Raw genomic sequence first — 72,089 nt, forward strand, 5'->3', positions numbered from 1 at the left:
TTGAGAGACTGACTTCTGGGTCACTTGATTCTGAAACTCTACTTCCTGAAAAGACCAAATAAGCTATTCCCTTGTGACTGTACTTTATCCATAGAAAGAGTTATACAGAGCCCTTTATGTAGATTACAAGATTTACAGTTGTGCCTCTGCAAAGGGACATTGCTTGTTGATCAAAACATGGCTTAAGTACTTGATGGAGTGATCTACAAACATGGTGGAACAGATAGACTAAGAGAGATGTGTTTATGTTAACTTCGGAGAGCGTGGTTGATTCTTCTGGAGTTCTCTCTCTTGGGTTGGGTTGATGGCTCTAGGAGAGATTTTCTGGCTGGAATGAATTCACTGTGACATAATATACCCAGCTAGATCCAAAGACTCTGTGCTTTATTCCTCACCTGAACTTTCTTTTCTTCCTTCATTCCTTAAATACAAGTCTATTAAGTGCTTACACATAGAGGATATGCTCTCTGCCATTAGAACTTTCAATCTAGTAGGTAGGACTTACAAATATATATGCATAAATAAAATGGGTATTTTGTTTTGAGGGAAGGGAGAGAGAGAGACAGAGATAAAGATATAGACAGAAAGACAGACAGACAGACAGACACACACACACACACACACACACATGCGCGCGCGCGCACGCGCGCACATACACAGATTTACCATATTCAACAACTAGCCCTGGAAACAAAAATGTTAAGACAAGTATAATCATTTTGTGTGGCTCAACAAATGCTATTTTGATGCAGAATTATAAATTATCAAGCCAATTAAATAAACTATTAGGTTGGCTCTTTTATGTTGCAATAGCCTTCTCATTGGTCTCCCTTCCTCAAATTTCTCCCAGCTCCAGACCATCCTTCACCAAACCGCCAAACTGAAATTCCCAAGGTATGAGTTTCATCAAACCATTCCCAACCCCACTCCCCAGTTCAAGAAACTCCTTTGACTCCCTGTTACTTCTAGAATCAAATACAAAATCCTTTGAAAGCTCTTCATAACCCAGTCCCTTCCTACATTTCCAGTCTTCTAACACTCTACTCCTCTCCACATGTTCTATAATCCAGTGACTCTGGACACCTGGCTATTCCTTGAATAAGACCCTTCATCTCCTGACTCTGTATTCTCACTGACTGTCTATGCTTGGAATAGTATCCCTCCTCACCTCTGTCTTCCCTGGCTGCCTTCTAATCTGAGCTAAAATTCCATCTTCTGCCCAAAGCCTTTCCTTAATTGTTTAGGATATCTCCACTTTATCCTCTGTGTGTGTGTGTGTTTGTGTGTGTGTATACGCATATATTTTGTATGGTGAGTAGTTGTTTGAGTATTGTCTTCCTCATTAGAATCTCCAGAGGATGGAGACTGTGTCTGCTTTTCTTTAAATCCCCAGCACTTAGCCCAGCCCATGGCCCATAGACCTTACTTAACAAATACTTGTTGACTGCTTAAATAACAGTGCTTCGGTTCCCTCATCTCTAGAATAAGGAGGTTGGCTAGATGATGTCAAAGGTGATTTCCTCTTCAACATACTATAGTTCTATGCCTCTTCTCACTGTGCCATCTCTTATTTGGTTGGCCCAAAACCTAGAGATTACTGTCTTCTCTGGTTGGCAAAGGAATGAGGCACAGTTGGATTCTCTATTTTCTTCAGGATGTGGAATTCGTAGGGCCCTGGCATCATAGTTTTGGAGCTGGAATAGAACCTTGAACTCTTTGAGTCTAATCCTGGCTTGCCTAACATGTGGCCCGTGGGCCACTTGCAGCCTGCCAAAGGATTTCAGGTGACCCTGGAAAAATGTAGCGTTGTCACTTGGAGCGTTCTCTGCTGTTTGTCCCATAACCCATGGCAACCAATCACTGTCAGTCTGTCTCTAAGTTAGCTTATATGTGGCTCAAACAAGTTTAGCCTATTTTAATTTTGGCCACTACCTACTGCTAAGTTTTCCATGCCTGGTCAAAACCTTTCATTTTACAGATAAGGAAACTGAGGCACAGGGAAGGAAAGTTGTATTCAAGTTTGGTTTCATTAAATTTGCAAGAATTAGCTAAGAGTCCTTTAAGCCTCTTCCCTCTGTCCTTTTGCAAATAACATATGCTCAATAAATACATCCCACCATTTGTTACAAAGCTAGTAAGTCTCTGAGGCCATATTGGAACTCGAATCTTCCTGATTTCCAGTCCTATCCCTCCACCCATGGTGCCACTGAGCTGCCTACTCTCTCTAGTCCAACTCTCCTCCTCTCCCATTTTACAGAAAGGAAAACTAAGATCCTTAAGTGTTTGGTCCAAGGTCACACATACAGTAAGTGGAGAAAGTGAGATTTGAACTTAGGGTCTCTGACTCAAAAGCGAGTGTGCTTCCCCCGTACTATGGTGCTCCTCACGCTGCTGTGCTAAGGCCAAGGTTAACCCACAATTTAGCAGCATTCAGTCCGGATTGTTTTGTAGTTGTTCCCACTTATATGGCTGCTCGGTTTATTTCTGTGCTGGTCTGAATTAACCCATGCTTTTTGTGAGGCTTGAATGACACAATATATATTAAGTGCTTTGCAAACATTCGAGGGCTTTAGAATATTAGCTATTAGGGGCAAAGTGGAAAAATTAAGGGACTGGGAACAAGAAGACTCAAGTCCTAATCCCAGCTCTGACTCTTCCTAGTTTTATGACTCAAGTAAGTCACTTCACCCTCTCAGAGCCTTGGTTTCCTGATCTGTAAAGTAGAAAATACACTACTTAACTCACATGGTCATTGTGAGGAAAGTCATGATGTAAAAGTAAGTTAACATTATTATTGTTGGTCAGTGTGGGCCACCAACTCTCCCCATTTATTATCTCAGTATAATACCCTTCCTTATCTTAGACTTTGTTCCCAGTGACCTGGAGAAAATGAGGAACAAAGGGAGTTGAGGGGAAGAATCTCATTCAGACCAGGCAACAGGGCACAGACTCTGGAGTTAATTGCCTTGTTCAGATAGACATGGCCTGGGGCCTCTAATCTAAAACTCAGTTTGGGGGCTAGCTCCAGAAAGCTCAATGAAAGAAATGCTATTAAAACTCTCAAAAATTCCAAAACACAGAGTAAACAGCCTGTTACTAGTAGTCCCTAAGCAAAACAAACCCATCATAACTTTCTGGTTGAATGGTCCATCCCCTTGGAGAAGTAGTGCTTGGATGACTAAACACCCCGTCCATTGTAATAATCCAGACTTTACTGAAATACCACCTCTATCAGCTGGAAGTACACAATGTGTAGCTCATTACACACATCCCCCCTCCACACCCACACACACCCACACACCTCCCCCCCACACCCACACACCCCCCCACCCCCCTACCCCCCCACACACACACTTCACACACACGGGAAACTGAAGCAGAAGTTGCTGGTCACTTCCCCATCTGGGAGGCCAGAGAGCAGGGACATCCAGTGGGGTTGGTGCCCTGGTGAGGTGCTCCTTTGGGGAGGAGGAAAAAAAGGTGTGTCAGCACAGTCAGTTTTGGAGCTGACACAAACCTGATTGGGAAACAGGAGGAGTATGTGTATGTGTGTGCCTCTGTGTGTGCATGTGTTGTATGGGGGGGGGGGGGATGAGGTAAGAGCCTATAAATCTACTGCCACAAGAGCTGAACCCTTCAGCTGAAGGGAAAATCCTTGCCTGCAGCCTCCTGTTCACAAGCAGGGACAAAGTAAAAGAATGCAGAAGCACAGGTAAGGAGCTTTGAAGGTAGAAATGGATTAGATGGTGGAGAAATAGATGCTGTTTCCATTAAGGGGACAATAATCCCTCATGGGGCATGGCAAGGAGAGGTGAGTGGCTAAGCATATGAGAATCTTTACTTCTCCTCTCATCTCTTCATAGAGTACTCACCTTTAAAGAGCTCAAGGAATTATCTAAATGTAGGTGAGTCTGTCTAGTTTTTAAAATTACCTTCCTTCAGCAAAATTGAGGGGTAGTTGAAATTTGCTTAGGGGCTTTCCATCCCCACCTCTTGGTGCCCCTTTCACCTTTTTACCTGCTTTATGTGTTTTGTCTTCTTCTCCTAGGATGTGTCCTTTCTAGCACCTAGTGGTGGGTGGCATAATAGGCAAAATACCGGAGTAGGACTCAAATGATCTGGGTTCAAGTCTTCCTTCTGTCGCTAACAACATGACCTTGAGGAAACGGCTTAACTCTCTTAAGACCTAAGATTTTCCTCATCTGGAAAATCAAAATACCAGCATCTGCTCTACTGACCCACAGGGCTGTTGTGAATGTCAAATGAAATGATGTATGTCAAATAACTTTGTTAACTGTGAAGCTTCATAGATAATTATATTATAATAAATACAATAAAACACAGTACAGTATAGTATATAGTATGGCATAATGAATACAATTAAATATAATATAGCATAAGAAATATAATAAAACATTATATTATGATAAATTTAATAAAATATTATAAGCAATATAGTTATAATAAAGATAATAAAATATAGTAAATATACTATAATATAATATAGTTTTATACCATAATGATATAACAATTTGTATAGTAATACTGTATTTTAAAAATACTCCCAGATCCCCCCCCCATCCTGGCTGTGTGGATGACCCCCCGCTTTGCCTCCCACCAGGGCCAAACTGGCTTTCCCATCAGGTGTTTTTCTGCAGGCCTATTTACTTTTCCTTCTTTGTGACTGGAACATTTGCCTGCCCAACAAACATGGAACTTGAGATTAATTGTCTAACTTTCTCTTAAATCATTCTGCTTTCTTCTTGGTTGTTTAGTGAGATATAAACCTATGGAGGAACAGTTAACCAGAGGAGAACATAGTAGTGACTGTATATATTTAGGGAGATAAGGCCGGTGTCTAATTTATGTGACTCCTAAGCATGCTAACCACAGGGCAGTTAGGTGGTAGAGTGGATAGCATGCCAGGCCTGGAGTCAGGAAGATCTGAGTTCAAATCTGGCTTCAGATACTTACTAGCTGTGTGACCCTGGGCAAGTCACTTAACCCTGTTTGCCTCAGTTTCCTCATCTGTAAAATGAGCTGGAGAAGGAAATGGCAAACTACTTCAGTATCTTTGCCAAGAAAACCCCAAATAAGATCATAAAGAGCTGGAAATGAGCCAACAATAACATGCACGCTAACCATGGTACATTGTGAATAAGCTCTTTGCGTTCCATTTATTCATCTTAAAAGAAGTCAGGGAACATAATGAAACAGTGTTCTAAGGTCAGCACTGAATCTAGGAAATTGTAAGTAGACTATTCATCTTTTGCTTACATAGACTTCTCCACCAGATGCCTCTTCTCCCCTTAGCTCTATTTTTTTTAAGTGCCCTCAGGCTCCTTCTTCCATTCTGGTTCGCAAAACCTATCCTCATCCGGCACCCCAAGGTGTAAATGACTGAAAACATCTTGAAAGAAGTGAGTTATCAAAAAGCAGGCATTAGCAGGAAGCAAGAGTTCATCCAGATTATGGAATTAGATCATAGGATGACAAGAGTCAGGGCTGGAAGGGACCTCAGCAGCCACCTAGGAGGGCCTTCTCATTTTCCAAATGAGGAAACTGAGGCCCAAAGGCTTTGTGTGCTTTTTGCAAGGTCACACAAGGTAATAAGTCGAAGAACATTGGTTGGAACTGAGGTCTTCTGGCTCCAGTTCCAGTACTCCACTGCACCACACATTGAATTTCAGAACTTGGAAAGATTGAAAAAAATACAAAGCATCATAGACTATTAAAGCTGGCAGAGAGACCTTCCAATCCCTTCACCTTCCTTTCTGTAAAGAAATTAAAATTTTTTTTTTTATTACAGATGAGGTCACCGAGGCTGGCAGAATTAAGAGGCGCATTCGAGTTGCACAGCCAGCTATCTTAACATAGATGTTCAAGCTCCAGGGCCTCCTTTTGGTTAAATGCCATCCTTTATTACTGACACATTAGTCTGAATGAAAGCATTGGGGATTTAGGGATTTAATACCATGCTCCCTGTGTGTGACTATTTGTGCACCTATGTGCACATTTTGAATCAAGGTGTAACTATGGTTGGCTGTATTGGTTACCCTTCCAGCTCTGAATCTGTAACCTTATGAGTCTCTGACCTTTTCTTATGGAGCTTCAGTTTTCTTATTTTTGAAATGGGGGCAATTGTTCAAAATGATGTCTAAGTTCTTTCCAAGGCTAACATTCTGTAATTCTTGTGGAAATGGTGATGTTTAATTTGGAGAAAAGAAACTTAAAGGGCCATAGTAGAACCAGTCTACTTCCTGAGGATTATTCTAGCTAAGGACAGAGAGACTCAGCACAGCAATCTTAGTCACATGCCTCACAGCAGCACAAAGGTGACAGAGTTCTCGAAGGCACAAGATCTGACTTTGAATGTGATCCCAACAAAAGATCATGCTTTCTGGAGCCCAGGCGGTGGCCCATGACATGTTCCTGGGGAGGCAGAGGCTGGTAGATTTCTGGCTAAGGAATTCTGAGATGTAGCAGGCCAAAAGCTGATTAGATATCCACACTCAGTCCACTACCAATATAGTGAGCCTCTGGGAGCAGGAGGGAGATGTGGTAGAGGGGGCTGAACAGATTGTTTAGAAGGGCAAAGTGGGCCAGTTTGAAACTGAGCATGCCAGTCAGCTGTGGAGTCAGGCATATGAATGGCTGCTTATCATTTGGGGTGATATTGGGAAACCCAGTCTCACAGAAACAAAACAAACCTAGATCTGCTAGATACAGGGAAGCTCATCACGGATATTCTGGCTGCTTGGTAAATTCTTTGGCCATTGCAACATGGGAAACAAAGAAAAATACAGAATGGCCCTCAGTCCTGTGTGGGGCCCACTCCTTCTGCTCATGCAGGGAGACAGAAAAGAGAGTGGAGGAAGGAAGGAAGGAAGGAAATAAGCATTTATTAAGGGCCACCGTGTAGGCCCTGTGCTAAGCACTTTACAAATATCACCTCGTTTGGTCCTCACGACAACAGATGGAGGTGGGTGCTGTTATGATCCCAATTTAACAGTTGATGAAACTGAGGCAAACAGCAGTTAAATGATGATGCCTGTCGCATAATAGGCACTTAATAAATGTTTATCAATGGATTGACTTGCCCAGGGTCACACAGCTAGTAAGTGTCTGAGGATGGATTGGAACTCAGGTCTTTCTGACTCCAGGCCCGGTGGCTCTATCTGTGGTGCCACCTAGCTGCCCATGAAGGATTTGAATTAATCTTGATATTCTCAATATTAAGAAAATGAGAAGGAAGGAGTAAGTTGCAGCTAAAGATCTAAGGAAAAATTGTGGCATGGAAGAACAGCTCATAGGTACTCCTAGGAGAAGTACCTGAAGGAGTTGATCTATGTCTTGCCACTGGACCCAGATGGCTCTGGAGGAGAGAGTGAGGCTCATGACTTTGCACAATCCTCCCTCATTTAAATCTGATTCACTTGCAAGTTATGATTTCTCCTTCCTGATGTCATGGTCCCCTTCAGGTACAAAGGAAAATGACAACGAAAAAAGAGTTGGTTTGATTGTGTGCCCCAAGGCGACAAGGACAGGAGACCAAGAGACACAATAAATATGTGGAACTATCTGAGAGGCTGGGATACAGAACTCCAAGGAGGCTTGTTTTATATTATTTCTGTAGACAATTAAACTGAGACAAGTGAGTGCAAAGTATATGGAGGTTGACCAGAAAAAAGAAGTGGAATGGAGATTTGGTTTTCCTTCTTCCCTGGCCACAGCTTGCCTCTAACATCTCCTCCAGCTTTCAATTAATGAACCCATCCCGGTGCTGATGACCCAGGGTTCTAGACAGCCTGGCCACAGCTTACCTCTAAGGTCCCCTCCAGCTTTCAGTTTGTGAACCTATCCCTGTGCTGGTGGCCCAGGGTTCTAGATAGCCTGGCCACAGCTTACCTCTAAGGTCCCCTCCAGCTTTCAATTAATGAACCCATCCCGGTGCTGATGACCCAGGGTTCTAGACAGCCTGGCCACAGCTTACCTCTAAGGTCCCCTCCAGCTTTCAGTTTGTGAACCTATCCCTGTGCTGGTGGCCCAGGGTTCTAGGCAGCCTGGCCACAGCTTGGGTTGCCATGAAAGGTAAATGATGATTTGAAATACTGAGGAGAAGGAAGTGAGCATGAAAGTGGGAGGAGAGGCTGTGTCCCCTGATTTACTGGTGAGTCTTTTAGTCATTGGTTCTAGAACTCAAAAAGAGGTAGCAAAGAGACTTGACATAAGAGCTGGTATTTTGAGAAGTGAGATTACATGTAGGCAGGAAGCAGACCTCAATGCAAAGTAGAAGCAGGGAAGACAGTTTGAATGACTCCCAGTCAAGATGCTGGTGATTTAACAGGAATGAGGTTATACTTTGTAGCATAAATATTTCTTAACTCCTCCACTAGTCAAACATGTTATAGGAAGCAGCATTCTTGTTATATATAGGCCTAAGAAAGCTTCCCTCTTCCCCACTAGATTGGGGTGCCTGGCAACACAGTGGAGAAGGATTTGAATCCAGGTCTTCCTGATTCTACAGCTTAGCAACAGGGTCCCTAGATTCTTGTGTCATCCCATCTCCCAGGCTAATATCCTGCGTTTGGAAAGTTGTTAGCCCTGCTCTCTCTTAGGGCTTCCCTCTGTGTGTGTGGCGCTGGGGCAAAGGGATTAGAAATTGTGAAACAGGCTTTTAATACTTCAAGAGATGTCACGTAGTACCAAAGTAGGCTTATCTTGTACTCTTGTAGAAGATAAAACAAAGGCCAAAAGTCACCAGCTTACAGAACTCTAAATGCATTCCCAGAAAACCATTGGAATCTTGGCTGGGAGTTCACCCAAACTGGCTTGTCCTGTGTTCCCCAGCCCTAATTAGTTCTGATGCCCACGCCTACCACCTACACACAGGAAAAAAAAAATAGAATGCTAGGTAGAAAATACAAGGAAGCCAACATAGGTCCAGCATAAGGAAGAACTATGGAATCTGGATGGAATTATGGAGTATGTATCTATTATAGTTCTTATGGCTTTCAAAGTTGTTTGTTTTTTTACCTAGTTATTGTCTAAATTATTTTCCTGGTTCCGTCCATTTCATTCTTCTTCATTTTTATAAAAGCCCTCAAAATTATTCATTTTTATGATATCGATGTTATAGTAAGAAAGAGAAAAAAGAAAAGAGGAAAAGATGCTTTAGGTGCAAAGATATTTATAACAACTTTTTGCAGGAATGAGAAAATGGAAACTAAGGGGATGCCCATTAATTAAGGAACAGCAGAATAAATTGTGCCACATGCATGTGATGGGCTGCTATTATGCTGTAAGAAATGAGGAAATAGACAATTTCAAAGAGACATGGAGGAACATATGAACTGACGCAGAATTAAGTAAACAGAACCACAAGAACAATTTATAACATTAGCGTGTATCCTGAAATAAACCACCTTTCCTTTCCATTTCCTGTGTGTAGGTCAGTAACACGAGGGGTCGGACCAGGTGATTTTGAAGCTCAAACATTCTGGGCTCTGCTGCTTTTCGAGCCCAGACACACAGTCATCCCTGCCTCTGATGCTGCCTCTTGCTTTGGTTTCCAAAGAGCAGCTTCCATCCAAGTGGTCCTGACTCACTCTCCATAGCAACAATCCAGGCCCCTTGGTTTTTGTTACCAACAGGCGATGATAGTACTGTACAAAGAGCATTTATGACACTGTCGTGTAGAATTCATTGTGATAACAACTATGTGGTGGAAAAGCCCCATGGTTTTATGTATTTTTCTGAGGCTGGACTAGCTTGGTATCTGGACAGAACTGACTTTTCTGAAGAAATAAAAACAATTTTCCAAAGTTCCTCTGCAGATTCTAATCCAACCCAATCAAGCTACTCCCACCCTGACCGTTGAACGAGCTGTAGGTATTCTCTTAAGGCAGCTAGGTGGTATAATCAGTCATTTGGTCACTAAACATCTAGGGTCATCCCTTCCGCATCGCTGGGCTTTAGGGGGCGCATTGCCCCCGTAATCTGGAAAATCCACCTAACATTTTTTTGCCCTCCCTTCGTACCAGAGAAGTCTGAATTCTCTCTTTTTCTTTTGTGGGGAGTTTACAGGGCCTTATTGTAAAATTTGGGCATACTATGGCTTTAAAAGATAAAATATGCTGATTTTATACAATACTATACATACATTATATGCATTTTTGAGTTTCTCAATTTTTTCCATGTCATTTACTGGCCTTTGTGTATTGTCTGAGGCTTCTACAAAACTCCCCCAAAATTCTCATTTAATTTCTTATGCTGACTCGTGATATATCGGAACCTCAAGGGGGAAAGTTGCGATGTGGAAGAGGTAACCATTTGAAGGACCTGGTATGGGCCAGGCACTGTGCTGAGCACTGGGGATATAAAAAAAAGAGGGAAAACAGCAGTGGGTAGAGTTCTGAGAGTGAAGTCCAGAACGCTTGAGTTCAAATCTGGCCCTAGACCCTAACTAGCCGTGTGACCCTGGACAAGTTGTTTAACTTCTGTCTTTCTCAGTTTCCATGGGGATAATAGCACTTGCCTCTCAGGGCTATGAGGATCAAATGAGATAATATTTCTAAAACACTTAGTATAGTACTTGGCACATAGTAGGTACTTAATAAATGCTTATTCCCTTCTGTCTTCTCATAGTACTTTGAAATTCTGCTAAATTTTCTGGAAATTTATTTTTAAAAAAAATTCTTAAAAAATAAAAAAAAAGTTCCCCCAATTATCAGGCAATCATCCCTGTCCTGTCCTTTCCTATCTCCTTACATGCACTGAAAAGAAAGAGAAAAATAAAAATAAGCATAGTGAGGTATAATATATCTCTACATTGGTCACGTCCAAAATTGCATTTCTTATTGCTCATGTTAGTCCAAAACACATTTTACATTATTTCAGCATTGGCTTTTCTTTTCAGAAATCTTCAGAGTTTACATTTGAAATATTTTAAAATAGAATCATGAAGGCTTTACTTTGTATAAATGAAATTATAAGTTTGGACTTTGAACAACTTATTTTAGAACCTGCAGGTTATGCCTATAGTCAGTCCTAGAATGAGACAGGAGGGAACAGTTGATAGACTTGGAGCCAAGATGACCTACGTTCAAACCCTCCTCAGACACTAGCTGTGTGACCCTGAGCAAATTACTTAGCCTCTCTGACCCTCGATTTCTTCACCTAGAAAACGGGGATGATGATAGTACCTTTTTCAAAAGGTTGTTATGAATGTCAAATGAGATAATGTTATGCAGAGTCTTGTATAAATGTGAGCTATTATTGGGAGAAGGTGCTAGCCCCTAAAAGTTATCTCAACGTTATCAATTTACTTAGTTTTGTTTTTTGGGAAATCGGACTGCTTACGAGTAATTGATTTGTCGGCTTTAATTGTGTCCACTTGTACTTTAAACAATCATATGTGAATGAGAGTTTTTTTTAAAAGAATTCAAGTTTATTATAATTCTTATGGGTTACTTTTGGCACCGCGATTTATTCCATCACTTGGAACATCTTTTTCAAATAATATCATATCAGCAGTAAGCGTAGGTAGAAGTCAAGGGAAAAGAGGAAGAACAAAAGTGTGAGAATTAAGAAGAGCAGCCAGAAACTTGTGAAAATTCCTTATGCTCAGGTCTCCATCCTGGTGTAAGATGGGAAATCTCACTTGCCAGTGAATGGCGTGCCTCCATGCCATTCACCCCACGCTGGCTCCTTCTTCACCTCCATTTACAGCTATGGCCCAGGGATCTCAGGATGATCCTTCACTTTAGCCAGCCCATCCTGCTACTTCCCAGTCATTTGTATAACACATGCTGCTGTGTGTCCCCAGTTCTTCCATACTTCCCTTCCCCTTTAGATCCCAGCTCTGAGAACAAGTAGATCATCACCACCATTCCTGGTAGGGACACGTAAATCTGCTCTCCAACTTCAATCACCCTTCTCTCTGACTTCCCTATCCAATACATTTGGCCCTGGCCCCACATCCCTAAATGTTTTGTCTGTACTAATATTGAGAAGACAGACTGGATAATTTTTTGTACCAGCAAAGTGCTTAATCATTACTTTTTTCATTTATTCATTCATTCTCCTTCATCTTTATCTTCCTTTCCTCTTTCTCCTCCTAGTTTTCTGCTTCTTCCTTTTTTTTCTTCCTTCTTTTCCTTCTATTTCCTTCCTCCTCTCCTCTAAATTCAAAGTCAGGGAACTTCAGTAATTCACCAATCTTCCCTCCATTACTCTCTTTCAAAAGTCAACTCAGTTTCTAAATTTGTGCTGAATAAATGCCCTTTAAGAAATTACAGTAGGGAAATAGCATTTTTTAGAATGAATTTGCATAATCCTAATTTCCTTTTCCTCTATGCTTGACAGAGACTCACCATTTCCCAGAGACCCTAGTTGCAGCCCTCTTCTGAGGTTTTGAATAATGAAATCATTACTATCATGTACTTGTGGTTCATTCATCACTTCCTGCAAAGCTCACAATAGGGCAAATATTTCTCTAGAACTGATGGTAACAAAACGAATACCATTCTTCCCCTGAGGGTCAATTGAAGAATGAAAAACATTTTAAAAAATGATCCTTTCTCAACTTTTAGGTTTTTCCTTTTCTCCTGTTAGAGCAAAGTCCTGCTTCCTGGACTATTCATTTCTTGATGCAATTTTCCACTTCTGACCCCAAACTATACCCATAGGCATGCAATTTGATTTGCATTCTCTAAAGTTGTGAGATGAGGACAGTGTTAAAACAACTTTAAAGGTTAAATTGACCTAGCCTACTTTGTTCATTTTGTAGATCAGGAATCTATAATTCCTGCCCAGAGAAAGGTTAAGTGATTTGCTCGAAATGTGCCGGATTTGGAGTTAGGAAAGCTTGCGTTCCAATCTTGCCTCAAACGCTCCCTTAGCTGTGAGATTTTTGGTCAGTCACCACTCCTCTCGCAGTGTCAGTTTCTTCACCTATGAAGTGGGGATGAAGAGGTTAAAGCAAAATGATGATAGGTAGGGAACCATAGGTTTCTAGGGGTGCTTGAGACTCCAAAATACCTACACGCCAGGTGCTGCTGAAAGAATTCGACTCAAGCCTTCTCAGCCAAGGGAAAAGACAAAGTTTCTTAGGGATTCACCACAATGGGTGGTCTTAAGAAATCCCACCCTTTGTGATGCCTGTTTTCACAAGGGGGCCAGATTCAATCTGAGTGCCTTCATAGAGGCAAGATGAAGATTATGTACACAAAGATCGTGGGAGGGATTGAAGGGTGGTCTGGGGTGGTTAGAGGAGGGCTTTAGGGAGAGTCCTGAGGAGGAGTCTAAGGAGGACGAGATGAGGTCAGACTCCAGGAACCAAAAGAATGGGATTAAGGGTGGGAAGTAGCTGAAGGCATGGATATTGATAGTATCAAGGGTGGGAAGTAGCTAGACAATAAAGGGCGAAGCTAGGTAGAGATTTGGGCCTAATGATAATGTAAGGCTTGTGGCCTTAGGGGAAGGCCAGATCTAGTTGGAAGATTCCAGGAGGGTTCAAGGGGGCTGCCAGAGACTGTGCCCTCATCAGGGACAACAAGAGCACCTACCTCCCAGATTTATGGAGGATTAAATGAAGTAACATAAGGAAAGCATTGTTTCAAACTTTAAAATACTATATGAACGTTATCGTCACTGATATTATTTTTTATTTATTCAATCACGGAACACTGTTGGTATTGTTGTGGTCCTTGTGGCCGGTGGTGTTATAGAATCGACACTTTTGTTGTCTCGATGTCTCATCTCCCACTCCAGCACCTGTCCTGCCCCAGCATGAGTCATCCCTTCTGATTCTTCAGAGTAATTATCCATTGAGGACTTTCGTTGTTGTTCAGTCCTGTCTGACTCTTCGTGACCCCATTTGGAGTTTTCTTGGCAAAGATCCTGGAGTGGTTTGCCATTTCCTTCTCCAGTTCATTTTACAGATGAGGAAACTGAGGCAAACAGGGTTAAGTGACTTGCCCAGATCAGTAGCTAGTGCCTGAGGTCGGATTTGAACTCAGGTCTTCCTGAATGCAAGCCCTATGCTCCATCTACTGTGCCACCTAACTGCCCTCAATGGAATATATATTTTACCAGTAGGGAGAATAAGGCCAAATAAATGGCTTCGGGCAATGTTATTCACTGGAACTGCTTCGTAAAGCCAGGATTTATGCTTCTTCCTGGTTGAAAAGAGCATAAATTCCTTTAGAAGAGAGACTGCATTTGAGTAGCTGATATTCAGTAATGAATATTCATGATGAATACTAGAAAAACCCCCAAAGCTTTTGCAGTCAGAGGACTTGGGTTCCAGTCCCAGGTCTGCCATTTACCCTTATGGTGACATTGGGCAAATCTCTTCCTGTCATCTGTTAAACGAGGAGGTGGCATCAGAGGGTTTCTGAGGTTCCTTCTAGATTCTAAATTTATGAATCTTTGACTTTAGTGGAATCACTAGATGGTGCAGTGGACAGAGTGCCAGGCTTGGAGTCAGGAAGATGCATCTTCCTGAGTTCAAATTCGATCTCAGACACTTACTAGTTGTATGACCCTGGGCAAGTTACTTAAGCCAGTTTGCCTCAGTTTCCTCATCTGTAAAATGAGCTGGAGAAGGAAATGCCAAACCACTCAATATCTTTGCCAAGAAAACCCTTAACGGGGTCATGAAGAACTGGACATGACAGAACAACAGCATGACTTTAGTTCTATTGTTAGAGAGGACGGGGACCTGAGCAGTAGCCTACTTTAACTTGTTTCACAGATTGGAAACTGAGGCTGGGGAGAGGAGAAATGATTGAAGCAAAGTCATGACAGAAGAGGGAGTAGACTCACCCTTTCCTGAGGCCTAAACCAGGGTTCTTGCTGCCCCAAATGGAAGTAGGACTTTGCTCAACACTTCCTTTTCATTGTGAATAACCTTTGCTATGTCTTTACCTTAGGATAAGGTTTTTTATGCCGGAAATACATTTTAAACTCCATGCCCACCCTCCCAGTCCCCTTCCCTCACACCAATTTCCAACAAAGTTTCCAAAGAGTATGTGGCAACAACGGTTCTTGCTGATCCTTGTCTTTTGTGTATGAAGGCCTTTCAGAATCGAAGCCTCATTCATTCATCCATTTAATACTCATGTATTAAATACCTACTATGCACAGATCACTGTGATAGGCACTATGGCCAGGGAATCGAAGGATAATTATTTCACAAGATGCTATTTGTCAGGAAAACACAATGGGACCTAGGGTATGTGGAAATGAGCTTCTTCTGGTTTGACTGGGGTGTGGTAATGCCAGGAGTTGAAGTAACGAAAAATGGTATGACTTCTAGAGAATACACAGGCTCCAAAAGAGGCAGTGTGGTATAGTGGACAGAGAGCTGGTCTTGAAGGCAGGAGGATCTGAGTTCAAGTCTCACCTCTGATATAAACCAGCTACGTGACCTTGACCAAGTCAGCTAAAGTCTATGCCCTAAGCAATTTTCTAAGATGAGAAGTTACAATTTTCCATTTGTGGAGGGAGTTTCTTTATCAGAGAGTTCTTTATATCAACAAAATCACAGATTTAGCCCCTATTCCTACAGATTCAAAAGCAGAGGATGAGTTGGAGGTCAAAGTAGTGATCACTCAAGAACAGATTAAGGAGATTGGCGCTGGGTGCTGCCCACTGAAGGGGCAGGAGATTCTCAAAGCATCATAGATTTTAGGGCTGAAATGGACTTTAGGGGGCCTCTACTTCAGCTTTTTCAGATGACAAAGCTGAAGCCCAGAGAGAGGTGACCCAAGTAGTAAGTGGCCAAGCTGGGGTTTGAACTCAGGTTTCCTTGTCTCCAAATCCAATCGTCCTTCCATTGTGCCATACTTCTGCTTCTTCTACTTCTCCTGCCAGGCAGCATACCTCACTGACCAGAAATCTGGACCTCGAACCTCTGTTCTTGGATTCTAAGAGCTCCTAAAAGGAAGTGTGGCTAGTCTCTGACTAACCCGGGTGTGTGCATCCTTTGAGCGTGAGTGCCTTTCAAAAGTATAGAGTCATTCATTATTCACTCAAAAGCTAAATGTTGTATTGCCTTATGCAAAGCGCTGTGCTAGGCTCTGTTATGTCTGACTCTTCGTGACCTCATTGGGAGCTTTCTTGGCAAAGATATTTGCTATTTCCTTCTCCAGCTCATTTCGTAGATGAGGAAACTGAAGCAGATAGGGTTAAGTGACTTGCCCAGGGTCACACAGTCAGATTTGAACTCAGGAAGGAGAGTCTTCCTGACTCTGGTCCTGGCACAATGGAGCCACCTAAATGCCCTGGTGGTATTCCAGGCACAGATAGTAGTGTGGGCAGAGAAATGGAGGCACAGGATCATAACATCATAGATTTTGAGCTGGGAGGATTCTCGAAGGCCATCTAACCTAGCCTCCTCTTTTTATAGATGAGGAAAATCAAGTTCACCAAGAAAATTCAGTGATATGGAAGTACTGGATGCACATGGTTTGGTTGGAGCTTAATGCACATGGAGGAAAGCAGTCAGTGTGAGATAAGACTGAAAAGGCAAGAGGATGCCAGGTTAGAGAAAGGATTAAATGAAATGCCAGGCTGAGTGTGGACTTATTCTTAAACAAAAAGAATTCCACTAAAGAGTGTTGAGTAAAAGGAGGATTTAATCCAATCTGAGCATTCTTCTATCCAAATATTTCCGCGGATTTGGCATTGTGGATGGAGTGTGAATTTAGAATCAAGATCTAAGTTTGAATCCAGCTTCAGACATTTACTAGCTGTGTGACCTTGGGCAAATTTCGTAATCTCCTTGAGCTTCAGTTTTCTTCTTTTTAAAATCAGGCTAATAGCAGCACTCACCTCACAGGATTGTTATGAGACTCAAATAAGAAAACATACGTGAAATTCTCTGCAAGCCTTAAGGCACCATAGAAATGACTTTTGTGACTGTGACTATTATTATTGCTTGGATTTTTTGATGGAGCCCCAGGATACAAAGACTGTGTACAACTCGGTTATCTATCAACATATTCACTCTTTTCCAAGAGTTCTTAACCTGGGGGTCTGTAAACTTTTTTAAAAAGTGGGTTTTTAAAGATAGTTATTTCAATACAATTGGTTTTCTCAGTACAGTATAGTGGTATGCTATTTTATGCTTTTAAAAAATTATCCTAAGTGGTGCACAGATTTGATTTCACTGACAAAGAGGTCCACACAACAAAAAAGATGAAGAACCCCTCCTCTGTTTACTCAACAGCCTACACCTGTGTCTCAATCTCCCAGGGGACAGGCTTGCTACACCTACTTCATGACTCAGACGCCAGCTTTTAACACTCCAGTTGGTTCTCTACCTCCAGTAGACTGGCTACTTTTGCATGAATATACCATACCTCTCCTATGATGAGATTAAGGTAATAGCTAAGGCACTTATAATAAAGACAGCTGGGAACCTATTGTAGCTTCCTCCACAGTCAGAGTCCCTTGGCCTGGATTCCAGGCTGGCAATGATGGGAGTGTTCCTTCAGCTATGCAAATAGCTAATTCATCAATGTTATCTCATGCTGTGTGATTGGACTTCCCATAAATCCTCTGCTGTGTATTTTTCCAACATACTGCAGACTTCTTTCTCAGCTTTGGGTTTTGCTGTTCTTTTTCCCTTTAAGCTGGAAGTACAGAGGGCAGGATGTGCTGGTAAATGTTTAACAACCAACTTTCTGGGGAAAAGAAGTATTTAAGTTTAACCTACATTATAATAATAATACTTTCTTAAATCTAGACTAGTGGTATTAAATGAGGCCACTAAGCCATACAGACCTGTACATATGGACAGCATTTTGACTTAGAAAACCACACATTAGCATTATCTACGACCCATTCTTTTTTGTTTGTTTTGTTTTGTTAAATATTTCCCAATTACTTTCTAATCTGGTTCAGTCTGGTAGTATTTGACACCTCTGGTCTAGACAATCAATAAAACAACGAATCAAGCCCTGATTTGTGGCATATGCTTAAATGTTCACATTGAAAATTTAACAGTGTGCCCTTCAGAGTTAGTAGGAGCTGGCTCCAGCACATCCCTGATTATATAATAATAAATGCTTGTGGATTCCTTTGAATACTAAGCCCTTTGGGCCTTTGGTGGAACCTGCCAGAGATTGCATCCTTACTGGCTGAACTTCCAAGAACATAGCGTCTTCTTGATGCACCTGGGAGATAAATGTCACGTGTGAAGGATGGGACGGAAAGAGGAGAGGTTGGAGGGAGAGAGATCATTTAGGAGGTGGCTGTGATGGTCCAGGTGAGTGAGGAGGCTGGATCGAGGTATTTAGAGGCTGAATTCCCACAATTCAGTAACTGGTTGGATGGAGAAGAGGAGGGAGAGGGAATGGTCAAAGATAACATGGAGGTTTCAAGCTTGGAGGACTTGGAGGAAATCCAGCTTCCTCATTTGGTAGATGAGAAAACTTAAGTCTTAAGTGACTTGCTTAAGAATTCATTTCAATTTGAATCCAGATTTCTTGATGCTAAGAACTGTGGTATTTCAATTGAATGTAGGCAGCTGATTGCTTTGGTTTTCCCATGAGTTTGAATCCATGGAAGACAGTTACTAGCTGTGTGACCATGGGTAAGTCACTTAACCCTGGTTTGCCTCAGTTTCCTCATCTGTAAAATGAACTGGAGAAGCAAATGGCAAACCACTCTAGTATCTTTGCCATGAAAACCTCAAATGGGGTCACACGTGACTGAAAAACAACTGAAAAAAGAGAAGAGATTACTAAGTTCTGTTCTAACTTTGAAGGAGGGGAGACTGAATAAAAGTGGAAGAAGATGGCAGGAGTCGTTGAGTGATTTTAGAAAGCAACCAGGATGTTTTTTCCAAAATAGGTGACTGTGCCTGTGTTGCCAACCTGAGGTGACTACAGCGAAGTTTAGCTCTCAGAATTCAGCTCTTGTGACACATCCTGTACCACAACAGAATATAACTTACTGCCACTGTGACACATAACATGAAAAGGAAAAACCCAAACCACTTTGCTCCTATGTGAGGTGTGCGTTAAGTGCCAGCGACCACTTCTCTCTTTTACGCTGTGGCTGATCTTCAGGAAAAGCGTTTTTTGATCGCATTTCCTTCCAGAAAGTGCACGTTCACTTGAAATTAGCATTGGTTGGGAAAGACACCAATTCAACTACATTCAATTTAGCAAAAATAAATATTAAGCACCTGCTGTGGGCAAAGCACTGAGCCAGGTGCTGGGGATACAAAGATAACATGAAAAATAGCCTCTGCCCTCAAAGGGTGCACTTTCTAGAGAAAATTATCTCCTGGAGACAGCGGTGAGAGTGGTGAATTTTCATTAGCAAACAAAAAGAATTAAGCAACGTGAGTTATGTTCACCTGAGTTTGAATGGTTTTTCTCTAAAGAAATGGAGTTTATGTTGATGTCTCTTTTTGTCTCTAGCTCTTTGTTTCTATCTGTCTGCTCAATCTGTCTGTCAGTTCGTCCGTCTGTCTGTCTGGGATAGGGACTGGATTTGTGATTTCACTGGTACAGGGAACTTCTAGGTAAGGAAACTTGCATTATCAATGCAGATTGGCCCCTTTTTTTCAACTTACAAGCCTTGGGAAGTTGGCTAAAGCAGAAGTTATTGAGAAGTTAAGTGACTTGCTCAGGGCCACACAGTGTCAGGCATGACTTGAACCAAGGTCCAACTACCCTCCCCTACCCCTTTTTCCCTCCTTCCTCCTCTTCCTCCTCCTCCTGCTCCTTCTTTTTCTTGCTCTCCTCCTCCTTCTCCTCCTTCTCCTCCTTCTTCTTTTTGTTCTCCTCCTTCCCCTCATCCCCCTCTTCTTCTTCTTCTCCTTCTTCTTCTTCTGTCTCTCTCACTGGCAAAAGATAACTTATTTAAAAAAGGAAACCAGGAAAAAATAGAGAAGCTCAAAAAACTAAGATTCTCTTAGTTCTTGTTGGAGAAACTGAGGTCCAATGGGGCTAATTTACATCAGGTGGTGGGGTATCAAACGAGAAAATGTGCTGAACCTGGATTCAGGAACCTTGGTTCAGGTCCTGGCTCTAAAATTTACCAGCTATTTTCCCTTTCTGACCCTCAGTTTCCTATCTGTAAAATCGGGACAATAACACTTCCATTACCCATCTCACAGAGTTATTGTAAATCTCAAACGACTCTGGAAATGTTAAGTTTATGAGCTGCTATTGCCTTTGGCTACACAGGTAGTAAGTAGGAGTGCTTGGATTCAGGCCCAGGTTTTCAGATACTAAACCTCGCACTCTTTGCATACCATAATGACTAGATAGGCTTGTAAGCGCCTTCCATTCCTAACATTCACTGATTCTAAAGTTCCCTTGTCCCAGGGCCTATCCACATGTAAGGCTTAAGTCTCTCATGGTGCTGTAGTTGCATAGTCAGTCATTTCACTTATGTCCAACTCTTCATGAAGCCTTCTGACGTTTTATTGACAAAGATAATGGAGTGGTTTGCCATTTCTTTCTCCAGCTCATTTTACAGGGGAAGAACTGAGGCAAACAGGATTAGGTGACTTGCCCAGGGTCACACAGCTAGTAAATATCTGAGGCCAGATTTGAATTCAGGAAGCTGAGTCTTCCTGACTCCAGGCCCGGCACTCTATCCACTATGCTTCCTAGCTGCTCTAGCTCAGGGTACTAGGGGATCATTTAGTGACATACTTCAGTCACACTAGCAGTAATAAACATTGATCTCATTTGTACATTCAGTTTATACCAAATGCTTTCTTCACCACAACCTGTGAAGCAAATATTAGAATTATCCTTTTCCCTTCACTTGTGAGGCAGCAGAAGCTCTGTGCCCATGGTCGCACAGCTGGCCCTACATTCTATCCTCTAAACCTTGCTGCCTTTTGGGAACCTCTTGGGAGCCTATTGGGAAACTATAAGAATACGTCTTTCGTCGATGATTTGGAAGCATGTTTGTTTATTTTTGTACTTGAGTCATTTCAGTCCTGACTCTCTATGACCCGCTTTGGGGTTTTCTTGGCAAAGAGACCGGAGTGGTTTGCCATTTTCTTCTCCAGCTCATTTTATAGATGAGGAAAGTGAAGTAAATAGGATTAAGCAAAATTGCCCAAGGTCGCAGGGCTAATAAGTGTCTGAGGCCAGAATTGAAGTCAGGTCTTCCTGACTCCAGGGCTGGTGCTCTGGCCTCTGCACCACAGTCTCCTTAATCCAGACTGCATATTTAAGTGTGTGACCATTCCAGCCTGGTGTCATCTCTAGGTCAACTAAAAAAGGGACTTTGTTTAGCAAATGAACAACTTAGAAAATCGCAGAGGCTATGCATAAATTTTGAAACAACTGTTTTTTAAATACTTCAGAAGAATCCACTAATATAATAAAATGTTCTGTATAATGCTTTCTTCATCACCAAACAAAAAAAATGTTTTGTATAATGTTTTCTTCATCACCAAACTCCTTATCTAAGCTTTGTTAGTCCTATCTTGTTACTGAAAGTTCTTGAAAGAAAACTCTGTTTCTTTTAAAAATTTACAAACTATAGACTTTTATTAGCGTGCATTGAACTGTGCCCCGAATTATCCAACATCTCTAAGGTTTGGCCAGATGTTTGTGACTCACGACTTACAAAGCAAAACAAACCCAAAATGAACTAATCATGTAACTAGAGAAGGTTGGAAGTGTTTTATGTAAAGGGCAAGCCCAGTTTTGAATGCTTCTTGTTTGCTGCATTCCAAAGAAAGAGAACCATAGGGTGGGAAGACTGTAAGAAAATTCAAGAACATTCAGCTTTTGAAGAAACAAACCCAAAGAATTTGTGTTTTGTTGATAGAATGTAAGCTCCTTGAGGTCAGGGACATGTTCATTTTTGGTTTTCTATCCCCAGAGCTCAGTACAGTGCCTAGCACTTAGAAGGCATTTAATAAATGCTAGTTGGTTGGTTAATTCATCTCCCAGACAGACATTAGTTAGTATGAGACCAGGGCTAGAACTTGAGTCTCCCAAAGTTCTTTCTATCATCCTCACCTCTAAGTTATCTCATCATCAGATGAATTCATTGAGGCTTTTAAAGTACTATATGTTCATATTTGTACCTAAGAACTGCTATCTGAGCTGTAGCTGTAGCTATAAGACTACAGGAAAGAATGCCAAATGTTGGCTGCTATTCTGTCTGGATTTCTCCTGACATCATGGCTACAGGTGTACACATATTATATGCCATCTCCCCCCACTAGATTGTAATTTCTTTGATGGCAGTCATTTTCAGTCAAATCTGACTCTTCATGACCCCATTTGGGGTTTTCTTGGCAGAGATACCGGAGTGGTTTGTCATTTCCTTCTCTAGCTCATTTTACAGATGAAGAAACTGAAGCAAATAAGGTTAAGTGCTCGGGTCATATAGCTAGTAAGTGCCTGAAGCCAGCTTTGACTTCAGGAAGACGAGTCTTCCTGACTCCAGGCCTGGCACTCCATCCATGGCACCATCTAGCTTTCCTTTGATGTCAGATATACATTTTATTTTATCATTGTTCCCCTAAATCCTAGAATAGGGTCTTCTACATAATAGGCACTTAGAATCATAGGATCATAGACTTAGAGATGGAAAGGATCTCCAAGACCATGTAGTCTACCTTTTCATTTTATAGATGTGGAAACTGGTGGAAACTGAGGTCCAGGGAGTTTAAGTGACTTGCCTAAAGTCGTTCAGGTAGTAAGTATCAGAGGCAGAATTTGAACCTAGGTCTTCTTCCCCTAGCATTAATGGTCTTATCTCTATGCCACTTCATAAATATTTGTCAAATTGAACCAAACTTTTGACTTTTGTTGATCATTCTTCTAGCAAAGTTCTACCATAGATTTCTTCCTTTAGAGGTTCCAGTTTTGTAATTGGAAATTAATCATCCCAAAAATTCATTCCAGCACACTTCTTATGGCCTTGCTCCTAGGACCACCACTGACTATCTGTAAGACTTTATTTATTAAGTCCCTATCTCTTGAACCTTCCTACTTGCCTTGTTTCCTAGGACAACTTCTAGGACTCTTCTGAGAGTCATCAATATCGCTTACCATGATTTGAAGACATCATGTCCTAGACACAGGAGATTGAGGAAATTTAATTTCATTTATAAAATGCTGATCAGGATATAAAGAGAAAATAAAAAGAAAAGAAATATTTCCTGCCCTCAAGATGCTTACATTCTAATGTATTAGTTCTTGAGGACCCTTCAGGCTACCTCAGCAGTGGGGAGCCTCGTGGTGGGCCACATTCTATAAAAAGCAAAGATAAATGTGCCCCAAACCTCCCAGGCCAAAATGTACCCACAACAAATGTCCTGTTGTGGAAACACCAACTATTCTTTCCAAAGCTAGACATGATTGCAGACCCAATCTGATGGACAGTGATTGACTTTTAGTCCTCAGTCTAAATTTGAATTCTCTTCTGGCAGAAAATGAAGCCATATTTTAATCATAGGTGTTGAGTGCCCTTGACTTATGTCTTCCTCTGATTCTTCATTGTGGTATGGAAGTGATGGCGAGTTATATTGTCAGCTCTGGCAGCTCAAAGGCAGGAACCACAAAGACAGAATGACTTCAAGGATGGTCCTGTCCCTTGGTAGACCACATGGCTGTCATCTGAGAACGGGGGTAACTCAATTCAGAAAGGCTCATTCGCCGTGGCATCCCATGGAATATTATCTCCTAAGACACCAAATAATAATAACTAACACGTATACAGCCCTTACTATGCTCCAGGCATTGTGCTAAGCACTCTACAATTATTGTCACATCTGATCTGCACAAAAACTCAACTCTAGGTGGTAGGTGCGATTATTGTCCCTGTTTTGCAGATGAAGAAACTGAGGCAAAGAAAAGTTAAGTGATTTCCCAGTGTCTGATGCTGGATTTGAACTCAGGCCTTCCCAACTCCAGGCCCAGCACTCTACTGTGCAATATGTGTTGATGAAGGGAGTGTTGGCACTGAGGACTATTAAAGTAAATACTTAGTATCTCTGTGCAGATAATGTAAGTTGGGGGATCACCAAATAAAGAGAAGATATGATTCCTATCTTTGGGGAATTTACCATCTGATTGGGGAAATAAACATATCTGAAATGACATAAGACGTCTAAAGAACCTAATCTTTAAGTAGAAGGTTATGTATGGTATAGTGGTTCTCCATTTATTCAGGATTGTTGTAGAATGGACTATTTCACACAAGTGAACATTTCAAAAAATTGCAGCTAGGCAAGAAAATAACGATAAAACTGAGCCTTGAAGAAAGTTAAGGATTCTACGGGACAGAATTGAAGAGGGAGGGCATGCTAAGACATGGAGAACAGTTTGTATAAGGGTATTGGGTTCAGGGGAGCGGGAAGTAAAGACTGGTTCCAGTTTGGGGGTACTTAAATGACAATCAGAAGATTCTTGAACAACAGAATAACATGACTTTGATGCCCTTCCTCATCCACTAGCATATCAATGCCTTTCCTAAAAAGTGGCGGCTATACGTGTATATGTAGAGCCCATGTCAGATTGCATGCTGTCCTGGGGAGGAGTTGAAGGGAGGGGGGAAAAAATTTAAAACTCAAAAGCTTGTGGAACTGAATGTTGAAATCTAAAAATTAACTAATTAATTAATTTTTAGAAAGCGACAGCCATATGGGGCAGCGAGGTGGTGCAGTGGATACAGCTCTGGGCTTGGCATCAGGAAAAGCTGAGTTCAAATCTGGTCTCAGGCACTTACTAGCTATGTCACCTGGGCAAGTTACTTAACCCTTTTGCCTCAGTTTCTTTATCTGGAAAATGAAGGAAATAGCAAAGCCCTCTAGTATCTCTGCCAAGAAAACCCCCCAAAAGGGGTCACAAAGAGTTGGACACGACTGAAACAACTAAACGACAACTAAAAATATGGCACCCAGAGCTGAATCGTGCTAATAATTTTAATTTGTTTTCTCAAATCCTGTCCAAGTTCACATAATGCTCAAGTAAGGGGAGTTTTAGCCCTTGGGGGGAGAAGGGGAGGGAGTGGGTCAGCAAAAAGAGTAGTCGCCTTGCTATTCCCTAGCACTCTGATCTGAGTGATCCAAGGCTTCCATTCCCCATGGGCAGTTTCAGACAGAGGCACACCAGCCAGTTCTTCACTGCCTCACATGTGCAATAGGGAGAAGGACGCATGTGGCGTCAGACACATTTGTGATCCATCTGCTCATCTGGGATCTGGGATCTGGGATCTGTCCTCACTGCCTCTCATCTGTCAAATGAGAAGATTGGCCTCTAAGCTCCCTTTCACTTCTAAATCTGACTTGGGACTGTATAGAACCCAAGAGATCCTTTGGTCTGGCCTCTAATTTGTTAATTACCAGTTTTACAGTGTCCCCGGGTCTGTTTGCAATATTCCCTCAGGGGATATGTGCAACACTTTGGTTGGCTTGTGGTTTCCTGTGTGACCTTTCTCATTTTTTCTAGATTTCTAGGTACTGGACCTCAGATTGCAGTTTCCTGCCTCCAGAAATTATTAGGATTTTTCTTCTTTTTCTGTGCGTTGGCAGTAAATGTTTCTGCTTCCAGCATTCAGCCCAAGAGAAGCACAGGTAAAAAAAAAATCTGATGAGTGGAAGCTAGTTTGTCTGCAGTTTTTCTTTCCCCTGAGTGGAAGGTGATTATTTTGTCTGAACACGACACCCCAATGGCTGCATATATATGTGACACTAACAGAAAAAAGTAAAATATGGCTAATTCAATTCAGTAGCCAAATCCAATGCAACAAATGTTTATTGATGACCTACTATGTGTCAAGGCAACATGCTAGGTCCTAATGAGGATCCGGTGATGAATAAGTCACATTGTATCTCCTGCTTTTACTTGTCTAGCAGATGGGGAAAAGATCTATACTCAATCAGTCAAGCAATCAGCAAACATTTATCAAGTTCTTTCTTTATGCCGGGTACCATGCTAGGTATTAGGGCCTCAAAGACAAAAGTATACTCCAAGGAGCTTGGATGCAGTAGAGTGTGGAAGCACATGAGAGGTACGGATCAAGCGTCAGTTCACTGAGGGAAGACTCCCTTCTGATGGAGGGAAATCAGGGGAAGCCACACGCAGAAGGTGGTCAGATTGGCTGGTTATTTTCAGTTTCATCAGATCAACCTGGCTTTGTCATTTTTCCTTCTTTGAAATGACGGAGTATTTTTTTTTTACTGGATTGGCCGAACTGCCCACGGTTTTGACATGGTCTAGATACAGTCCGTCTGTTGTGTTTTAGAAATCGGTGGTCATAGATTTTGAACTGGAATGGCTCCCAACTCCTTTGTTTTACAGATGAGGAATTTGTTTGGCTTTTTCTTTTTTCCTGGCAGATGTTAAGTGACTTGCCAAGGTCACACGGTTAATAGAGAGATGAGAATTGAACACAGAGGAAACTGACCAACAGAGGGGTGAAATTCAATTCAATAAACCTTTATTTAAGTACCTACCAGGTGCCAGGCGCTGAAAGCCAGTATTGAATGCTGAGGATACAGAAAGAGGCAAAAGACATCCCTGCCCTTAAGGAGCTTACAATCTGATGGAGGAGACAAGGGGCAAACAAACGTATATAAAAGCAAGCTATATGCAGAAGAAATAGGAAATAATTAACACAGGGAAGGCACTGGAATGCAGAAGTGTTGAGGAAGGCTTCTTGTAAGAGGTGGGATTGTAGTTGGGACTTAAAGGGAGCCGTGAAGGTGAGTAGTGGGAATGGGGGAGGGAGAGCATTCCAGGCATGGGGAACAGCCAGAGAGAATGCCCAGAGCCAAGAAACGGCTGGCTTCGAGTCACACAAAGAAGTAGGTGACAGAGACAGAATTCAAACGCACATCCTCTGACTCCACTCTCTCCATTTTTCCCACTGCCTCTTGCTGCTTACTCACACTGCACAAGAATCAAAAGCTAACTGTGACCTTTCTGCCCCTTCCTGACTAGAAAACTGTCAGTATCTTGGAGAGGATTTTGAAAGACTTAAGGTAGAAGGAGAGCCTGTCATCCTGAAAACCGGTTTCTCAAAGCTCCACAACACGGGCTCCTTCAGCCTCCACTACAACCTATCATGTCATAAAAATGATTCGGAGAAGACTATTCTAGGAAGCAGCAAATCAGGCAGAGCGTGGGTGAACAATGATGATCTCTGGATTCTGCCAGCATCACCAGAGGACACAGGAACTTACATTTGTACCTTTAGGTAAGAACTTTCTGTGAAGTGATAGTGGTAGGAGTTGGGAAGGGGAAATGGATGGTGTGTGTGTGTGTGTGTCTGTGTGTGCGTGTGTGTGTTCTTCCTTAGTTTCTACAGACCTGTCAGTCTGTCTCCCTAAGCTGCTGTGTAATGGAAAACTAATTCACTGTGACTTTTCTTTTTTAGGTGGGGGAAGGCAGGGCAATTGGGGTTAAGTGACTTGCCCAAGGTCTCATAGCTAGTGTGTCAAAGTGTCTAAGGTCACATTTGAACTCAGGTCCTCCTGACTCTGGGGCCCATGCTCTACTCACTGCGCCACCTAGCTGCCCCTCACTGTAACTTTTCTTATTTTTCCTGGTCAGGTTTTTGGAGTGGGAAATTTTCTAGATTGTTGAGGAAAAGAGGCAGTGGTGAGCTAGGATCGATTGCTTCTTCTCGTTCTAGCATCGTGACTCTGCCTCTTGCTCTGTTATTTTAACAAATTGCTCCCTTTATGGGAGCAGGGTTGGCATGGCTCTTTTTTCTAGTTCTCTTGAAAAACCTGATTTTAGAGAAGACCTGCCTTAGGTCTTGAGGGTAGTGACTGTTTCATCTTTGTCTTTGTACCCACAATGCCTAGAACATGTTTGTTGTTGTTCAGTCATTTTCAGGCATGGCTGACTCTTTGTGACCCCATTTAGGATTTTCTCAGCAAGGTTTACTGGAGTGATTTGCTATTTCCTTCTCTGGTTCATTTTATAGATGAGAAAACTGAGGCAAACAGCGTTAAAGTGACTTGCCCAGGGTCACACAGCTAGTGCCTGAGGCTGGATTTGAATCCAGGTCTTCCTGACTTCAAGCCTGGTGCTCTACCCACTGTACCACCTGGCTACCCTAGCACATAGGAGGCACTTAATAAATGCTTATTGATTGATTAGGCAGAACTGTGAAATAAGAGTCCCTCAATTTCACTTTTAGATCCCATCTCTTCCAGTTCTGATTTACTGTCCTTCCTGATCTGATAAAAGTGTTACCAAGCCCTCCCAGGAGTCACATTTAAACAAAAAAAACAAAAACAAAAACAAAGAAACGCTTAACACAATTCAGTTCAATTTATTAAACTTGACTATGTGGTAGACATTGGGCCACGTGTGTGGTATGGCTGCAAAGACAAAATAAGCTATGGTTTCTGCCTTCCAGGAGCCTGCAATTTAACTGGGAGGCTGGGATGGACGCAATAAATACAACACAAATTAGAACAGGAGGAATGCGCAAGCGAGATCATTTCTGAAGTCTTAATATAACTTTAACTTATTAAAACTCACATGCAGGATAAATTTTCTGAGAATAATACTACAAAAGAAAAAGCAGCTAAAGACAAGGTAGTTTGGGAAGGAGGGAGTTAGCAGTTGGGGGAAGGGAATCCAGCACTATTCGATTTCAGCTTGTCCTTCAATATTTCAAGGATCAGCGACATATTTATTGTCAGTATTTCTTTCATAGATCCTTGCCTCTCTGGACCTTCATTAACAGTCTTCATGAGTTTCTCTGACCAATAAAAATCACTCAGTGGTTAATCCGCTGGTGATGTCTTTCTAAATTTAAGAACGCTAGTCCTTAGGGCATCTAGGTGGTACAGTGAATAGAGTACAGGCCCTGAAGTCAGGAGGACCTGAGTTCAAATTTGACCTCAGACACTTGACACTTACTAGCTGTGTGACCTTGGGCAAGTCACTTAACCCCAATTGCCTTGCCCTTCCCTCCCACCCCCAAAAAAGAGTGTTAGTCCTTGGCTGATGACCGTACAATGTTGCAAGCCTCAAGCTATAGATTTTTCAGCTGGATAGAAATCTTTAGAGTTTGTGCTCTATTGTCACAAGTGTAAGGGAGGATTTCAGTTTGTAATACAACATTAACTTAGCACAACCACACCTACCTGATTCTCTTTTTGGATCTTAATAGAGAACAGCCATTTTCTTTTGGCACGGTGAACATTATAATGACAATGGGCAGCTAGGTGGCACAATGGACAGTGTACTAGGCCTGGAGTCAGGAAGACCTGAGTTCAAATTGGGCCTCAGGCACTGAATAGCTGGGAGATCTTTCAGCTTAACCTTGTTTGCCCCGGTTTCCTGATCTGTAAAATGAGCTGGAGAAGGGAATGGCGAACTACCACAGTATCTTTGCCGAGAGAAGTCCCAATGGGGCACAAAGATTTGGACACAGCTGAACCACAACAAAAATAGTCACAACCGCAGTTGGCTGTTGGGATTACACACAATGTTTCAAGATTTGCGAAACACTTTTGGATCTCATCGTCTCATTTGATTTCCACAACAATTCTGTGAGGTAGACACTAGGCCCATTATTTAACCTCGTTTGACAGACGAGGAGACTGAGACAGAATAGTGAAAAGTCTTGTTCCTTGGTTATGTAGTTAAGAAGCTTGAGGTGAGTTTCAAATCCAACCGTCACCTGATTCTAGGTTTAACCCTTTCTCCATTATCTTTGGGGTTCATATCCTTGGGTATGTGATTAAAAATAAAATGTTCATAGCTATTTCACATAATTTCCTGTGAAATCTTATATATTTTATTTATTGTTTATTTTTATTATTGTATTTAACATTATATATTCTATATCATATAATAAATAATTCTTTTTATTTAAACTTTATTTAAATTATTTAAAAACACTTCTGAGAAAGGGTTCCCAGGTTTCTCTAGAGTCTAGACTGCCAAAAGGCATATCACAAAAGTTAAGAACCCCTGCTGCAGAGGATACTCTCAATGCAAGAGAATTTTCCCAAACAGGTGATAACTGAATGAGAAAAGAACCTGCACCAAAAGTGAGATATGTGTTAATGAGGCATTTCTGTCCACCCACCATTTAAAAATTCTTATTTTAAGAAAATGCTTATGTGATGATTTTTGCTTTTTAAGTTTTTTTTTAAAAGTCTTGAAATAAACTAGGTCTTTACATGTTTTTTTTAAATTGATAGTAATTCAAACAGAAGTTACCTATTGAATGTGTTGCATTTCTAGCAATACAACAGGAGTCTTGCCCTCTTGCCACTTAGGGTGTTGGCAACCTTTTTTTAATGGGCGTGTGAGCCACCAAGCCACTTGTTTCACAGGAATGAGTTTTCCTGCTGTGACTTTGCCAGGCCCTTTCTCTGAAATGTTGGGCTGGCTCCTGGCTATGGCGAGTTGGGACAGGGCAAGTCTCCAGGAGGCTGAGCTAGGATTGAGGATTGTGGGAACAAAAGACCCTGATTCGACCTGGGCCCATCATGACAAACATTTAGATATTAGGCTGTCTGAAAAGCCATCACTAATCTAACCAGGATGACTGGGGTGACTTGGAATTGGGGGAGGGAGAGACATGACTCTTTTAGCATGCACATATCTATGTTATATAGATAAATACATGTATATGCACATATGTCTATATTATACATATCTACATAATCTAGACATATATGCATATACATATATATATACATCTATCTGTATAATATAGAGCTTCGTATCCATATGCACATATTTCTATATAACAGATATGTTCACAAAGACACATATATCCATAGAACACAGATATATGTGACTATATCACATATATACACATATCTATACAAGGTAGATGTATAGACACATATCTATAATATAGGCACATACACATATATCCATATCAAATAGAACTACACAGCTATACATTATATAAAGGAATATGCATACGTATATTTACATTATACATATATTTACATAATAGATATGACATAAAGATATGCATATATGCCTATATCTGTATAATATAGATCTACATATCTATATATATATACATACACACATAGATACATATATCTATATAACATAGCTGTATGGCTATATCACATATAGACACATATATCTGTATACTATAGATCTACATATCTATATGCACACATATCTATATAACATAAATACACACACAAAGACACATATATATCTATATGACAGATATATGTGGATATATCACATATATATTATACATGTATATTTATATAATATAAATCTACATATATATCTATATAATATAGGCATATACACATATATTGATATAATATATATTCACACATCTATATTAAATAGATCTACATATCTATATATTACATATAGTGTGTGTATGCACAAATACACACGACATGTTTATAGATCACGAGCTGGAGCAGACCTTCAGGACCATCTAGTTCAGTTCAACTATCTCTTTTTGACAGGGCAATATGAACCACAGTGACTTGCCCAAAGCCACAGAGGCAATAAATAACAGTCTGTATATTCACATGTGTATTTTCTGCCTTCAATTCAGTCTGATTCATTTAAATTCAATTGAACCTTTACTATGGGTCAGATACTGAACTAGAGAATTAAAAGGATTTTGAAGATAAAAGGACAAATCTGAACTAGTTCCTGACTTCAAGGAGCTTACATTCTTTTTTTTTTATTTTTTATTTTTTATTTTTTATTTTATTTTTATTTTTTTAGGAGCTTACATTCTAATTGGGCAGGGAGTGAACAACATGTATACAAAATCCATATACAGCAAATGCAAAATAATTGTAGGGAAAGATTAGATATTTCTACTTGGCCTCTGAGGGCAGTACTAGAAGCGATGGATGAAAGGTATATGAAAATAAGTTTTGACTTGACATAAGGGAAAATTTTCTAACAGTGAGAAGTGTGGAAATGTTGAACAGGTTGCATTGGAATGTAGGGGCTTTCTCCCTTCCTAGAGCTCCTTGAACAAAAGCTGGGAGGCCACTGGTTTAGAATGCTGTAGAGGGAGTGTCTGCATCTGGCCGAGATGGTTTTTGAGGTTTCTTCCAGTTCTAAATCTTATGATACTGTGGACTTCTTGTCAGCAGACAAGCAGAATGTTTCAAAGGTATCAGCTTGGGCATATGGAAAGGTTACTTGTGATGTTAAATTATCTATTATGATTATTATTTTTAAATGAAAATGAATTATAAATAAGAAGACTTATGCAAGTGTATTGCACATTAGACTCAATGTATTGATAATAATATTCTTTCAATATTACCATGACATATAATTTAATATCTTATGTTCCTTTGGGCTTTTATAATTTAGAAAGCACCCCCCTATGCATTATTTCATTTGATTGACCTGATAACCCTGTGAATAAGATTGTATGATTATTATGGCTTTTTTATGGATGCAGAAACTGGGGCTGAGAGAAACAATGTAATTAGGAAGGCTTCTCATAATTAGGAAATAGTAGAACCTGGAATTGAATCCAGGTTTTCTCATCCAATGCTTGTTGGACATTCCTTCTATATGTATATGATATAACAGAATGCTATCTGTCATCTCTTTACAGGAATGAATCTTACTGTGCCACAAAGTCTTTTAAGTTAAAGGTCTTTAAGAAGACAGAAGCATCTTTGCAATACATTTCCTATCGCCAACGCCAAGTTCCAACCACTGGTTCTAGATATCTAGTGTGCCCCGAAATAGATGATTTTATCAAAGACAGAAATAACATGGAAATAAAGTGGTATAAGGTATACACCCTTAAAATTCGTATTCCATCTATTAGGTAGGATTATGGTTAGGTTGGAATGTGTCAGTCCATTAGGTTGCTAGCCACAGGAAAATGCTTCTTATCCTTTCACATTAACCTTTATGTACCTAGTCCTTTGAAAAAATACATTTGAACAGCCCATAAATATGAATTAAGTTTCCTTATTTAGGGAGGATGGACAAGAGCTAGGAGGAAAGTGGGTTAGGGTATGGAGGTAAATGTGCAGTATTCCATAATAAAGCACTGTGATTGACTGGAGTGTAATTTAACCCTGCCTCTAAATTGGAAAAAAATTGTGTTTACATGTTGTTTTTTTAAAAACATCCATATCCACAACATGAAAAAGGTGGGGTTTTTTTATTCTTTGTTTACTGAAATTTTTGTGGTTGTTGGTGATTATTAAGTTCATAATAAAAAAGTTTTAAAATAGGGTGCCAAACAGTTAGCTTTAGACAGGAATAAATGCTTGGTCAGTTTACTATGCTAAGCGCTGGCAATACAGATGGAAAGGGAAAAAGAGACAGCCTTTGCCCTCAGGGAGCTTCCATTTTAATGGTGGAAGAGGTCATGTAAAATGAAGCTTAAAGGTGGGAATGGAATCTAAATGCAAGGCCATTGTAGAGAAAGTCTAGAGAGAAGTGAAGACATGATTATCTTGGGTATCCTCCTTAAATTGGAGGTTCTGGGAGGAACCAGTCAATCAGAAGGAAAGGCCCCATGAGGTGGTGGGGTAGGGGAGACTTTCAATATGGAAAGTCCAGGGGTATTCTAGAGAAAGTCTGGAGAGTTGGGAGTGCAGCCTAGAGAGGAATGAAGATGGATGATATTTAAGCAATCACTTTTAAAACCAAAAAATTGAAGAAATGTTTGTTCACTAAAGGAGATTTATAATGGAAGTCCAGAAATGATGCAAATTGAATATGCTGGAGAGAGAGAGAGAGAGAGAGAGAGAGAGAGAGAGAGAGAGAGAGAGAGAATGATTTGACTATATATGTGTATATATGTGTGTATATATACATATAGATGTTTGTATACATACATATCTGTGTTTAATGATGACCTTCTCTAGTGCAGGATGGGGAAACAGTTTGTAACTTAAAATGTAACACAAATAATTTTAATTTAATTTAAGAATAAATTATTACTATTATGGTTGCTGTTATTATTTCAAATGCCAAGATGCTCCCCTTTGGGAAGATATGAGCCACAGTGACTTGCCCAAAGCCACAGAGGCAATAAATAACAGTCTGTATATTCATATGTGTATTTTCTGCCTTTGATTCAGTCTGATTCGTTTACATTCAATTAAACTCTTACTATGGGTCAGATATTGAACTAGAGGATAAAAAAGATTTTGAGGATAAAAGGACAAATCTGAACTAGATCCTGACTTCAAGGTCTCCCTCCCTCCCCATCCTGCACAAGAGAAGGTCATCATTAAACACAGATGTGTATGTATACAAACATATACATATATAAATACACACACATACACATATATAGTAAAATCATTTCTCTCTCTCTCTCCCTCCCTCCCTCTAGTAAAACTATACCATGCATTGCTTCTGTTGATCAGTTCTTTTTCTGAAGGTGGCTAACATTTTTCTTCATGAATCCTTTGTCGTTGAATAGCTTAGTTGTCCACAGTTATTCTTTGCACATTACTGCTGTTACCCTATATAACGTTCTCTTGGCTCTGCTCATTTTACTCTTCATTATTTCATCCAAGTCTTTCCGTGTTTCTCTAAAATCAGCCAGCTCATCATTTCTTCCAGCCCAATAGTATTCCATCCCATAATAGGAATAGTTTAAAGGCAATCATAAAAGCCATAGATGTGCTAAGGGCTGGGAACACAAAGAAAAGGAAAAACAGGGTATATGTCATGAAGGAGTTGCATTCTAATGGATTCCAAGTGCACAAAGTACTAGATCTGGAGTCAGAAATAACCTGAATTCTAATCCTGCCTCAGCTGTATTTGTATTTTTTTTAATGTTAGCATATCTTAAAGATAAAGAGACTATTACTATCATCTTTCAGTTAATAAGCACTTTTAAGTACATACTATGTGCCAGGTACTCTACTGAATACCGAAGGTGCAATGAAAAGGAAAAGCAGGGTACCTGCCCTCAAGGAGTTTACATTCTAATGGGCAGCTAGGTGGCACAGTAAGTACATGGAGTGTTAGACTCGGAGTCAGGAAGACCTGAGTTCTAACCTTGTCACAGAAACTTGCTGGCCTTGTGACCCTGGGAAAGTCATTTAACCTGTCTCAGCCTTAGTCTCCTCCTCTGTCAAATGGAGATAACAGTTGAGCCTATCTCTCAGAGCTGTTGTAAGGAATAATTGAGGTAGAATATGTTAAGCGCTTCTCAAACTTTAAAATGCTGCTGTATAAATGCTAGCTGTGGTCTGCTGGGGGAGACAATCTACAAGATGTATTTAGTATCAATGGAAGATTGTTCTTCAGTTTTTGAAGAGGACTAGTGACTCCACAGGCTGATGTCTTGCCTTGCCCGTGAATTGGATTAAAGTGAGGCAGAGCTGCCCAAAGTCACCAACCTCGCCCCTTCTTCCAGAGTCATTGAAGTCTGGGGGCAAGACAAAAGTCAGGCTGACTGACAGTAATCTCAGAGGAAGATGTCAGCCGTGGGGTTTTGTTTAACATCTCTAAAAACGTCCTCCTTCTGCTGAAATCATTCCATGACTATGCAACAGAAGGGACATTTGGCATATGACAGGAGCAAATATTTTGCTGCTGTCCAAAGTACCTGGGCCTGGCTCGCAGCATTTAATGAATACTTGTTAGGTATGAGGGTGAAGAGAAGCAATGAGTTGCTACTGATGATTCTATTTACACATGTCAAAATACACAGGGTAATGTTTAAAAACATTTCTCAAAGGACTCAGTTCTTTTGGACCAAAGCAACAAGAAGTTTTCAATTTTGAAAGGAACCACTTACTGCCTCATAAACAATGTGTCATTGGACAGCTCTGGTTACTACACCTGTGAACTGCCTTTTGTCTATGAAGGTGTGAAGTATAACGTCACCAGGCACATTGAGCTACTTGTCATTAGTAAGTATGGGAAGTATATGATCTTTATTTTCTTTAACTCGGCTATATTTACCTATATTTATTAATGAGTATGTGGACTTGCAATATTAGGGGTAACTGAAGTTCTGCCGTTACCCTGGTTGTGTAGGGCAAAGCAAAATGAGTAAATGAGAAGGACAGAGATAGAGTAAGAGAGAGACAGAGAACCAGAGATTTTCCTTATAGTGTCATTCGAAAGAAATGTTTGGAAGGTAGGACACATTGTACAAATGCAAAGAGTTAATGATATGAATAGAAGGAGCTAGTACATGCCTGACTTCGTCCTAATTTACTGAATACCAAGTGCTGATACAGGTTATGGAAGTAGTTTTCCATATAAGGCAATGAATCAACACCAAGAACTATCATACGGCTTTGGCTGCTTCTAGATGTGATAAGACCATAATTTGAAGGGAATTATAAGATTGTAGAGGCAGCGCAGTGTAGTGGAAAAAGGGCTGACCTGGAAGCCAAGAAGATCTGGGATTGGGTCCTGCCTCTGACATGTACTGATTGAGTCTCTGGCCATCCTTTAAGACTATAGACTGCCCAGAAGGTGCTGACCTGAAAAGTCCCCTCCGCTAGCAGTTTCACGAACCAATGAAATCACAAGTCTGCTCCCTGTCCCATGCAATCATAGATTTAACATCAGAAGGAACCCTAGACGAGGCCATCTCATTTTCCAGATGTGAGGAAATGGAGACCCGGAAGGAGGTGGGCTCCTCTATCTTGAGCAAACCATTATCTATTGGTATGTGTAGCAGTTAAGTTCTCTTCCTTTAGGGCCATACCCAGCCAATCAGGACTTTAGATTCTTCATTAGCCTTACTGGAGAGTGGCCCAGAAAACCTTTCACTCCCAGTGAATCAGGGCTGGGAGTAACAGTTTTATAAAGGAGATAGGTTTATAACAAGTGTTCAATATCTGTGTCTGTATCTGTTTTTACTTTATAAACGATCTGACATTCTCTGTATCTTTTACAGGAACTTGAGAAAGCTCAAGAAATAAAATGTTTAATTTTTAAAACTGGGCAATTTGAAAAGAGGCAGATTTTTTCGGTCTTTACGATAACAAAGTAAAGGTCTATTTCTGTCCTTATTGTTTATGTCAATCATCGCTTGTCAATCAACAAGTTACTATGTACCAGGCTCTGTGTTAGATACTAGGGATCCAGGTAAAAAGAATGAAATCACCCCCACTCTTAAGGAGTTCAGATCAATGATTTCATTGGTATGTGAAACCTCTAGTAAGAGTATTCCTTCTTTAACTATGCTCTGCAGGTGGCATGGCAGAGTGCCAGGCTTGGAGTCAGGTAGACATTTTCCAGAGTTCAAATCTGGCCTCAGGCACATAGTAGCTATGTGACCTTGGGCAAGTCACTTAACTCTGTTTGCCTCAGTTTCCTGTAAGTGAACAAAATTCCCTTCAGTGAAATGAGCTAGAGAAGAAAATGATAAACCACTAGAGTATTTTGCCAAAAGAACCCAAAATGGGGTCAAGAAGAGTTGGACACAACTGAAAACAACTGAACTGAGCAACTTAAAAGTCACAGTGAGTTTTCTGGGACCTTGAAAGGAATTCTTGATCCGGCTTTCTATTTGTGATGCCACATTGTGTCTGAATAATCACACCCCATGTGCAAATAGTGACTCAAAATCATAAACTTGGAAAGTGCTCTTAGAGATCATCTATTCCAATCTACACAGTGACAAACTGAACCTCAGAGCAGGGGAGGGTATGACTTTTCCAGGGTCATTCGGGGAGTATTCTGTGGAGCTGTTGAATCTATAGCATATTCTTAGAATGCAACTCTCATTCTTAGACACCTGTCACAGAGATGCTGTCTTTGCCATCATCAGGGTTATAGAACCGTGGTTCAGAAATGATCTGGTCAGTGCAATATTGCCAAGGAACACGAGGGGGCAGCAGCTTACATTTTATCCAGTATAAAATCACCAAGATGACTTTTTGAGATTTAGTGGAGGCAGTGCTCCTGCTTGCCATCCAGAGGCAGGCTTTAAACCAAGAAGACGGGGAGTGCTGATTTTTTTATGCACATGCTTTGGTAGTGGGTTGGAATAGAAAGGAAAGGAAAGTTTCTGTCTAGATAGAACAAGGATTTTATATTACTGTATTATTAGATAACTAAATACATTGAATAAATGATACCCAGTGTTTATACATTTCATTATTTGAAATGTTCCTGTAACAAGTTAAGTGGAGGAAAGTAGATGGGCTGATGTCCTCTGTGGGCATCATCTCACCAACTGGTGGAACCTATTTGGCTCTCCCTCCCTCCCTCCCTGCTACTCAACGTATTCAGTTGCCCACTGGTGGCCCAGAAGAAATAAGATTACCTGTGATAGTCAATGTGAGGGTCATCTCCTCAGGCAGTACCCCATTCCTTTCTACTCTTCCCCAGGAAGACTTCCTTGTCTAGTGTTTCATTCCCTTGGGAATCTGTTTTCTGCTGCCAAAAATTCAAATTCTGGTAAATTAATTCTGGATGTTAATGATTGACTGTTACTGTAGTTTGTGTATTAAGTTCCAGGTGAATTTGGATTTTGACAGAGGATCTCCTTGACTCACAGCCCCTTAATTCAAAGACAAGAGTCAGGTGTTGGGAATTTTAGGTATGAGAGACCATGAAGGGACAGCTGAGATTTTTGCAGCTCCTCTCAGATCATATCTCTTAGGCAGAGTTGCTTAACTTGTGGTCAGTGAACTTTAAGAAAATATTTTGATAACTATATTTCAATGTATTTTTTTCCTTTCTAATCCTATGTACTTTAGTACATATTCTTACACAAATAATGTCAGATCTAAATAATTGGAAAAACAGCAGTTGCTCGTGGGTAGGCTGAGCTATATATATAATATATAAATATAATAAATATATTATATAACATAATATAATATATAATAGGTTACATATAATATGTAATAATATGATAAATATGTTGTATAGTATAATAAATATATAATAAAATGGCAGTGCCATACAAATCAAACCACCAAAAAATTACTTTACAGAGCTAGAAAATACAATAACAAAACTCATCTGGAAGATCAAAAGGTCTGGAATATCAAGGGAATTACTGAAAAGAAATGCAGAGGAAGGTGGCCTAGCCATACCAGATTTTCAATTGTATTATAAAGCAGCAATCATCAAAACTACTTGAGACTAGCTAAGAAATGGAGTGGTGGATCAGTGCACTAGGAACACAGGACACAATAGTTAATGACTATAGTAATCTACTATTTGCCAAATGCAAAACCAGTATTCTGAGAAGAGAATCATTGACTTCACCAGAGTGCCAAAAGGGTCCATAATACAATGCTTAGAACCCCTGACTTAGAGGGAGCAACTCTCTTGATCCTTGGGCAAGATTGCCAAATGGCTTGCATCTGCCCAACATTTGGCTGGTATTTTATTATAGAAAAATGTTACTTCATATTGATCAATCATGCTAATGCCCATTTAAAATTTAATTTAATTTTTTAGTAATTTTATCTATAGGTGGGATTAACAATGCTAGTTTAACAACTGCGGCTGAACTTTGTGATGATAATTGTTATAATAATGATGGAAATGTAGCAAATTAAACAAAGACTAGGATGGGAAATGGTTAATTGTCTGCCAGTGTCCAGAATGAGGGTTGGTCACATGTGTATTTAGCATTGACCTTTACTCGTAATTACTGTTCTGGGAAAGGCAGTGACCCAAGCTGCTCCAGTCTTGTGGAGAGACTATTTCCTTTGCAAGATAAAGGATAAATCTGGTGTTATGTACAGGGAATAAAATAATTAAGACAAACAATAGAACTTGGCCACTGGCTAGAATTGAAGATGACAGCTGTTATCTCTTCTAACACTTTGACTGTCCTGGAACTGCTATTTTCCTAATGAAATCTCTGTTTCATCCCCTCCCAGAAAAAAAGGAGGAGACCATGCCAGTGATTATTGGACCTAATAAGACTATGTTGACTTCTCTTGGTAAGGCCCATCAATGACTTCTTCAAACCCAAAGTACTCAAATGTATGCAATAATAGAACAGTCCTACATTTTCATGCTTGTTTCTTAGCCTTAAGATCACAGATTTAGTGCAGGAAGGGACCAGTTAGAGGAGGGGTTTTTAACCTAGGGTCCATGGACAGGTTTCCTCTTTGAACTTGACTAGGGGCAAAATTGCAAATTTTTTTCACTCATCTCTAACTGAAATTTAGCATTTCCTTCAACAACTTAAGAAAGAATATTCTAAGAAGGTCCATAGGCTTTACCAGACTTCCAGAGGTATCCAGGACACTGCATCAGTAAGGCAATAATAACATGTAGATGACAATTGTCAAAATGCTCATGTAGTTCTGTATCGCAAAGTGTACAAGACTCTCCACGTAGAAGGCAGAAGAAGTAAGCCTTTTATTCAGACACCAGAGAACCAGATCCCATAAGCCATCTGCCCAATCTATCAGATCAATAAAGCATTCAATACACAATATCACCACATGGAGCCTCGCCATCCCAAAACCTCTCTGACCCCCTGCTGGGATCCTCACAAACACAGGTGTCACAGTCTGTTCAGCTACCAGAGGTCGACTTGCGTCACCTTGGCTCCAACAGTCACAATGGCCATTCACAGCCATAAAAGCTCCAGCTCTCTCTCTCTCTCTCTCTCTCTCTCTCTCTCTCTCTCTCTCTTTCAGCATTTCCTGTGACATAACTTCCTTTTCCTGTCAGGAAGCTCCTCCTACCACATGTGACTTAGGCTTCCTGTGACATAAGCAGGTCACCTGACCTATTAATGGGTGGGAGAGATCTTCAAATCTAAATTGCTATTACAGACACACATAAAAAAGTTAAAACCCCCTGAACCAGACTAGATGGGTCAGTGATCTGGTCCAACTCCCTAGCTTTATAGATGAGGGTTAAGTTAATGAGGCATTAATTGAGGCAGCTACATGGTACAGTAGATAGAGTGCTGGAATTGGAGTCAGGAAGACCTGAGTTCAAAGGTGCCCTCCAATGCTAGCTGTGTGATCATAGGCTAGCTGCTTAATCAACTGGGAATGACAAAAATGGCGCCAACCTTCCAGGATTCTTGTGAAAATCTGATGAGATGACATTTGTAAAGTGCTTTGCAAACTTTAAAGTGTATATGTAAATGCACGCTATTTTCATGGTTGTTATTATTATTATTATTTTAACAGCCAATAATTTTATCCATCAAAGCAAGTGGCAGCCTCACCATGGCTTAGTAGAAGGTCTTCACAATTTGCTACGGCTATAACCCAAACCCAGCTTGGTGAAGAGCCTCCCTCTCTAAACTTAGCTCAGTTGGTCCTCCATATATATCCACACAATTTGTCACCAAGTCCAAACTCGATTGCACCAGTCAGAGCTTCCACTCTGCTGCCGTAGTCTTAGGACCCAGATACCTCCGTACCATAGTGAGGTACTAGAGTTGAGCTTTAATAAGGGTTAAGGAAGTCCAAAATACAAAGATACAAAAATATACCTTTCTGAATGATTATAGCTGGGTCCCAGATAGTGCAAATAATAAATCCCATGAAAACACCATATTATTTGAATTTGTAATGCATATTTCCATTGGGCTAGAACCAATGGCCATATTTTGCATGATTACAACTTCAAATACAATGAATTTGAACAAATGCAACTCTATCAGGGGATTCATTATTTGCATTAATTCAGATCCAGCTGTATACCTTCTGCAAAAGGTATGTTAGGACTATTAACTAGGACTGTTAATGGGTAAAGTTATTCTTCATACAAATATTTCCTCTATACCCTTTACCAGGAAGACAATGTGTTAAGCAAAGCACCCTAGTTTTTATTGGTGGTCCATAGTGCTCTAAGAGCTGAGTAGAACAAGCACAGTCTGTTTCCTGTCTTTTCAAGAGTCATGCTAAAGCTCCATGAGCCAACACAGGAAAAACATACCAGTTATTTGGCTACTGTCATGAAAATGCCAATTAATTGAATTTTTCATTTCTCAACTAATGAAGTATAGAGCCAGCCCAAAGTGGAAAAATGCTCATATAACTTATGGGACGCACATGGAATTATTTGAGTGTGACCCAAACACATAGTGGTGATTTTTTAAGGGTACTATAGTATTTATGGGGGCAGCCTAGGTGGTGCAGCGGATAGTGTTGGGCCTGGAGTAAGAAAAGCTTCTCTTCCTGACTTCAAATTCAGCTTCAGGCAATTAGCTGTGTGATCCTGGGTAAGTCACTTAACCCTATTTCCTCATCTGTAAAATGAGCTGGAGAAGGAAATGGCAAACCATCCCATGACCTTTACCAAGAAGACCCCCAAAGGGTCACGATGAATTGGACGTGACCGAAAAACAATGACAAATAGTAAACATGTAGAGACTCACACTTGTCCAGGTTCCTACTTTTCATTTCTGTTTTAGGATTAAAATATTTTTTTATTTGGTAGCCCTAAAGTGGATACAATTGGAGAAAATGTATTTTAAATCGACTTTTGGGAACTGGGAACCTGGTTTTTGGCATTCAAGTGTTCAAAACTCCAAGTTTCCCTTGGTGCACATCTGCTCTCATCTGGCCAGCTAGGACATGGGAAGGCATGTGTGTGTGTGTGTGTGTGTGTCTTAACATGTGCATTAGAGGGTGGGAACCCAAAGAGTGGAAACAAAAAAAGGGATGCCTTTGGGTTTTCTGGTTTGTTGATGACAGACAGCAAAACCTGGACAGAGAAATCTGGGCTATCAATATTGGAATCATTTCTTCTCTTAATTCAAAGAGAGAGAAAAATGTCAGAATGGGGAAGTGATCATAAAACTGAGAAGTATGTTATTTAAAAGAAGGAGAGGTCAGAGAATTAATCTGATGGAAAGAACAAAAGAAAGAGTTCTTTTTTTGAAAGATTTTTTCCCCCAGTGAGAGATATGAGAATGGGGACTTCATCAGCCAATAGCATCATTGAGTTACAACTGGAAGAGGCTGTCTTTTCCAACTCCCCCCTCACTTTATAAATGAAGTATTAAAGGTCAGGGAAGTGAAATAATTTCCACAGGCTCACAAAGCTGGTAAGAAGCTGAGGTAGGATTTGAATCCAGGCCCTCCTGACTCCAAGGCCAGTGTCCTATCTGTGTCATAATACTGCCCATGAAATTCATTCCCACTTTTTGTTTTCTCCAACCTGGCACCCTCCACCTCTGCCATCTCTGCTTCCTATTGCTTTCTATTATAGGCAGCTAGGTGGCCCAGTGGGTAGAGTGCTAGACTTGGAGTCAAAAAGAAATGAGTTCAAAACCTGCCTCAGGCATGACCCTGTATGTGACCCTGGATAATTCACTTAACTTCTTCCAGCCTCAATTTCCTCAACTGTAAAGTGGAGATGATGATCACAGCCTCTCTCCTATGGTTATTGTGAGGCTCAGAAGAGGTAATGTGGGTGAAGACACTTTGCCAACCTTCAAGTGCTGTATAAATGCTCTCTATTTTATGGTTGTAGAGAGACCATGCAAGAAACTGGAATATAGACCAGCAGTGGAACTAAGCTGAGGTGGGAAACTCAATAGAGAATCTGGAAGTTTTAGGGATACGTTTTGAGGAATTGAGCTTTCCTTTGCAAAGGAAGACTTGGGTGGCCAAGATGTTTTTAGAAAGTAAGTGGCCAAGATGGCGGCTGGAAAGCAGGGACTTGCTTAAGCTCTCCCCCAGGTCCCTCCAAACACCTGTAAAAAATGGCTCTGAACAAATTCTAGAGTTGCAGAACCCATGAAATAACAGAGGGAAGCAGGGCTCTAACCCAGGAAAGCCTGGATGGTCACTGGAAAGGGTCTATGGCACAGAGCTAGAAGCAGAGTGGAGTATATCCCAGCATGGGCCGTGCCAGAACCAATCAGACCGCGAGCTGGACGGAACAGGCCATAGTGCCCTGAATTATTGAGCTGTGACGGTTACCAGACTTCTCAACCCAGAAACACCAAAGACAACAGAGAAGGTTAGTGGGAAATACTGCTGGAACAGAGTGAAAAGAGTACACTTTAGGTCCCAGGGCTGGGGATGCAGAAGTGGTGCAGCTCTGGGGCTGCTTCCAGAGCCCCAGCTGCAGTTGCTTCTGGCCCCAGGCCCACCTGGTGGGAGGAATTAAGCCGGGATCAGAGCAGGAGTGTAGAGCCTGCTTTGATCTGAGTTGAGATCCTGGTTGGCAGTTCTTGTGGGGGGAGGAGTGCTGGTGTGGCAGAGCTTGCTGCATAGAAGTAGCTCTGAAAATAGCAGTGTTTGGACCCTAAAGCTTGGGACAAAGTACCCTCTACTCTACAAGCAGTCATACCCTGACAAAAAGCTCAAGGGTCAAGTAGTTGGCTGGGAACATGGCCAGGCAGTGAAAACACACCCAGATTCAGACTTAGACTTCGGAATATTTTTTTGATGACAAAGAAGAATAAAACATACAGCCAGAAGAAGTCAACAAAGTCAAAGAGCCTACATCAAAAGACTCCAAGAAAAATAAGAATTGGTTTCAGGCTATGGAAGAGCTCAAAAAGGATTGGAAAAGCAAGTAAGAGAAGTAGAGGAAAAATTGGGAAGAGAAATGAGAGTGATGCAAGAAAATAATGAAAAACAAGTCAATGACTTGCTAAAGGAGACCCAAAAAATACTGAAGAAAATAACACCTTAAAAAATAGACTAACTCAAATGTCAAAAGAGCTCCAAAAAGCCAATGAGGAGAAGAATGCCCTGGAAGGCAGAATTAGCCAAATGGAAAAGCAGGTCCAAAAGACCACTGAAGAAAATACTACCTTAAAAATCAGATTGGAGCAAGTGGAAGCTAGTGACTTTATGAGAAATCAAGATATTATAAAACAGAAACAAAGGAATGAAAAAAGTGGAAGACAATGTAAAAAAAATATCTAATTGGAAAAACCACTGACCTGGAGAATAGATCCAGGAGAGATAATTTAAAAATTATTGGACTACCTGAAAGCTATGATCAAAAAAAGAGCCTAGATATCATTTTTCAAGAAATTATCAAGGAGAGCTGCCCTGATATTCTAGATCCAGAGGGTAAAATAGAAATTGAAAGAATCCACCGATTGCCTCTTGAAAAAAGATCCCCAAAAGAAAACTCCTAGGAATATTGTCGCCAAATTCCAGAGTCCCCAGGTCAAGGAGAAAATACTTCAAGCAGCCAGAAAGAAACAATTTGAGTATTGTGGAAACACAATCAGGATAACACAACATCTAGCAGCTTCCACATTAAGGAATCGAAGGGCTTGGAATATGATATTCTGGAGGTCAAAGGAGTTGGGATTGAAACAAAGAATCACCTACCCAGCAAAACTGAGTGTAATGCTCCAAGGCAAAGTATAGATTTTCAATAAAATAGAGGACTTTCAAGATTTCTCAGTGAAAAGACCAGAGCTGAATAGAAAATTTGACTTTCAAACACAAGAATCAAGAGAAGGATGAAAAGGTAAACAAGAAAGAGAAATCATAAAGGACTTATTAAAGTTGAACTGTTTTGCTTACATTCCTACATGGAAAGATGATGTGCACAACTCATGAGACCTTTCTCAAGATTGGGGTAGTTGAAGGGAATATACATATACATACATACATACATATCTATATCTATATCTATATCTATATCTATATCTATATCTATATCTATGTCTATATGTAGACAGAGGCCACAGGATGATATCTAAAAAAACAAAATCAAATTGAGGGATGAGAGAGGAATATATTGAAAGAGGGAGAAGAAAGGGAGAGATAGAATGGGGTAAATTATCTTACATAAAAGTGGCAAGAAAAAGCAATTCATTGGAAGGGAGGAGGGGGCAGGTGAGGGGGAATGAGTGAATCTTGCTCTCATTGTATTTGACTTGAGGAGGGAATAACATACACACTCAGTTGGGTATCTTACCCCACATGAAAGTAGGGGGAAGAGGATAAAAAAGGGAGCATGATAAGAAGGGAGAGCAGATGGGGGAAGAAGTAATCAAAAGCAAACATCTTTGAAAAGGGACAGGGTCAAGGGAGAAAATTGAATAAAGGGGGATAGGATAGGAAGGAGCAAAATATAGTTAGTCTTTCACAACATGACTATTTATGGGAGTGTTTTGCCTAATGATACATGTGTGGCCTATGTTGAATTGCTTGCCTTCTTAGGGAGAGTGGGTGGGGAGGGGAGAGAATTTGGAACTCAAAGTTTTAAAAGCAGAGGCTCAAAAAAAAAGTTGTTTTTGCATGCAACTGGGAAATAAGATATACTGGCAGTGGGGCAAAGAAATCTACCTTGCCCTACAAGAGAGTAAAGGGAAAACAGATGGTGGGAGGGGGAGTGGGGTGGTAGAAGGGGAATGGGGCAATCAGAATATGTGCCATCTTGGAGTGGGGGGGGAGGTAGAAATGGGGAGTAAATTTGTAACTCAAAATGTTGTGGAAATCAATGCTGAAAACTAAAAAATATCAAATAAAAAAATCATTAGAAAGTAAGTGACCCCCAAATAGTTGTTTTGCTCAAGATACTGGCTTGTGGTGGATGTTCTTGAAAAAGTCTAGTGAGGCCTCTACTGGAAGCTATGACAGGAAGTGTTGGTTTTATTCTTGTTTTTGTTTTTTTTTTTCCCTTTTACTCTCTCACTCTTTGCTTAATCTGTCTTTCTTTATCTAGGTTCCAAACTGATAATTCCCTGCAAAGCATCTTTTGGCTTGGGCTCACGGTCTACAACACTTTTGTGGTGGACAGCAAATAACAGTTTTGTTCATGATGTCTACAAAGAAGGACGAGTTAAGGTGGGAGAGCTCCGGTAAGCTCATCTGACAGAATTTAGAATCTCATCACTCATATTGGCTCCTTGGGTTGGCTTTCTTAGGGAGTGGTATGTAGCAAGAGATTGAATTTAATTTTTAGCAGTTGTAAAGGGATGTTAGTAGTTTGGGAATAATTTTTTAAAATTCTTTTGTTTTTACCTCCCTTACATTTTTCTACTGGATTCTTCCCCCTCTACTTCTAGAAAGTAATTTCTTACAAGAAAGAGCTTTTTAAAAAAAAAGCCAGGGAAACTAAGCAACATATAGGAAAAGGCCAACATTATATGTAGTACTCTATGTCTGTAGTACCCTATGTTTTCAGAGAAGGATTGAAAAATTAGGTAGTTTCTTCTCTTTCTTTTGAGGTCGTTTGTTTGTTATAATCACCCAATGTTCAGTTATGTTGTTTTATTGTTCTATTGCTGTTTTATTTCTGTTTACATCATTGTAGTTATTGTATATATTGGATTTTTTCTGATTCTTGCTTATTTTACTTTGTATAAGTTTCTGTAAGATAAGGAAGTTAATTAAAGAGAAAAGTCTAGTTTGAAACATTCAGTTTTAAAAATCAAGGAAATCTAAAAAGTTTTCTTTCTTGTAGCGAATGAAGCTTAAGTGGAACTGTAAGGGAGGCCAGTTGAAGGGACAAAAATTATAAAATAATTGAAAATAAGTGTAGTTTTGGTCATCCCAAACATCTTCACTAACATGTCCTTATGGCCTAATGCCAAATATCATCAGTATTGTTTGGTCTGCAGAAGAAAGTCTGGAGGGGAGGTAAAGACACTGGCCCAGGACTCAGGACACCCTGCTTTTCTACTCTCTTGTGGGCAGTCTTAGGCAAGTCACCTTCCCTCCCTATATTTCCTCATTTGTAAATGGAGATAGCTGGAATATTTGATGTCCTAAGAACCCATTCCAGCTCTAATGGTCCATAAATCCATGCTCTAACAGACTGAAAAAAAAATAATTTGTCATTTGCACATTGCTGGTGTCAACCTCAGAGTTTGGTCTAAGGAAGATAAACATGATCAGGTTGTGTCCATTGTTTTATTTCTCTCAAAGCTGTTGACACGCATTCATGGGAGCTAACAGTTTGGAACTGAGAGCTCAGTTTGGGCTTCAGGTGCATGGTTTATATACCCTTTCAACAGAGGCTTATATAATTTCATCATTATTTCATCGCAGTCCAGAGGAAATCCTGGGGCAGTGGAAATACCTCTTCTATCAGACCACCCACAACCATACCAGACCACTCCCTGCCTTGGGCTATCTAGACCAAGGAATCTGTCTCCACCCAAGTCTGAGGAGAACACAATGGGATTTCCGTACCTTGATTAAATTATTTGCCAGCTGGGTTGGAGTCTGACCAGGATTTGGACAGTCAATGTAATCTCATTATTAGAAATGTCCTTCTGAACTTAAGGGCAGGACACTGGAAAAAGGAAGCTGGGGGAAGCTCCCAATCTCCAAGATAATAATTATTAAAAATAATTTTTCACATTGGCAAGCAACAGAGAAGCAGTCTCTGAGTAACCAAAAAGAGAAAAAGTAGCCTCAGTGTAATGAAGAATAACTTGGCGGTGCCACAGGCAATTTTCTATAAGCTGCAAAAGGGTTGCAGGCTGCAGATCTGTATGATATTATTAGAGAGGGATTCCTCATGGGGAATTTCCTCTACAAATGAAATCACAGTTCTATATTTTTTTTAACAAAAAAGAAATATTTGGTAAGCAATTACTGTTTATGAACTTGGAGACAGTTTTAAAATATTCCTTTTGCATTTTCTCATTCTTCTGGTCTTTCTCCCTGAATTAGGACTTGGTATAAGGGCCAAGGATCTACACATTTCTGGTGGAAACTTGGGGGCCTCTGTTACTTTGATCTGTATTATCTGGGCTCTGTCACTGCTTTCTCCAAGTGTGGAGTGCTATATTATTCCTGGATCTCTGTGGTGGCATCAGAGCCTGGAGTGCAAACTTTCAGGAGGTCCTAAGTGGTCCCTTCTAAGGCATGGGCTGCTTGCTGCCTTCTTTGTATGAGTGTTGCAGGCTCCCACTTTTGGTCTAGATCACAAAACTGTGCTCTTGTCCCTAGCTCCAATAGACAGTTGCTAGTCCTAGAACATGTAAGCTAGCTAGAAGTCTCTGCAGGTTCAAAGAGATAGAGTTGGGAACACTCCCTTGGTTGGCACTCTGTCCTAGTTACTCAGCCGCAGGCCAAAAACCCAGGCCCTGTCCATCATTGTGCAAAAAATTTATCAGCGGAACACTTAGATTTTCCCCAAATCAGCTGCTGCTGGCTCTAATTAATATGGTTTGCCAAATATTTTAAAATTGACTTTCCATTACTTAAAACAGGGCTACTGTGGTCACTTTGATCCCATTGCGTAGATGAGCTTCAGCAAGAGCTTAAGCTTATCAAAATGGACTCCTGTTCACAGGGTTCAATGCTCCTTTAAGAATTTTTCACTGGATCAAAGCCAAACGGATGCATCTGACTGAGGGCAAGGATCATGAGCTCCTTGTGGATGGGCTGGTTTCTCCTTCTATCTATGTACTGCCATTGGCTATCAAATCATTGACATATCCTAGGCCTTAATAAATTCTTGCAGCATCAGAATGATTGTTATAAAGATTAATTTGTTTGCTTTTTACACCCACATTTTCATGGGAACCTTTTTCTCATCCAGTGAATATTCAGAAAACAATAAAGGCTATATTGAAGTGCCTCTGATATTTAATTCAGTGGAAAAGAAGGACTTGAACACTAAGTTTGTATGTACTGCCCAGAACAGACTGGGATACCAGACCTTGCAAGCATCAGTTAAAGAAGGTAAGTATCCTCATCCACTGGCAGCAAATGGTACTAATTCTCTGTTGGCAGATTAACAGAATCACAGAATTTGGGAGTTAGCAGAGACCTCTGTGACCATCTAGATCAGCTCACACCCCAAAAATAGTCCCCACTCTAACATATTTGAAAAGTATTCATCTAGCCTCTATTTGAACATCTCCAGTGAGGGGGAATCTCCCCCATTCCCACCCCCATCTTTCAGCCCATTCCATTTTGGGATAACTTTGTTTGGAGGTCAAAACTTAACTTGCCTTTGAGGATCTTAGGAACCCTTTTTTCCTTTACCTGGTATCTATTTTGAATTTTATTCCCATGTCCTTATATGTGTGCGTGTTGACTTCCTTTGTAGGATGTAAACTCTTTGAGGGGGGAAGGCACAAACATTTATTAAGTACCTATTCTGTACCTGGCACTACGCTATGTGCTCTATAAGTATCACATCTGATCCTCACAACAATCCTGGGAGGTGGGTGCTTTTTGATCCCCCTTTTACAGGTGAGGAAGCTAAGGCAGATAGGGATTAAGTGACTTGCCCAAATAACACAGCTAGTAGATATCTGATTCTGGATTTGAACTCAGATCTTCCTAACACCCTGCTCAGCCTTCTATCTACTATACCACCTAACTGCCTCAAGGCAGAGACTGATTCATTTTTGTCCTCATATCTCCAGCATCTAATACAGTGCCTGGAACCTAATAGGTGCTTAATAAATGCTTATTGGTTGGTCAGTTCTGTCTTTTGCTTCTGGTTGTGTCCTATGAAGCATACAGAAGAGGTCTAATCATTACTCATCTCCATAACAGTGTCTCAAATACCTTCTTCTATGACATTATTGAAGTTAAGCGATCTTAACTTTTGTGTGTGTGTGTGTGTCACAGACTTCTTTGTAGTCTGCTTAAACCTATGAGTTCCTTCTCATAACAATGCCTATAAATGCATAAAATAAAATGCACAGGTTTACGGAGAAAAAAAATTAGTGAAAATAAAGATGTAATTTTCCTACATCTAAGTTCATGAGTCCCTCCAAATGTGTTGCCAGACTCGTTGGTTAAGAACCTCTGATTTAAAGAGTCCTTTATCCTTCTAACTGATGGATGGTACTAAGTGATTGTACTCTGGAAGGATGAATATTTCTCATTTAAATAATTTTATATGCATGAGAGTTGGATAGGCAATGGGGTTAGGGCAAGGATGAGGAGAGAGATGAATTAGGGTGAGAAGGTTAAAGGATGGCAAGCTCATTTTTAGAAAAAGGTAAAATGATTCTCTAACATACTTTGAAAACTGCTGAAGCGATTTAGAGAGATACTTAGTTGAGAGGACAAGCCTGCCTGGCCAAGAGCAAGCCTCAGAGTCTGAGACATTAGTCTTCAGAGCTCTATGAACCTGGCGACCCAGGTTTCGCTTTAAAAAGGGCAAGTAAATAGGAACACAGAGCAGTCATTGAAACAAGGAAACATTTTGTTATTGCTGTCAGAGGAAGTGGGCATGGCCAGAAAAGCAAACTGTAATGTTTGTCATTCTTTAGGAGGTTAGTGAAATGGTTTTTTTCCTTCCTTTCTGAATGCTAACACACTACCCAGTGAATTGAGCAATTATGTGGATTAGACACTCGATTACTGTAGATAGGCAGACAGAATAAAGATGGGAAATAATCATCAAACTCCAAAATGTGCATTCAGACTCAAGGGGCCGGGAAAAGAGCAAAGAACTAACAGTCAGAAGAACTGGGCTAAGTTCTGATTTTATCATTTATTAGTTTTGTAAGTTTATAAAAATTTAATGATTTTGTAAGCCTCAGCCTACCTGCAATAGACTGCAATTACAACTTTATCTACCTTAGTATGTAAATCCCCTTGTAACCTTGGAGTGCTCTACACATACACACTCCTGGTATTGAGAAACCCATCATCAAATGACCTGTGGTCCTTGGCAACCCTTTGAAAGTATGTATTACTCATCTCCAGAGACAGGATTGTAGAAATAGTCCTCCATTGTTCATCAGATCTCAGATATTAAGAGCAGAACTCTAGTCGGGAAATCTATAGTTTATCCCCCTTATCCCCAAATGGTTAGCAACTTTGTTTGTGGGGAAAACAGACTTTGACAATGCTGATTCTGGAAGGGTTAAAGGTTGTGATCAAATCATGAATTGAAAACTAGGAGTCTGGTATGGAAATGGTAGCTGTGCCCATTTCAGGCATGGTGATTGACTCGCATATTTATTAGTTTACTTTTTTATGATTTCTATCAATATGAGGAAGCTAAAGGAAGGAACTTAAAAGTAAGGAGCTCTCTGTGCATGTTGCATAATGTCTGACATTTGTACCAACTTGAATTCTAGATTTTTTCATATTTTGGGTCTCAAAATCCCTGGTGTAATGGATAAAGACTGGCTTTGGAGTCAGCAAGATGTGAGTTTAAGTCCAGCCTTTGAAACATATTAGCTGTGTGGTCATGAATGAGTCAATTGATTTCCCAGTGTGAAGGGTAACTGCCCAAGAACTACAAGTTATACACAACTTGTCAGTTTGCTTGGATGGAGGGAGTTTCCATTGGTGAGAATGGAATTGCACCCCTCCTCCCCAAATGCCTACAAAGGAAGGGAGAGAAACATTGGATGCATTTCATTAATGAGGGATTGAAGCCCAGAGGTATGAAGTCATAACTGTACAATGTCACAATTAACTTTTTTCTCAATATAAAGATTCATTCCTTGCAAGCATTTATTGCAGTTTCATGATGGATAATTAGAGATACTATGCACAGTAACTGGGTTCTGTGGCTTCTTGCAGAACCTACGTTTTCCTGGGGAATTGCTGTGGCTCCTCTCTCACTCATCTTCTTGGTCTTTGTTGGCATATGGATCCATAGAAGGTGGAAACAGAGACCTGGAAAAGGTTACACTACTAGGAAATCAAAGATTATCACCCATGATTGTCAACCTTACAGAAAGGAAATGATATAAAACCACAATCTTTTTTTTTTTTTAATGACAAAGAGTCGTTCTCTTCTGGTCGATATCCACTCCCCCCACCTCCCACTTTACCCCGAAGCTGCTGAACTCGTGCTGAAGTATTGACTCAGAAAATAAAATGAACATATATTGCCTTTCTGCATATGGCACTATGGAAGCCTTTTTCCTCTATTGCTCTCAGCTTAAATGAATGGAGTGAAGGGCTTGCCTCCCAGGACCTTAATACTTTGATATGTGAATGGCTTTGTGATCTTATCCATGGCTTTAGGTCACAAGACCCTTAACTATTTCCTCTGTTTAATTCTTGCTCTTATCCTGCCCCCCCCATCTTTTATCTATCTCTATCTTTTATGTATCTACTTATTTACATATTGTCTCCCCCCATTAGAATGTGAGCTCCTTGAGGGCAAGTATTGGTTTTGTCTTTCTTTATATCCCTAGCACTTAGCACAGTTTTTGGCATATAGAAAGCACTTAATACTTGTTTATTCATTCACATTAAAGACTGTCTTCTAGGTTAGGAATTCTTAATCTGGGGTCTTCGAGTGTGTGTATATTCAAATATTTTGATAACTATATTCCAATATAATATATTTCATTTGTAATCCTATGTATTTTATTTTATGCATTTAAAAATATTCTCAGTAAAGCATACATTGCATAAAAAGACTAAGAACCCCATTTCAAAATCTACAATTTTGTGGATATTGGTTTAACACTTGAGTTTCTATCTCTTATCGTACACTTGCACTGCAGGACTGGCCCAACTTCTTTTCATGCCACACATGTCTTTGTAGATGTCTTTATCCTGGCCTTAATAATGGATGAAAAAACCAAACAGGGTTTTGAAGGAGGTAATGGGCTTGGGACATCCTGGGGGAGCAATGGGATCCTTAGGATGGAAATAGAAAGGCACAGTGGGGTTGGCTGAGTGGCATGGTACAAGCTTTACACTGATTTGAACAAATGGGCAGAATTTTGTAGTAGAGAGAAGAGATTGGCTCCTAGATGATTGGAATTGCTATAATAGAGAACTACCTCAAGTTCATGGGCGGGGAAGTGAGATTCTTAGAATTATAGATACTTACATTGGATGGGACCCAACTAAATGTCAAATAATTTAACTTTCTTCCCCAAGCATTTGCTGCTTGAATAATTCTGATGTTGGCAAACTCACAGGACAGCTCATTCCATTTTGTAAAAAACCATATCTAAATATTAGAATTGTTAACAAAATTAAGCTGCGTGTGTATGTTTTATTTCTCTCAAAGCTTGCAGAATATGCATATAAAGATATGCATGATGGTTCATTGTGGACAATGAACTCAAGGATGGACAGACAAAAGGGGATTTTATATATTCAGAGCAATTCCCTCTTACCCCTCCCTCCCTTCCTGGCTCAGGATGCCTATGTCAGCTAAAATTATAATCTCCATATGTGTTAACCATAGCAAGAGAAAGGAATTTTCTTCATTGGATAGGTTATAAATACAATAAGATAGGAGAAGTATTAAGGAGTCAATTGAAATTATAGACCCAGGATATCTGTGTTTCTTCTATCATTAACATGACATGATATAACATAACATAATATATGACCATAAAATACCAAGTGAAGAAAAATACCATTATTCAAGATAGTATCTGGTTCAAGATGCCTTGTCTTTGGTTGTTGTGTTTCTCCTTCATTTTCAAAGAAGACTATGACATCAGGGAAATGATGACATGACTTGCAATTGACTTTGATTTGAGTGAGGGAGGGCTGGGCAAGGTCACCAGTCTCACTTTCTCCTCCAGAGCCATCTGGATCCAGTGACTAGATATTCATCAGGATGACTGGAGATGACCCAGGATGCAATGGGAGACCCTGGCCCTTTTAGGCCAAGGCCTTTTCATGTCCTCACTTAAAGTGAGGCAATGCTCCTTCAGTGAATAGGCCTCTTTAAGAAGTGAGTCAAGGGCTGGTCCCTTTAATTAGAAAAAAAGAACAAAAACTCAAGCCAGTAGAGAAGACCCTCAGGGTTGCTGTTCCAAAGAGAAACAGTTACCATTGACATTCACTAAGCCAGGAGGTCCCAAAATACAGCCATTAAGTGGAGCTTGGGCAGGGACCTATTGTGGTACAATCTATGAGCTTCAGAATGAACTGGGTTTAAGGTTTTGTGAAAGAAGACGGAAGGAGGGAAGGAAAGAGGGAAAGAAACAGAAAGAAAGAAAGAAATCTAGACATAAACCCAAAGTTAAGTAGGCTGCTTCTAGCCATCAAATTTACCTTCCTTTGTAGAGGAGAAGAGGGGAAGGAAAGGAAGAGAGAGGGAGAGGACGAGCTGAGTCACCCAACTAGCTGGGTCCTCTTTCAGGCAGCTTGGTCTACTCTCAGGTTGCGTTTGTCCTTCATTTTTGAAGAGGATGTAGTCATAAACAGAAGAATATTCCTGGTCACTTTCATCTGGCCTTGTACTTGCTGACACAGGATGGGGCATTTTGGGTTCACTCAGAGAACAAAGCATGTCTGTTATAGGTTAAGCTCAGAGTGGACCAAAATGTCTCTCCTGATTGGCCAATCCATGTTCTAGGCCTTTCTTAGGTCTTGGGGGTTCAAAATGGTTTGGGGAAAGGTCTACATCCCCATCTTTTTGGTCAAGGATGGGCCAAAAAACCCCACCTGCAGACCAAGGAAGGCATGGGAAAACTTCACTCTTCCTTAGGGAGTGGGAAGAGATGACCACTTGGAGCTGGCATCTTCAGATGACCTAGGAGTCCATGTTCACAAGTTGGCAGCTGTAGGTGTAGTAAGAAAGAGCTGGCAGGGGCTCTTAGAAGACATATGGGTTGACAATTGAGAGAAAACAGCATAACACAGGTCCTTGGTTAAAGGCACATAGAGATGACTCAGTTTCCCAGCTATGTAGAGCTAGGTTCAAACAATATGACAAAGTTTTCCTCATAATTCATAAAATTGCGTAATTACATTAAGTCAGGTACAGATTAAACTGCTCAGAGGGCTCACAATAGACTAGTTTTGAGAAGGGAGATTTACACGTCACCAAAGTAACCAAGAAAACTTAAACATGAGCCACATAAAGCAATAAAATCATTATTTTTTTTAATTTTTTTGTATGTTGTCTCTTTTATTTTTTGCGATTTTTTTTATTTATTTAGTTTTCAGCATTGATTTTCACAAGAGTTTGAATTACAAATTTTCTCCCCATTTCTACCCTCCCCCCCACTCCAAGATGATGTATATTCTGGTTGCCCTGTTCCCCAGTCAGCCTTTCCTTCTGTCACCCCACTCCCCTCCCATCCCCTTTTCCCTTCCTTTCTTGTAAGGCAAGATAAATTTCTACGCCCCATTGCCTGTGTATCTTATTTTCTAGTTGCATGCAAAAACTTTTTTTTTTTGTTTTTGAACATCTTTAAAACTTTGAGTTCCAAATTCTCTCCCCTCTTCCCTTCCCACCCACCCTCCCTAAGAAGTCAAGCAATTCAACATAGGCCACATGTGTATCATTATGTATAACCCTTCCATAATACTCATGTTGTGAAAGACTAACTATATTTTGTTTCTTCCTAACCTATCCCCCTTTATTGAATTTTCTCCCTTGGCCCTGTCCCCTTTCGAAAGTGTTTCTTTTTGATTACCTCCACCCCCATCTGCCCTCCCTTCTATCATCCCCTCCTTTTTTATCTTCTTCCTCCTTTTTTCCTGTGGGGTAAGATACCCAAATAAGTATGTATGGTATTCCCTCCTCAGGCCAAATTTGATGAGAGCAAGATTCACTCATTCCCCTTCACCTGCCTTCTCTTCTCTTCCTACAGAACTGCTTTTTCTTGCCACTTTTATGCAAGAAAATTTACCCCATTCTATCTCTCCCTATCTCCCTCTCTCAATATATTCCTCTCTCATCCCTTAATTTGATTTTATTTCTTTTAGATATCTTCCCTTCATCTTCAACTTACCCTGTGCCCGCTCTCTCTCTCTCTCTCTCTCTCTCTCTCTCTCTCTATATATATATATATATATACATATATACATACATACACACTCACATATACATAAAGATATATATATATATATGTATATATATATGCATATTCCCTTCAGTTACCCTAATACTGAGGTCTCATGAATCATACACATCATCTTTCCATGTAGGAATGTAAACAAAACAGTTCAACTTTAGTAAATCCCTTGCAATTTCTTTTTCTTGTTCTTTTTCTTGATTACCTTTTCATGCTTCTCTTCATTCTTGTGTTTGAAAGTCAAATTTTCTATTCAGCTCTTGTCTTTTCACTGAGAAAGCTTGAAAGTCCTCTATTTTATTAAAAATCCATATTTTGCCTTGGAGCATGATACTTAGTTTTGCTGGGTTGGTGATTCTTGGTTTTCATCCTGGCTTCTTGACCTCCAGAATATCATATTCCAAGCCCTTCGATCTCTTAATGTGGAAGCTGCTAGATCTTGGATTATTCTGATTATGTTTCCATAATACTCAAATTGTTTCCTTCTGGATGCTGGCACTATTTTCTCCTTGATCTGGGAGCTCTGGAATTTGGCAGCAATATTCCTAGGAGATTTCTTTTTGGGATCTATTTGAGGAGGCGATCGATGGATTCTTTCAATTTCTATTTTGCCCTGTGGCTCTAGAATATGAGGGCAGTTCTCCTTGATTATTTCTTGAAAGATGATATCTAGGCTCTTTTTTTGATCATGGCTTTCAGGTAGTCCAATAATTTTTGAATTATCTCTCCTGGATCTATTTTCCAGGTTAGTGGTTTTCCCTATGAGATATTTCACATTGTCTTCCATTTTTTTATTCCTTTGGTTCTGTTTTATAATGTCTTGATTTCTCATAAAGTCACTAGCTTCCACTTGCTCCAATCTGATTTTTAAGGTGGTATTTTCTTCAGTGGTCTTTTGGACCTCCTTTTCCATTTGGCTAATTCTGCCTTCCAAGGCATTCTTCTCCTCATTGGCTTTTTGGAGCTCTTTTGACATTTGAGTTAGTCTATTTTTTAAAGTGTTATTTTCTTCAGTATTTTTTGGGTCTCCTTTAGCAAGTCATTGACTTGTTTTTCATGGTTTTCTTGCATCCTTCTCATTTCTCTTCCCAATTCTTCCTCTACTTCTCTAACTTGCTTTTCCAAGTCCTTTTTGAGCTCTTCCATGGCCTGAGACCAGTTCATGTTTTTCTTGGAGGTTTTTGTTGTAGGCTCTTTGACTTTGTTGACTTCTTCTGGCTGTATGTTTTATTCTTCTTTGTCACCAAAGAAAGATTCCAGAGTCTGAGACTGAATCTGGGTGTGTTTTCACTGCCTGGCCATATTCCCAGCCAAGTAACTTGACCCTTGAGTTTTTCAACGGGGTATGACTGCTTGTAGAGTTAAGAGAACTATGTTCCAAGCCTGGGGGCATGTGCCAGCTCTGCCACACCAGCACTTCTCCTTCCCCATGAACCCCTAACCTGGACTGGACTTAGATCTTCAGCAGGCTCTTCACTCCTGCTCTGATCAGCCACTTAACTCCTCCCACCAGGTGGGCCTGGGGCCAGAAGCAACTGGAGCTGTAGTTCTGCAGCTGCCCCACCTCCGCTGCCCTGGGGGCGGTGGCCAAACTGCTCCATTTTTCACTCTGTCCCCAGCAGCTTCTCCCACTAACCTTCTCTGTTGTCTTTGGTGTTTGTGGGTTGAGAAGTCTGGTAACTGCTGTAGCTCACTGATTCAGGGTGCTAGGGCATGCTCCGCCCGGCTCCTGGTCTGGTTGGTCCACCCTGCCCACACTGGGCTCTGCTTCCCTCCGCTTTGCTCCTCTCCCAGCTCCATGCGGGAAAAACCTCACCCAGAGACTGTCCAGGCTGTCCTGGGATGGAGCCCTGCTTCCCTCTGCTATTTTGTGGGTTCTGCAGTTCTAGAATTGGTTCAGAGCCATTTTTATAGGTTTTTGGAGGGGCTTGGCGGGGAGCTCATGCTAGTCCCTGCTTTCCAGCCGCCATCTTCCAATACAACCATTATTACTAATGTTAACTAACTTTAAGCTCCTCGTATCCCAGTAACTCATTCCCAATGTCCATTTAAGCAGTGCTTTTTGAATCCCAGATGTCTCATGTAGTTACCTGGTCCCTAGATATCCTTTCTTGGACAATCGGTTTTATTCTCAGGATAGTTTTAAAAGGGAGTTCTGCTTCTCTGGTTCAGATCTAGAAGTTCCCAGATAACTCTGACTTAATATAAATTAGTCCAATCACTTAAATTTGGTTCTCCACTTTTGAAACTTCAGAAAATTTCAGTTCATATATTATCTTCTGTTTCTATCCTTACCTAAATCCTGTACCTATAAAATTTGAGGGTCCAACCTTAAAATGAGCTCTTCCACCTTTTAAAATTATCAGACAGAAACTTTAATAATGGGAAAATAATTTCACTTACTTTTACCATTATCCCATACAATTTGTGTGTAAAAATCCAAATTTGAGATCTTATTACCAAAACATGCTTGACACTTGAATATCCATGATAGATAAATTTTGGAAGCCCATCATATACATCTATGTATAATTCTTAGAGGAATCAGTCCAATGCTGTTGCTTTTCTCATAATTTGCTCTCCTATTTAATTAGACATCTATCACATTACATCTTTGTCTTATTGCTTGGTCTAATAATTTTCTCCTTAGGAGGATGTTGTCCTTATATTATAATTTGGCCATGAATATGGGTTAAAACTGTAATCTATTCATTCTTGCATCCTATTATAGTAACTCAGAGATGTTCTATTGTCCACCTATTATTTAATAGATTTAGTATCGTACTTACAGAAATTCTTGGTTATAGACATTTGCTATAAAAGGAAAAAGAGGGGCATAGTTACAATAATGTCATATAGCATAACAGAAGGGAAAAACTGCTTTAGCTCTGTTTGATACCAGGCATGAGTCATATCTGACAGCCAATCATGTAGTCACTAGATGTTAAAAGCAGGGCTCAGGATTAATCAGGTGGGGAATTTTCCTTTTCAGGAAGGAAATAGCACAACTGGGAAATAGAGTCAGGAAGATGCTACCTAGGCTGTGTACAAAGTTGTCCTCAAAACACAGGCACAGACATCCACCTATCAGTTCTCAGCCTGTACTACTATTGGCTTCATGACACATGATACATGAGACGCAACTATCTCTAATCGAAGCTCAAAACAATAGTAAATTGCAGTCCCATGAAGTCTTGAATAGCAAGTTCCAATAATCAGAACTTCAGGTGAGTTCAGCTCTCAAGGATCACATATCCTAGATAACAAGAAGTTAATCTCTCACTGGTAACAGTAACAGATTGATCACAGAAAAATACTACTGCTCTTAGAATTCCTTTAAAGAACGGGAACATCTTAAGGTAAGTCTTAAGCAGTTTGCATAAATTTCTGCACATATTCTAATTCTAGATTCATAATAATATTAGATTTCCCATCAAGACAACACAAAAAGCTCATAAGTTACTACTCTTCACTAACATAACTGTTTGTACTAGAATTTCATTCCTTAAACAAAACAAGAGGTTCCTAACTTTAACTTCACAAGTTGATAGGTTGATGTCCTTGTTTCACAAAATTGTTTATCCTTCTCTAATTATACTCACTCTAGAAGAATGAGACACTTTAGGAATTGAATCTTACGCTTGAACTTATGATAAGTTCAAACATTAATTTAACTCTTGCTTAGGCCATGAGATGACTACAATTTCAGATCAAAACAGCATGATTTCTTCTGTTTTACAATTCATTACAGTAATTTAGCAATAAATTAACTTGCAAATGAAAATTTAGTAGGCCTTCTAAAAATCACAGAAGAGATATTGGGGGTGTTTTTGCAACATTTCTTCTAAAAGTATATCTCCTTCTTTAAAAACAGTTTAAAGTTTATCCCAGCATTAAGAGGAATAATCACTAAACTTTTAAGGAGGAAAATTAGTTGGAAACTTTTAAAATGATAGATATCTCTCTTTTCTACCTTAAAGCAAAAATCAACACTTAAAATTGGAATTCATTAAAACTAAGTGGTTGTAAAATTTCCTTAAGTAACATAAATGAATTCCTAGTTATTACAGAATTCTTATTAAAAAAAGTATTTGTAATAGGGAGGAAATACAGTTTTTAAAAGCCAAGAAAAACATATCCAATTAAATTAGCCTTATCCCAATAACAAAATTTACCAGGCCTTTAAAAAATTTATTCAGTATCTTTTCTTTCATTTGTCTTTAAATATGTCACTAGAAAATAATTACATTCTGGAATCTCACATAGATAGTGAATGTCAGTGTCCAAATTAACCTACAAATATATATCTTTAGATGAAGAAGGCTTGAAAATCATACCCCTATTTTTTTATTGCAAGGATTCACATTTACTTAGTAGGAATTTTACAACCCAGAAAACCTTTGCACAGAGTTGCTAAGAATTTTAGGTGAAACTCCCTCTTCAATATAGACAAACTTGGAAGTTTATCCTAACCCATTCATTCTTTCTTATATTGTCCTTTTTTGTAGTTTTTAATTTAACATTCAAATTATAAGAGAAATTGTTTTTTCAACAACCTGATACAACTGTTTAGAAATGTAACAATGTAACAAATGCATCAATTTATAGATGTGACAATGTAACAAATATGACAATTTAGAAATGTAACAATGCCCTAAACATTATTACATATTTAAAACTTGAAACAACCCATTATCAATTTAGATGAGTGCATTTCCAAATCACTTGGCACAGAGAATCATTCATCTCATCATTAATATGTTGAAACTACAACTCTAAACCACTTTATATATTTTCATAACAGCCAAGATTTCAAATGAAAAAATATGCTATCATAGTAAATATCATCATCATCATCATCACCCACTTGTAACCAAATAAACCTCATTAAATATTTAACACTTTTCAAATTATCTAGTTTTGTTTATCACATGCTTTTTTAAAATAAGGCCAATACATATGCAACAAAACTCAGATTAAAAATTGCCTTAAGGGCAGCTAGGTGGCTCAGTGAGTACAGCACCCGCCCTGGAGTCAGGAGGACCTGAATTCAAATACGGCCTCAGACACTTGACATATTTACTAGCTGTGTGACTTTGGGCAAGTCACTTAACCCTAATTGCCCTGCCTTCCCCCCCTCCAAAAGAAAAAGAAAAAAAAGAGAGAAAATAAAAAAGTAATTTAAAAAAATTGCCTTAATGCCATTTATACCTTGCAATGGCCTCTCAGATTTTACAATCTATAAGAATTTTAGAAATACAATACAATTTAGAAATAGAGTAATAACACACACAATAAACCTCATATGACGTCAATTGCATTTCCAGATGATTACGTATAGAAATTATTGATCTTTTAATTTTTGGTATTTTAAAAACCACTTCATAGTTATCAGGTAAGGAACAATTACATTAAATTGGAGAGATCACTGTAGTATGTCCAGCATGTGCCTGTTATTGTGTTAAACACTTTACAATTGTTATATTATTTTGATCCCATAACAACAACCATTATTATTTTTCCCTTTACAAATAAGGAAATGGGGCAAACAGAGATAACATAGCTTACCATAAATTACAAAGCTGATACATTTCTGCAATTGGACCTTTTGAAATTGGCTCTGGTTGGGTAGTCAACCACATGATAAAAGGGAGATTTTCTGATTGACTTCAGAGCCTTATAAGGAAGCCTTTCAGATTCAGTGTCTTGCTTTTTGCCTTTCATTTCTGTGTTTGCATCTGGAGGAGCTCAATGACTCCTTCACATCCTGTGAGAAAAAAAGGTTATAACAACTTCTCCAGGACCTTCTTCCCTTCTGAAGCCATATAGTCCTGGGAACAGGGTCTCCTTGGCCAGTTCATTCTTTTCCATTCTAGGTACAGAGAGTGGAATCTCTGATATAGGTTTGGAGTATGTTACAGGAATCCATGAGTTGGAATCCAGTCTGAGTGTTGCAGCCAGCCCAACATCAATGCCCCCAGGGAGCAAGAAACCATCTTTGAGAGTGTCCTTCAGGACTACAGGCCAACAGAAGGATTTTTTGACTACTGTGGTCATGAACTTTGGTCATGAACTTGGTGGGACTATTGCTATGTAGGAACTGAGCTAAGTTTTGAGCCTAATCTCTCCCTTCCTGCATAGAGTGAGGCAGTTATAAGGAGAATTATGCCCCTGAGATGTTCTGAAGAAAAATTTTTTATATTTCTTTTTATAAAAGCCAATTTATGTTACATGGTAAAATAACTGGGGTGCTAGCCATTGGTGCCTTTCAATTGGGGTGGAGGGAAACACAGGGCTTGAGCCAATGGAAGAGAAAAGAGACACTCTATAAATTCCTCAGGATACCTAGAACCTGGATAGGTAGTATAATAGGGTGGGCTCTGACAGTCCAAGATTATAGTGTACTAACTATAGATAACATTTTTATTCTCAAAATTTTTCATTTGTTAGTCTCACTTAATCCCCATAACATCCCTATGGATTAGGAATGGGGCTTTATCACAGTGTTATGCTCACTTCACAGATAAGGAAACTGAATCTCAAGAAAGTTAAAGTCATAAATGCAGTATTACAAAATTATAGCAGATTTAAGCCTAGAAGAAACCATAGTCTCCTGATTCTGATTTTTTTAAAAAAAACTTTGCTTATTTATCAGATCATAGGAGCTGAAAGGGACTTCAGAGATCATTTCACCTAATCCATTATTTTACAGATAGGAACCTGAAGCTCAGATAGTCTATCAGGGGTGGGGAACCTGTAGCCTTGAGGCCACATGTCTAGGTCAGCAACTCTTGAACTCAATCCAAACTTCACAGAACAAATCCCCTTAATAAAAGGATTTGTTCTGTTGTAATGTTAATGGAATGGGAAGATCTTTCCACCCATTAATAGGCCTTTGACCTGCTTTGAGCTGGGGCCCAGCTGAATACTGAGGAAGCCTGAGTCACACAGAACCCATGGTGAGAGGAACTTGCTGAATGGGTGGAGCAGAAACAGGTGGAGCAGAAAGTGAGAGCCAGGCAAAGTTGGGAGAGAGCCAGGCAGAGCTGAGGCAGAAAAACTAGACTGAGTGAGAGAAGGAGGAATTTTGCCTGGGGAGCTTGTTCGTGGGGAGGCCTGATGGAGGGAAGGCTTGGGGATGGTGGTGCTTCTTGGACTGGTGACATGTATAAACTTCTTTGTTACCATGGTGGATTTGGCTTCCTGGTATTTGAATAAATATCTTGGTTTCATCTTTGAGGAAGAGAGTTTGTTGTGTTTTGTGATTCAACCCTGGAAATCCATCTGCATATTTATAGCAGCTGCTGTGGGTATCATATTGGTGATATATTTGGCAATGAAAATGATCACAAAATATAAAACCTCTACTTGGAAATAGGAAGGCTCTAGGGAAGGAAATGGGTATCCTGGGATGGGAGGATTTACCTTATTCCTCCCTGGAGAGAGAATGGGCTAAAAGCATAGGACTTTGTGAAAACTGGGAACAGAGGCTACAGAAGGGAGAACCTAGAGATTTAGAAAGATGTTTTCAAGGAATACCAATAGAACCATGGAAAGAAAAGTCAGGAGTGTGTAGAAGAGGATGGGCCTTGTTAACAAGTTACTGTATTGTATGTAAAAGCAGAGGAAAAGGTTCAGGTGGAAAAGGAGTTAGCTGATTTGCATGAGAAGCTTTCTATGCAGAAGCATCAGAACTTTCTTTTAGAAGAGCAAGCTAGAAAGTGTCAGATGGTAGAAGAAAAGGCAGTTGTGAATGTAGTTTGGAAAAAGAAAAGAAACGTTAGCAAGAGGAAGGTGCATGCAACCTTTGCATGTGTGGAGCCTGATAAGTACCCAAACACAGGGGAGGAAGATGAAACAAATTCAGATGAGGAGACTTCTAGAAATGTGGATGCTTGTTCAATACTACAAAGCAAACAGGAGAACTAGGGGGCCACAAAATGTTTAAGGAAGTAATGGAAGAGGTCCCAAAAGAGGGGAGAATCGTTAGCATCTTGGATCATGAGAATCCGTGACAAAGGGGCAGGAGGAGTAGGGATAGATAACATAGATTGTTTGAAATTCATAGGTATTAGTCAGAATCCCTTTGTATAATAAGCTTTTAGGGATTGCCATATTCAAGGAGCTAACAATGGGACTAATTTTTTAGCTTTAGCTGATGAGGGATACAATAAACAATATCCAACTGACTCTATGTAGTCTAGTGGAGAAATGGCAGGGGTGTGTAAAAGTAACCTGGTATTTGCTTAAGAGACTGTAAGAGAAAGTTAAAGGAAGAGGTGATGAAAACTGCAATAATGGTCTGAGACAGGAATGCTTATCATAGCACTCCCTTAATGGTTACTCATAGAAATATAATAGTGGAGTGGACTCCAGGCAGGCAGCAGCAGCCAAGGAGCAATGCCCTCCTCTCCTGTGGCCCTTGTTTCCTCCCTCATGCTCCCTTCCCCGCTCACTCGCTCCTTTCTAGAACCATGGCCTCTGGGGTGGCTGTCTTGGATGGGGTGATCAAAGTGTTCAATGCCATGAAGGCTCGCAAGTCTTTGACACCCAAGGAGGTGAAGAAGTGCAAGAAGGCCATGTTGTTCTGCCTGAACGAGGATAAGAAGAACAGTGTACTGGAGGAGGGCAAGGAGATCTTCATGGGTGATGTGGGGCAGACTGTGGATAGCCCCTACACCACCTTTGTCAAGATGCTCCAGACAAGTACTGTCACTATGCCCTCTATGATGTTACCTACAAGACCAAGGAAAGCAAGAAAGAGGACCTGTTGCTCATCTTCTGGGCCCCTGAGTGTGCCATCCTGAAGAGCAAAATGATCTATGTGAGCTCCAAGGATGCCATCAAGAAGAAACTGACAGGAATCAAACACTAATTACAAACCAACTATTATGAGGAAATGAAGGACTGTTGGACCCTGGCCGAGAAACCAGGGGGCAATGCTGTGATTTCCCTGGAGGGGAAGCCTTTGTGAGACTCCCATCTCTGGCCTCCCTGCTGGGGCTTCCCAAGCCCAGTGGGGGAGCAAGCTTCCCCCTTCCTGCCAGACGCAAGGGGCTGGGAGGATCCTAGCAGGGGCAGGACAATCCCTTCACCCATTTGCCAAACTGCCCCCTACCCCTAACCTCCCCACTTCATCCAGATGGCTCTGGCCTTCCCAAATCACCTTTGATATTCTCATTCCTCTTGAGTTGTAGCAGACTAAGGTCCCCCAGATGCCCAGATTGGGGGGAGACCAGTATATTTTTTTAACTGACACCCCTAATTTTCCCCCTTCCCCAGCGCTGCCAACTTCTAACCACAATAGTGGCTTTGTGCTTATTGTTTAGTTTTGTGTATAAATAGAATGTTGTGTAGACCCCCTCCCCCACACAGCTGGCTCCCCTCTCCCCCTCCCCCAGTTACTCATGTGGCCAGTAAAAGGAAAGTTCAATTTTAAAAAAGACAAAGAAAAGGTGAGGTGCAAAAAAAAAAAAGAAAGAAAGAAAAAAAATGAAACATAATAGTGAAGATGGCTCCTCCTGCTTATAAACACATAATTCTGACTCTATTAATTGGGGAAATAGGTCACTCTCTTTTGGAGGTGCTGGGTAAGATTTCACAGGTGACTTAGGGGAAGGGGGAAAAGATACATTTTGTCAAGAGAGAAGAGCAAATAGCCAGCAGATTCAAACTTGGAATAGATTAACAAAGAAAAAATTGTTTACTGCTTTATTAAGAGCAGGGATGGATTTTGGAAGAACAGATGATATTCCAACTAATGAGCTATATAAAATATACTGAGAAAAGGGGCTTAATATTAAATGGAATAGGGAAGTAAGAACTGCCCCTATAGATCCTCCTGAACTATTGTATTTAAGTTTGTCACACCTTCAGGTAGAATAAGAAATTGGCCAAGACCCAACTCAGATAGGATTAAAGATCCCATATCAGTTTAACCATATACTGGAAAAAATGGATTAACTACTGTAACTAAGGCATTAATAGATACTGGGGCAGAGGCCTCTCTCATATATGGAAACCCTGATAAATTTCAACATGGAACTCTTATTACCATCACAGGACTGGGAGGGGCTGAAATATCAGCCAAACAAGTTAAACTAATGATGAAAATTGGACAATTACCTGAGAAAGAATATACCATGATAATTGTACCCGTTCTTGAATACATCATTAGAATATGTACATATATGTATATATAAGGAAGATAAGAATCAATACAGTTTTAGTGAGTAAAATAAAAATGGACTCAATCACTTTAGCTGAACCTTCTGAAGTAATTACTTTAAGGCAGTATCACATGCCAGGTAGGCAACATGAAATTACCAATACTATAAAGGAATATGTTGAGGCAGGAGTGTTAGTCCCTACAACCACTCAATGGAATAATCCTGTCTGGCCAGTTGGAAAGTCAGATGGGACATGGTGAATGACAGTGGATTTTTGACAATTGAATAAGGTGACTACCCCTTGTATGCTGCTGTTCCAGATAACCTTAACTTAATAGGAAGGATCCAGAAACATAATGGGATTTGGTACACAGTTATTGATTTAGCCAATGCTTTCTTTACTATCCCAATAGATTCTAAACAATAGGACCAGCTTGCTTTTACTTTGCAGGGCAGACAATATACTTTTACCTGCTTGCCACAAGGATACCTGCATAGCCCCACTATTTGTCATAGGATTGTGGCTGAGCGTTTGGCTTAATTAGAAGTACTAGGTATACAGCTTACCCACTACATAGATGACATTATGATACTGGGAAAAAATGTAAAAGAAGTGGAGAAGAGTTTGACGCTTTTAATTGAGCATATGAAAAGCAAAAGGTGGGAAATCAATCCTGCAAAGATTCAAGGACCAGCTCAAACAGCAAAATGTTTAGGCATACAATGGAATAAAGGGCTACAAGAGATTCTTGTGCAAGCCTGAGAGAAGATTCAGGACTTTTCTATCCTCACCAATAAGAAAGAGGCCCAAAAGTTTATAAGATTATTTGGATATTGAGACATCACATATCACATTTAGGACAGATTTCAAAGCCCTTATATAAGGTTGTTAGGAAGAAATGATTGGAGACTTGAGCACAATAAAGCTTTTGAAAAAGACAAGGCTGCTATACAATTGGCCCTAGATTTATGGCCTACGCAAAGTGGTCCAATGGAATTACAAATGACTGTGCAGGATGAATATGCAAACTGGAGTTTATTGGTCTCAGAAACTTCCTTTTTCTGGAGTTCAATATAGTCCTTTTGAAAAGCAGTTGTTAGCTGCATGCTGGCCTTTGGTAGAGACTGAACAACTGACTCTGGGCCATGAAGTAATATTAAGGCCTGAAATCCCAATTATGATTTGGGTAATGAGTATCTCAACTTCCCACAGAATTGGACATGCACAAGAGGCTAACATAATTAAATGGAAATGGTACATTCAAAATAGATCTAAAACAGGCAAATTGGAGTTTCTACTTTCAATGAATCTATAGCAAACATAGATACTGAGGGAAATGATACATCCCCTGAACCAAAGCAACAGTTGGTACATTCTTTAGTAAATTGGAATGAGGGATATGATGGATTAACTGAAGAATAAAAGGAACATTCATGGTTTACTGATGGGACAGCAAAATATTTGGGCCATAAAATACATTGGAAAGCAGTAGCCAATAACCCATATTCTAGGTGAACTTTGGAAAGTACTGGGACAGGTGGAAGTAGTCAATATGCTGAATTTATGGCAGTATATCAAGCTATTAAAACAGAACAAGGAGGACAGTGTAATATATTTACTGATTCATGGGAGGTATCTAATGGGTTAGCTACATCAATGCCCATGTGGAAAAATCAAAATTGGGAAATTCATGGTAAACAAGTCTGGGGCAAAGAATTATGGAAAGATATATGGGACATGTCTTTGGTTACTAATTTATCAGTTTTTCATGTAGATGCTCATGTGGTCCTCACCATACCAGAATGTGCTTACAATGCACATGCTGATCAGCTAGCAAAGATTGCTACTCAACATATTATCCCTACTCTGACACCAAATGATGATCCAGTGCTAGCAAAATGGGTCCATCAAATGGTTGGCCATTTAGGGGTCCAGGCCATATACCAGTGGGCACAAGATTGAGGTATTAGTATCCCTCGTTCATTGTTAAAACAGGTAGTAGAGGAATGTCATATATGTCAACTGAAAAAGGAATGAACTGTTCCTTGGGTAGTAACTGGAAAGATAGCAAGGGGAAAAGTCCCAGCCCAAATTTGGCAAATAGATTATGTTGGACCCCTACCCCAAGATAGAGGATGCAAATTTATAAGTACTTGTGTTGACACCTACTCAGGGGTACTAGTGGCTTGTCCCTATAAGAATGCAACCCAGAAAAACACTGGCAGAACTCTAGATATCATAAGTCTGTATTATGGAACCCCAATGCAGATTCAAAGTAACAATGGGTCATATTTCAAAGGCAATGAAATTAAGAGATATTGTATATTAAACAATATAAAATAGGTATATCATATTCCATATTATCCACAAGGATCTGTGTTAATCAAAAGAATGAATGGATTATTGAAAGAACAGTTAAGGAAGTTAAGTTCTAATAATTCTTATCAACATTGATAAGATAATTTGTTCACTGCTTTATATAATTTGAATAATAGACTATTGGGAGAAAATACACCTCTAGCCAGAATGATGACCCCGAATCTGCAAATTAGAAAACAGCAAACAAATAAGATCCCTAATATTGAGTATTGGACTATGAGGTAAGATGTCCCAGCACAGTATGCAGGAACACCTGGTTCAGCAGGATATGATTTACATTATTTGGAAGACATTGTTGGATAGGAAAGAAATAAGGAAAATACCTACTAGAATTTGGACAGATATTACCTAAATTCAGGATTAGCAGCTTGAGGAATTATATGTATTGGCTGGAGTAATAGATTCTAATTATCAAGGAGAAATTATTGTGGTATTCCAAAATTTAGGTGAAGAACCTATACAGTTTTGTAAAAATGATAGAATAGTTCAAGTGATCATTATTCCTTGTGAAATGATACACCTTGTGAAAACTGACCTTCCTTCTGAAATAAGTATCAGAGGAACAGAAGGGTAGGGTTCTACTGATAAAACAAAATTGGGAGCTAAAGTATGGGTAAAACAGAAACCAGATGATGTTTCAAAGGCTGCAGAGATTATAGCACATGGAATATTACTGTATAATACTGTAACTGTTGTTTATTCAGGAAAAGATGATTACTAAATTGTGCCCTTAACTCATACATTTTACCTTAATAAGGCTATGATAGTGGGTTCATGGTCTCTCATGGGATGGGGGGATGGGGATTAGGAGAGGGAAGGTTGATCATATATCCAGACAGTGTACCCATGTTCATGTTTCTTTGGGAGATAAGTAACAGATTAGTTGTGGGTCTATATTTAGGACTACAGAAAGCTGTTGGTACACAGATCTGGGTTGGAAAAATGTGTTGAAAAAATGCCACAAATTTGTCTATCTGCCACTTGTGTGTGAATACATCCTCACTGAGGCACCCTATTCCCTTGAGGGAGGCATCAACATCCTGTGCCTCTGGATTATAGTTCAGTACATTGTACTCATATTACCTTATATCTTGTGGATAAAAACCAAATTCAAGGTAAGAACAGTTTTATTGTGGTTACTCCATCATTTCAGTCAAGTTCAACTCTTGATGATGCATTATTTGGGGTTTTCTTGGCAGACTCTGGAATGATTTGCCATTTCCTTCTCCAGCTCATTTGAGAGATGAGGAGCTGAGGCAAACAGGGTTAAGTGACTTGCCCAGGGTCACATAGCTAGTAAGCATCTGAATCTAGATTTGAACTCACAGGCCTGGTCCTCTGTCTACTGTACCCCTAGCTGCCACATCACAAATATACTTCTCTTTACTCATCTAATACCAAAGGTAGCTGTTTAATTCCTCAGGCTTTTATCACAGATATTAGGACAATGATAAAGTCCTGTCAGTCATGGAAGATGAACAGTTAATGGCCAGTAGTTCTGGCTGCAGATAAGGTCAGAAGGGAGTTACTGTTGAAGAGTAATTTATGTTGCAAGTTTCCATAGACTAAACAAGAATCTAGGGAGGAAGCCAGGAGTACCAGTCCAGAGGAAAAGGCTATAGTGCAAACCAAACACAAACCAGGTGGGATGAGGCAGAAAGCTAAGTAAAGCAGAAACAGCTGGTTTAAATGAATGGCTAGGAATTCTAGAATGGAAAAGCTAAGATTTGAGACAAGAAGCATGAGGATCCCCACTAGGAAGAAGAGAACAGGCACTTCTTTTTATTATTATTATAAATTTATTTTTTATTTTTAGTTTATAACACTCAGTTCCACAAGTTTTTGGGTTCCAAATTTTCTCTCCCTCCCTCTCCTCTCCCCTGCCCCCACCAAGACAGCATGTAATCCAATGTAGATTCTACACATATCTTCACATTGAACTTGTTTAGATAATAGTCCAGTTGTAAAGAAGAATTATAACCAATGGAATGAATCACGAGAAACAAGAAACGAAACCAAAAAAGAAGAATAAAAGGGAGAGCAAATAGTTTGCCTCAATCTGCATTCAGACTCCATAATTCTTTCTCTGGATGGGCAGAGCAACGCTCTTTCCATCATGAGTCTTTTTTTTTTTGTTTCATCATGAGTCTTTGAGAGCTGTCTTTGAACTGAGTCTTTTGCTGAGAAGAGCCAAGTCTATCAAAGTTAGTCCTTATAGATACCAGGTATTTGTAATCATGTATAATGATCTCCTGGTTCTGCTCCCCTCACTCAGCATCAGTTCATATAAGTCTTTCCAGGTTATAAGTCCACCTGCTCCTCATTTTTTATAGCAAAATAGTATTACATTCATATACCACAATTTGTTCAGCCATTCCCCAGTTGATGGGCATCCCCTTGATTTCTAATTCTTTGCCACTACAAAAAGAGCTGCTGTAAATATTTTTGTACATATGGGTCCCTTTCCCACTTGTATGATCTCTTTGGGATATAGCCCTAGAAGTGGTATTGCTGGGTCAAAGGGTATGCAAATCTTTATAGCCCTTTGGGCATAGTTTCAAATTCCTCTCCAGAATGGCTGGATCTGTTCACAACTCCACCAACAATGTGACAGTGTTCCAATTTTCCCACCTCCTCTCCAGCATTTATTATTTTCCTGTTTTGTCATGTTAGCCAATCTGACAGGAGAGATGTGGTACCTGAGAGTTGTTTGGGTTTGCATTTCTCTAATGAATAGAGAACAGACATTTCTTAAGCACCCACTGTGTGTTAGGCATTGTGTAAAGAGCTTTATATTTAGATTACTTATATTTATATATTTATATATTTATATTACCTCCTCCAATTCACATAACCCTGGGAGGGAGGTGCCATTACTCCCATTTTACAGTTGAGGAAACTGAGGCAGACAGAAGATAGGTGACTCATCCAGGGTCCCACAGCTAGTAAGTATCTGGGTCTGGATTTGAATTTACGACTTCCTGCACCTAGCCTCGGCACTCTGTCCACTGTCT

The 72,089-nt window shown here is 40.0% G+C and overlaps 1 protein-coding gene and 1 pseudogene across 1 annotated transcript; both read left to right on the forward strand.

Annotated features, from left to right (window-relative positions):
* The first annotated feature begins 3,656 nt into the window (after positions 1-3,656).
* Positions 3,657-52,877, forward strand: IL1R2 (interleukin 1 receptor type 2). The gene is made up of 9 exons (XM_036757485.1): positions 3,657-3,712; positions 25,455-25,579; positions 26,949-27,204; positions 32,557-32,740; positions 35,662-35,836; positions 39,788-39,850; positions 46,530-46,665; positions 49,362-49,504; positions 52,322-52,877. Exons 1-9 carry the CDS (start codon positions 3,699-3,701, stop codon positions 52,492-52,494), a joined length of 1,269 nt encoding a protein of 422 aa, XP_036613380.1. The 5' UTR covers positions 3,657-3,698; the 3' UTR covers positions 52,495-52,877.
* Positions 52,878-65,000: 12,123 nt separating this feature from the next.
* LOC118849236 lies at positions 65,001-65,500 on the forward strand (annotated as a pseudogene).
* The last annotated feature ends 6,589 nt before the right edge of the window (positions 65,501-72,089 follow it).

Source organism: Trichosurus vulpecula, chromosome 4 (assembly GCF_011100635.1).
Source record: "Trichosurus vulpecula isolate mTriVul1 chromosome 4, mTriVul1.pri, whole genome shotgun sequence".
In the NCBI taxonomy this organism is placed as follows: Eukaryota; Metazoa; Chordata; class Mammalia; order Diprotodontia; family Phalangeridae; genus Trichosurus; species Trichosurus vulpecula.

Coding starts and splice junctions, on each gene's coding strand:
- IL1R2 (XM_036757485.1), top strand. Junction 32,741..35,661: donor TGGAAATAAAGTGGTATAAG/GTATACACCCTT, acceptor CATTTCTCAAAG/GACTCAGTTCTTTTGGACCA. Junction 35,837..39,787: donor CATTGAGCTACTTGTCATTA/GTAAGTATGGGA, acceptor ATCCCCTCCCAG/AAAAAAAGGAGGAGACCATG.